We start from the raw sequence: 72,089 nt of genomic DNA on the forward strand, positions 1-72,089 counted from the left end.
AGTATTACTCAATAAATATTTGTTAAATAAATAATGACCCCCATGTGCCTGCACAATTGGATTATTAAATTTTTCAAGGTTGGTGCCTGTTTTCTCCATCTTCTTTACTCTCCCAAAATCTGCTACAGAGCTGAGCATGGAGCATTAGAGCCTAACTCACCTATTGGAACTGAGTCCCAGCTGTCACTTCTTTGGGATCCTGACTTTGCTTATAGAATGGGAGAGTTTTTGATACCCATAGAGATGCATAATGATGCATGTGAAGGCACCACCGTTCATATCTTCTCTGTTTTTGCGGTTGTCATCTGTCAGTGCTCTCCTGGAAATGGATGAGGATAGCACTCGAGACAACATACGTGTGTGTTCTCTTGGAACGAAACTTTTGTGATTCTGGGGAGGGAGGTACCACATGGTCTGAGAGGATCAGAGGCCCAAACCTTCAGATTCCAGAGTGTGGATTTCTCTAGTCCTCTCTCTCAGTGGGTTAGCAGCAGCTGGTCATTGAATTCCAAGGAATCCTGGGAGCGCAAACCAACTTTTCAAATCAGGAAGTAAGTCTGAAGGGAAGAGGAAGGCTAGGGACCACTTCCATCGAGCAAAGTGTATGTTTTGAAGCTTAGCAACCAGATGGGTTTCTTCCCTCTCATCACCATCCCTCACCAGCCTCCCCCCACCCTCCCCCGTCACCTGACCGAAAGACACAGGGCAGCTGCTATGGGACAGCGCAGTGCAGAGGAAAGAAGCCAGAGCCTGTCCGGACACTTGAGTCTGAGTTTTACGGGTTTGAGTTTGACTGTTACTGGTTTATTAAATGAGCTGGACCTGGTGGGGTGCCAGGAGGAAGATGCTTTATTCCAAGCAGCTTGGAATTCCATGTAGCTTTTTCCGTCTACTTTTGAGAGCTTCTGTCTTTTGAGAGCTTCTCCAGGCACTGCATAGAGACCCAGTCAATGTAATATCAAAACCCTAAACTCTGATCTGAGAGTTGAGGATGAGATGGTCGGATGGCATGACCAACTTGATGGACATGAGTTTGAACAAACTCCAGAAGATGGTGAAGGGCAGGGAAGCCTGGAGCGCTGCAGGGCATGAGGTCACAAAGAGTCTGACATGACTGAACGACTGAACAACAACAAACTCTCGTCCAGTTTAAGCATTTTTCTCCCTCAGCCAGGGCCTCTCTCACCTTCCGAAACCTGAAGTGTGGAAGCAGGAGGTGGTCAGCTTCTTCTTTCTCTGCCCTCTTGCTCCCTCGCTTGTTTGCCATCCTGGCCCCTCCGGGGTGGCAAAGAGGAGAGGTTGTATGGTGGCTGTTAGATGCTGGTGTCCTCTGATCCTGTCAGGCTCCCAATGCAGGTTTTTTTGCCCTATCATAAGGTGTGGGTAGCCAGCCTCCGAGATGGCATTCAGTGACCCCTGCGTCCTCACAGGACACTCCTGTGTAGCACCTCCTCCTGCCCGCCCTTGTACCCTGGTTGGTTTCTGGGACTGACAGAATATGGCATCAGTGATGGTGTTCTGAGGTTAGGTTATAAAAAACATCGTGGCTTCTGTTTTGCTATTTCATTAGCTCTGAGAGAAGTGAGCGGTCATGTTGGGAAGCCACCTGTGCGAACGTCTGTTTACTGAGGAACTTGGGCTTTCAGTCATCAGCCAGTGAGGAGCCGAGGCCTCTTCCCAACAGCCTCCTGAGTGAATTAGAAGTGGGCGATCCTGCCTCGTCAAGCACCAGATGAGACAGCAGCCCAGCCGACGTCAGAACCCCGACCTCGTGAGAGACTCTGAGCCAGAGCCATCCAGTTAAGCTTCTCCCAGTGTCCTGACCCTCAGGAGCAGCGTCAGGCAACACAGCTTGTTGTCTGAAGCCACTACATTTCTGTTGTTCTTTGAGTCCTTTCTCCCTCAGGCACCAGCCCCGTGGGTTCTGGTGAGGAGGTGCTCTGTTGGGGCCCTTCTGCAGCTCCACAGAGGAACCTCTTTCCTGAGGACCTGGTCTGACGTTTCTCTTCAGGAGCATGAGGGCACGCGTGCCTCCCTGCCCCGCCAAACCCTGGAACAGCAGGTTGTCTTCAGCGGGTCCTGTTTGCACCATCTCCACCACCTCAGGCTTCCCTGGTAGCTCAGATGGTAAAGCGTCTGCTTACAACGCGGGAGGCCCAGGTTCAATCCCTGGGCCGAGGAGATCCCTTGGAGAAGGAAATTGCAACCCACTTGCCATTCTTGCCTGGAAAATTCCATGGACGGAGGAGCCTGGTAGGCTACAGTCCATGGGGTCGCAAAGATTCGGACACAACTGAGCGACTTCACTTTCTTTCAATGGTAGAGTGCTTGCTTAGCATGTGAGAGGTAGTGGGATCGATGCCCACATCCTCCAGTTTTGGAGAAGGAAATGGCAACCCACTCCAGAATTCTTGCCTGGAAAATTCCATGGATGGAGGAGCCCAGTCGGTTACAATCCATGGGGTTGCAAAGAGTCGGACACGACTGAGTAACTTCACCGCCACCTCACTCCTTCAGACGTTATAGGATTCCAATTATATTTCAGTCCTTATGTCTCCCAAGCCACAGGAAACACATCTCAAGTTCTTGGGTTATTTTTTAAAGGTTCTGCCTTTCTTAGATGGAAAGCTCCGTGCCTTTACCCTAAGTGTGTGTGCATGAACTGTGTGATCCACGTACATCACTTTCTATACTCGCTATGTGAGGAAGTCACATGTCCAGTGCATTCTTCAGTGCTGGGTTGTAGTAGAACTTGTTTTTGTTCAGTCTCTCTGTATGTCCTGCCTGGATGGTCTAACACCTTGTTCTGGAATATAGAAGCACATGGCCCAAATTAAAATTCCCGTTTGTTTCAATCAGGAAATGTCTGGGTTTCAGGTCTGGCACTATCTAGCTGTGTGATATTAGGAAAGTCATTTAACGTCTCTGAGCCACAGTTGAGGGTGTGTGTACACGTACATGTGGAATCTCTTATAGCTAGAAAATTCTTTTCTGTTATCCTTTCCCTGAGTCTTTACTCTGCTTACAAAGGGGAACTTATATCTCCTGAGTTATAGCATTTCACTTTGGGACCTCGTGCAGGCTAAATAATGGCCCCCCAAAGATGTCTGTATTCTAGTCCTCAGTTCAGTCGCTCAGTCGTGTCCAACTCTTTGCGACCCCATGAACTGCAGCACGCCAGGCCTCCCTGTCCATCACCAACTCCTGAAGTTCACCCAAACTCATGTCCATTGAGTCGGTGATGCCATCCAGCCATCTCATCCTCTGTCATCCCCTTCTCCTCCTGCCCCCAATCCCTCCCAGCATCAGGGTCTTTTCAAATGAGTCAGCTCTTCGTATCAGGTGGCCAAAGTATTGGAGTTTCAGCTTGAACACCAGTCCTTCCAGTGAACACCCAGGACTGATTTCTTTAGGGATGGACTGGTTGGATCTCCTTGCAGTCCAGGCGACTCTCAAGAGTCTTCTGCAACACCATTTTCCAGTGTCTAGAGGCCTCCCACATTTCTTTGTTCATGGCCTGCTCCTCACATCACTCTGACCCCTACTTCCCTCATCACATCAACTCAATATCTGCTTCTCAGCTTCCAGCCTCCCTCTTGGAAGGACCTTGACAATGACATTGGGCTCACCTGGAGAATCCAAGTGGTGCTCCCCATCTCACAATCACTAAATCAATCACATCTGTAAAGCTTTTTTATGCCAAATTAACATATTCATGAGGCCTAGGACTAGAACTATAGATACTAGGACTATAAAGAAAGCTGAGTGCCAAAGAATTCATGCTCCTCCGCCCATGGGATTTTCCAGGCAAGAGTACTGGAGTGGGTTGCCATTGCCTTCTCCAGGGGATCTTCCCAACCCAGGGATGGAGGAGCCTGGTGGGCTGCAGTCCATGGGGTCGTGAAGAATTGGACACGACTGAGCGACTCACTTTCACTTTTCACTTTCCTGCATTGGAGAAGGAAATGGCAACCCACTCCAGTGTTCTTGCCTGGAGAATCCCAGGGATGGGGGAGCCTGGTGGGCTGCCATCTATGGGGTTGCACAGAGTCAGACACGACTGAAGTGACTTAGCAGCAGCAAGCCTCTAAGTGAAAGTGAAAGTGAGTTTGTAGTAATTTGTTACTGGTGAAAGTGAAAGTCACTCAGTTGTGTCTTGTCTGGCTCTTAGATTCAGTTGGAAGGACTGATGCTGAAGCTGAAGCTCTAGTACTTCAGCCACCTGATGCGAAGAGCTGATTCATTGGAAAAGACCCTGATGCTGGGAAAAGTTGAAGGCAAAAGGAGAAGAGAGTGGCAGAGGATGAGATGGTTAGATATCGTCACTGACTCAATGGACATGAATTTGAGCAAACTCTGGGAGATAGTGAAGGACAGAGGAGCCTGACATGCTGCAGTCTGTGGGGTCAAAAGAGTCGAACATGACTTAGCAATTGAACAACAGCAACAGAGCTTAAGCATTGTTTCAAAATTCTGTTTACCACTTACATTTTTTCTTTTAATGAACTCCTTCTCATGGCCTTTGTTCATTTTTAATACGTTGCTTAACCTTTTGTTACTGATTTGAATGATATTTGTATATTAAATTACCCTTTGTTCATCAGATGTTGCAAATATTTTTCCAGTTTTTTATTTGTCCTCTAACTTTGCTTAATAGCTTTTTGTTTTGCCACAGTGATTAAAAAAGAAAAAAAAATCTGGTCAAGTTTATTGTTCTTTTATGGTCTCTGAGCTCATGATTTTTAAAATGTAAATGGGGCTTCTATATCAGTAGGTTAGGGAAATTCCACAAAACCCCTCTAATAAGGACTGCACCCATGTTTTATGAAATTTGCCATGATATCCTTATGGACAAAGTGGAGAAATGAGAGTTGGGTGATGTATACATCAAAATGCCTTTATAGTTTACTGAATGAATATACATGACGCATGATGACTAATAGACCCATGTCAGCCTGGATTCCCTTGGCCTTGATGAAGACATAATTCTCATATTTCAGACAGAAGAAAGGTCAAGATGGGATATTTAATTTCCTGGATAACAAAAATAAAGATCCAAGAAGATCTTGACAGGCAAGAACAATGAGTTTAAAACCAACACAACAAATGTAAAAGAGATAAATCAAAGACTAGTATTTTTCTAAAAGTTCAAGTCTACAGGGACAGGTGGGAAAGGCCGAGATCCTAGATACTCGTGTAAATAACATCACAACAGTGACACAGCTTAGTGTGAGTTGATGGTGTACCAGGAATACCAAGTGAGGGTGGTCTGAGAGTCTCTCTGGACCGTGCTTTGTATTTCACCAGTTTCTATATTCACTCATTTGGATGTGTGTGTGGTTCCATGAAATTTTATCACAGGTATAGATGCACGTATTCGGGACAGTTTTTAATTAGTACGTGGAGTAAGACTAGATTTATCTCTAGAAAAAGTTTGTTCCTCTGTTTCAGACAAATCAAGCTCAGGATTTTAAAAGAGTGGCATACCCTGGATAAAAGCATGCATGGGGTGAACTTGCATGAAGTACTCTAACTGTACCTTAATCATGCTATATTTGCATTCCTAAGGCTATATTCAAGCTGTATGTTGACACATTATAGAACTGAAGGGAAATGAGACATTTGCTTATTCGGTCACTCAGTTGTGTTTGACTCTTTGTAACCCCACAGACTGCAGCACACCAGGTTTCCCTGCCCTTCATCACCTCCTGGAGCTTGTTCAAACACATTTCTATTGAGTCGTGATGCCATCCAACCATCTCCTCCTCTGTCATCCCCTTCTCCTCCTGCCTTCAACCTTTCCCAGCATCAGAGTCTTTTCCAATGAGTCAGCTCATCGTATTAGGGGGCCAAAGTACTGGAGGTTTAGCTTCAGCTTCAGCATCAGTCCTTCTAGTGAATGAATATTGAGGGTTGATTTCCTTTAGAATGGACTGGTTTGATCTCCTTGCGGTCCAAGGGACTCTCAAGAGTCTTCTCCAACACCACAGTTCGAAAGCATCAATTTTTCGTCACTCACCCTTCTTTATGGTCCTACTCTCACATGCATACACGACTACTGGAAAAACCATAGCTTTGGCTATACAGACCTTTGTCAGCAAAGGTCCATATAAATGAGATGTTAAGCAATGATTTTCAAAGGCCCCTTGAAAACCTGCATACAGTAAAGAGGTTAGGCTTATTCCATGCCAGTACAGAGGCTGTTAAGAGAGATTGGAGACAGATACAAGAAACTGCCTCCTTGAGACTTTGACTCAAGAAAATTTTTTCTAGCAAGGAGAGTTGGAAAACAATGGACTTTGGTTGCTATGAGAGCAGTAGCAGTTATTCAAACAGGCAGAGTGACCACATTTCAAGAGGGGGGATTCTTAAAGTTTGGATTAAAAGACCACTAAAGTTCTTCACACTTTGGCGACCTGATGCTAAGAACTGACTCATTGGAGAAGACCCTGATGCTGGGAAAGGTTGAAGGCAGGAGGAAAAGGAGACGACAGAGGATGAGATGGTTGGATGGCATCACCGACTCGATAGACATGAGTTTGAGCAAACTCTGGGAGTTGGTGAAGGACAGGGAAGCCTGGTGTATTGCAGTCCACGGGGTCACAAAGAGTTGGACACAACTGAGTGACTGAACTGAACTGAAAGTTCTTCTCAACTCAGGCTCTGAGATTCTATATTATTTACTAGATTATATTATATTCTGGAATATTCTAGGATTCTAGACCATATTCTATATACTCTTTTAGGATGAGGAAAAGGAGAAAGGAGAGGTGTAAGGAAGGGCTGGTGATCCTAGGCTGCTCATGTAATACAGAAATAACCAAAAGCACTATGAAGGCATATCAACTCTGTAAAGAGCATGATTGTATTCAGCGATGGTGCCTATTAATTATGAAGACATAGAGGTCTGATATTTTTGTTACTCTTTTGGAGAAGGAAATGACAACCCACTCCAGTATTCTTGCCTGGAGAATCCCATGGATGGAGGAGCCTGGAGGGCTACAGTCCATGGGATCGTAAAGAGTCGGACATGACTGAACGATTAACACTGTTACTCTTTATCCTTCTCTCCTTTGCCTTTCTCTTTCCTTTCTAAATTGATATGTTTTACTTTAAATAATGCTGTATCTAGTAGGTTCCAAACTATTTTGACTGTTTTATTTCTAATCTAACTTGAATAGACCTAGGTTATTGGCTGGTGAGTTTATATTTTTTAAGACACATGTTTATAGATGGTAAGGATCCAAGGGGCCTGGGAGGTACCAAGAAGTGGCTGCTGTCATATTCTGAGGGCTGGTATAATTAGGATCCCCTGTCAGAGTGAAAGACTGTTCCATGGGGCTATAAAGGAGAACGTCTCCTTTAAAACCATCTTCAGAGAGAGAAATGTTATCAAGCATATCTATACCTGTTTGGGTTCCACCCAATTTAATAAGATGTGACACTCAAACACAGGGACTTAAACGAGTTGATTTATTTTTCACATAAGGAGTTGAGAGGTAGTGATTGCCAGCTTTAGTTCTGTGGATCTATCATGTTAGGGCTACATGTCTCCAATTTTCCTACCTTTTCCCTCGTGGTCACAAGAGGGCTGCTGCAGCTCCATTCATCATATCTGCATTTAAGGAAGGAAGAAGGGAGAAGAGGCAAGGGGGATGGAAGAAAGGGAAACTGAAAGGGTTGACACAAATTTTTCAGGAAATTCAAATGTCTTCCCAGGTCTTATAGGCCAGAATTTTCTCTCTTACCCACACTTTGGGATCACACAGTTTGACTGAGCCAATTGTATAATTCTTTAATAATAACATGAGAGGAGCCAAGAAAGGGGGAATAGAGGTTCTTCTACAATGTACAGATGGTTCAAGGATATTAATCTGTGAAATGGACTATGAATGTCAGAGATTTCATTCCACAATTATTCGCAGAGTCCTCCTTATATACTCATTTATGCCTGAGATTAAGAGAAAGAAGGTGCCGCATGAGAATTCTGGTAACTCTCCACTGAACTGAAATCATCCACAGTATAGTGTAGGAAATTGGTCATAAAAACTCTTCTTGCAAGTTTGCTACAGCCATTCCCTGGAAAATGACCAATTTAGAGCAATTTCTTCATAGTCCCTCTGCTTTTTATTGTAAACATGGTGAGATGATGTTCTGGGTTGCTGCACTGGAACCCAAGTATGTTTCAGGAGATTGTCCTTCTCCATTTGAGAGTCATATTTCAGTAATCGAGACCAGAGCTTGACTCTTTGGGTCCACAATGTAACTAAATTAAATTAGGGATTTCATAGAAAGAACAATAAAAGCCCAAATTCTGTTACTATGCTATTTTCTTAATATGTCTGAGCATGCAGATCTTTTAAGTGGTAATATAAAACAGGCACTGCATTCTTGGACTCTAAGTGCTGGTTTTAAAATGTGTTTGGCAACATAACTCTGATTGTTTAAGAGGACTTTGAGCATCTGATGAGCAAGGTTTGAATTAGCCCCTTTTTACAAATGAGGCAAACTAAAGGTCAGGAGAGTTGAGGTACTTGCCTGAAGTTTCTTGAATAGAAATGAGATTCAAAGTGTGTCTTGTCTGACCCATGGACCTTCCTCTTCATTAGGAGGATGCCTGATGCTACTGCTAAACTCCACAAAGTGAGGAACTAGGGTGTGTGTAGGTAAAGAAATGAGGTCCCGACTGAAAGATTGTTCTGGAGGCCTGAGGTCACCATGGTTTGATGCTGGTGCTCTGCCCTTGTGACTTAGAATATGTGTGTGACCTAGTGATTTAGGCAAGAGTCTGTGAGGCCAGTCTTCCTGTGGGTGTGGGCGCTGCCTGTCTGACTGCGTTCCGACACCAAGGGCACACCTGCTTCACATGTCTGTCCTTGTTCATTTTTCCAGTGGTCACGTGTGGATGTGAGAGTTGGACTATGAGGAAAGCTGAGCGCTGAAGAATTGATGCTTTTGAACTGTGATGTTGGAGAAGACTCTTGAGAATCCCTTGGACTGCAAGGAGATCCAACCAGTCCATCCTAAAGGAGATCAGTCCTGGGTGTTCATTGGAAGGACTGATGCTAAAGCTGAAAGTTCAATACTTTGGCCACCTCATGCGAAGAGTTGACTCATTGGAAAAGACCCTGATGCTGGGAGGGATTGGGGGCAGGAGGAGAAGGGGATGACAGAGGATGAGATGGCTGGATGGCATTACTGATGCGATGGACATGAGTTTGGGTAAACTCCAGGAGTTGGTGATGGACAGGGAGGCCTAGCGTGCTGCAGTCCATGGGGTCGAAAAGAGTCGGACACCGCTGAGCGACTGAACTGAACTGAACTGATGTCCACCTTGACAAGCCCTTGTTCTGTGGTCGCCATTACACACCCGGCCACTAGGGGCACCCCAACCTGGCTGACCTGGCCTCCCAAAGCAGGGGGGACAGATCCTTGCTCCCCGTTAGCTCCTCAGCCCCAAGAGGAGACTGAACATTTCTAAGCAATCTTGCATAAATGTAGAAGAGGGATGGAAAAAATGGACAAGCATAGAAGGAGAGATGCCTCCAGCAGGAGGAGTACTTCTGCCCGCAGATGGGCATGGCTGGCATAGGCTCGTTTTCCTTGATTTCCGTTCTGCCTAAGCGACCCTGTCCAGGGCCCCTACTCCAAAGCTTATCCTTGGAAGTTTCTCCTTGCCCACCTCCCTTGTGGGTGCCTGTTCCTTCCACTGTGGAGGTTCTGTAGATGGGGTGCAGGAATGTGGACCAGGGCAAGTGTGCATGTATTTAGGTCGCAATCAAAGGCTTTTCCTCATGGACAGCAAAAGCTGGTTTTCCCATATTTTTAAAATGCCATGACTTTGGGCGGATAATACTAATTTTGTTAAAATAAGAATAAAATGCACAGAAAGGATTTTATTTACATTCTTGTTTTGAGGAAATGGCAACCCACTCCAGTATTCTTGCCTGGAGAATCCCATGGATGGAGGAGCTTGGTGGGCTACAGTCCACAGGTCACAAAGAGTCGGACACGACTGAGCGACTTCACTTCACTTTCATCTACAACTCCCTAGTGTCACATTTGACACTGCTCAAAGCATGCTATTATATGTTCTGTATATATATATATACACACACATATCTATATAACACATCAACAACCTAACACGTAAGTTGTTGTTTAGCCACTAAGTTGTGTTCGACCCTTTTGCAACCCAATGGACTGTAGCCCATCCCTTCATGGGATTTCCCAGGCAAGAATACGGGAGTAGGTTGCCATTTCTTTCTCCAAGGGATCTTCCCAACCCAGGGATAGAACCTCTGTCTCCTGCATTGGCAGGCAAATCTTTACCACTGAACCATCAGGGAAGCCAACATATGCTTGCATATATGTCCACGTACATGTGGACATGTATTTTATGCATATACATGTGTCTCTGTGTTTGAGAGGTAGTTGTTTAGAATACCAGAGTAATGGACTGAGCATACCTTCATCCATTCGCTTTCAATTTAAGCAATTTAGCTTATACTTTGGCCACCTCATGCGAAGAGTTGACTCATTGGAAAAGACTCTGATGCTGGGAGGGATTGGGGGCAGGAGGAGAAGGGGACGACAGAGGATGAGATGGCTGGATGGCATCACTGACTCGATGGACGTGAGTCTCAGTGAACTCCAGGAGTTGGTGATGGACAGGGAGGCCTGGCGTGCTGCGATTCATGGGGTCGCAAAGAGTCGGACACGACTGAGCAACTGAACTGAACTGAATAGGTATTACCATGAATCATAAAAACAGACAAATTTTTGGCCACAGTAATTCCTCCTTGGGAAATGATACCAAGGAATTCGTTTCAAAGAAAAAGAAAGTTAAAATATATATTGCTGTGCTTTTGTAACATATGGGTTACCCCTCCACCTGCTAACAGTATATAAGTCTTTTTCACATCTGTTATCTTGTTTCATCTTTGCAACAACCCTCCAGGACAGGTGGCTTTATTTTTCCTCTCTATTTTAGAAATGAGGGAACAAACTTAGGGAGATGGTGTGGTTTCTTTAAGGTTGTACAGCGAGAATGAGAGGTAGAGCTGGGGAAGTTTTTGCTTAGGGTGGAAAGTAGGAAAGCTAACCCAGAAAGACAGTACGCTAGTCCAAAAGAGCCACAGTAAAGTGTGTGGATGCGTGTGTGCTTTGGAAGAGCAAATGGGAAATCCAGGTCTTTAGCTCCAAGTTCAGTGTGTCCTTTACCACACCATCACCATTCCCCAGCGGAGGGACTTTTTATTAAGCTGTGGCTTGCCGATTTGATGCCATCATGGAGGCTTTATTCACTATAAGTACAGAGACTATGAAACAGGGTAGAAAGTGTTCATGGCATAATTTGTTACAAAAGGGAAAGCTATATCCATAGTATAATTATAGATGTGTAATACATATTGGGGGCTTCCCTGGTGGCTCAGATGGTGAAGAATCCATCCTGCAACCCAGGAAACCTGAGTTGGATCCCTGGGTTGGGAAGATCCCCTGCAGAAGGGGATACCTACTCTGATATTCTTGCCTGGAGGATGGAGGAGCCTAGCTGACTACAGTCCATGAGGTGGCAAAGAGTAGGACAAAGAGTAATACATTTACATACATACATTACACATCTATACAAGGATTTTAAAAAATGGGGAAGGGAATATGGAAAAACAAGAACATGCCATTAAGGAGATTATAATTAAATCTTCATACTATTTTGTCCTTAGTATAGCTAGAATTGCATTCTAATGTTTAAAAATCCAATTACTAATAAAAACAAACATTTATCGAGTGCAAGGACTGTACAAGTCTCCTTTCCATACCTAATTCCAGGCAATCACAACTCTATGGGGTAAATATTATTAGAATTTCCACTTTGTAGATGAGAACCTTATGTTTCAGGATGATTGAGTAATTGTTCCAGGGTTACAAAGCAAAAAGTCACGATGGGAGCACTTGGGTTTATGCTCTGTGTCCTCCAGCCCCAAATACCAACAGTGCTTTGGTGTCTGTCCTGTAAAGGGTACAGTTAGTCATTAAACTGGCCAATTCATCTTACTGTTGCTGTGTCTACACAGACTCTTTTTTTTTGTCTCAATGTGGAAGAACTTTAGTTGTCTGACAGGCGCTAGCCATTCACAGAGTGTCTAATTAGAACTCTCTGTGGGCCATGTCTAATGAAGGCTATGGTTTTTGCAGTAGTCATGTATGGATGTTAGAGTTGGACCATAAACAAAGCTGAGCGCCAAAGAATTGATGCTTTTGAACTGTGGTGTTGGAGAAGACTCTTGAGAGTCCCTTGGACTGCAAGGAGATCCAACCAGTCCATCTTAAAGGGAATCACAGATGACACCACCCTTATGGCAGAAAGTGAAGAGGAACTCAAAAGCCTCTTGATGAAAGTGAAAGAAGAGAGTGAAAAAGTTGGCTTAAACCTCAACATTCAGAAAACTAAGATCATGGCATCTGGTCCCATCACTTCATGGGAAATAGATGGGGAAATAGTGGAAACAGTGTCAGACTTTATTTTTCTGGGCTCCAAAATCACTGCAGATGGTGATTGCAGCCATAAAATTAAAAGACACTTACTCCTTGGAAGGAAAGTTATGACCAACCTAGACAGCATATTCAAAAGCAGACACATTATTTTGCCAACAAAGGTCCATCTAGTCAAGGCTATGGTTTTTCCTGTGGTCATGTATGGATGTGAGAGTTGGACTGTGAAGAAAGCTGATCGCCAAAGAATTGATGCTTTTGAACCATGGTGTTGGAGAAGACTCTTGAGAGTCCCTTGGACTGCAAGGATATCCAACCAGTCCATTCTAAAGGAGATCTGTTCTGGGTGTTCTTTGGAAGGAATGATGCTAAAGCTGAAACTCCAGGACTTTGGCCACCTCATGCGAAGAGTTGACTCACTGGAAAAGACTCTGATGCTGGGAGGGATTTGGGGCAGGAGGAGAAGGGGACGACAGATGATGAGATGGCTGGGTGGCATCACCGACTTGATGGATGTGAGTTTGAGTGAACTCCGGGGAGTTGGTGATAGACAGGGAGGCCTGGCGTGCTGCAATTCACGGGGTCACAAAGAGTTGAACATGACTGAGCAACTGAACTGAACTGAACTGAAAGGAAATCAGTCCTGAATATTCATTGGAAGGACCAATGCTGAAGCTGAAACTCTAATACTTTGGGCACATGATGCGAAGAGCTGATTCATTTGAAAAGACCCTGATGCTGGGAAAGATTGAAGGCAGGAGGAGAAGGGGATGACAGAGGATGAGATGGTTGGTTGGCATCACCAACTCAATGGACATGAGTTTGAGTAAACTCTGGGAGTTGGTGATGGACAGAGAGGCCTGGCGTGCTGCAGTCCAGGGGGTTGCAAAGAGTCAGACACAACTGAGCGACTGAACTGTATCTGTCACTGTGGGCCATGCACACATACTGGATGAAATGCATTGAGGAATATAGATTTACATCCTCCTTTGCAAAACAAGGGTCCAGAAGAGCAGAGGCTGCTGTGAGGGGCAATTCTGAGTATCTGAGTGCACTGCCAACAGAAGCTCCTCCATAGACATATTGGTAGCCCTGACCAGAATGTTAGCTTATGTGGTAAGCATGTTTGATAATCCATGGGATGCAGAAAGGGTGGGGAGGGAAGCTATATCTCCCATCCCAAGAAACAGTGCTAGCCCCAGACTTTTTCCTAAACCTCCAGGAAGAAAGCCAATATCTTACTACCTTTGGTCTGAATTAGTAGGATAAATACCTCAGTTCTCAATTGTAGTTTGTCCAAGCATTAACTCTTTGCTATGCAGAAAAGTCATTTTCCCCTGAATTTCTTGGCTCTAATCAGGCCAGGATTTTCTTTCCAAGATGTGAGAAATGAGCCCATGGTAGAAACACCCTTTCTTATTGCAGATTGCTCTTTGAAAGATTCTCTGAAGTCTTTGGAGAATAGAACACAGAGCTGCTCTTCCCGCAGTCCCCATCAAAGAGCTGGTCTCCCCATGTCTCTCCCTTTCATAGCATGGAGGTCTCAATCTGTAGGCTTCAGACACCTAACTCCTTACCTTTCCCATTTCTTTTTTCAAAGCCCATGCACTTTCAGTTCAGTTCAGTCAGTTGCTCAGTAGTGTCCGACTCTGCAACCCCATGAACCGCAGCACGCCAGGCCACCCTGTCCATCACCAACTCCTGGAGTCCACCCAAACCCATGTCCATTAAGTCAGTGATGCCATCCAACCATCTCACCCTCTGTTTTCCCCATCTCCTCCTGCCCTCAATCTTTCCCAGCATCAGGGTCTTTTCAAATGAGTCAGCTCTTCGCATGAGATGGCCAAAATATTGGAGTTTCAACTTCAACATCGGTCTTTCCAATGAACACCCAGGACTGATCTCTTTTAGGATGGACTGGTTGGATCTCCTTGCAGTCCAAGGGACTCTCAAGAGTCTTCTCCAACACCACAGTTCAAAAGCATCAATTCTTCAGTGCTCAGCTTTCTTTATAGTCCAACTCTCACATCCATAATGACTACTGGAAAAACCATAGCCTTGACTAGATGGACCTTTGTTGGCAAAGTAATGTCTCTGATCTTTAATATACTGTCTATGTTGGTCATAACTTTCCTTCCAAGGATTAGCGTCTTTTAATTTCATGGTTGCAGTCACCATCTGCAGTATCAAGTGCTTTGTTTTAGGTCTTTTAGATGGGTGTTCTATCTTTCTTGGCTGAGTTTCCCTGTTTTCCAAAACAAGCAAAATGAAATCACCCATCTCTGTTGCCGTCCCCCTTTGTTTACCTCTCTGTTATTTTAAATCTTTTAGTAAGTTCTTATTCTGGGACTCTGATCCTTTGATGTGAAGTTGGTCCAGTGTTAATCTTCTTTAACACTACATGGGCTTTCCAGGTGGCGCAGTGATAAAGAGGAGTTGTGGGTTTGATCCCTGGGCTGGGAAGATCCCCTGGAGTAGGAAACGGCAAACTGATCCAGTATTCTTGCCTGGAAGATTCCATGAATGGAGAAGCCTGGTAGGCTACAAGCCCGAGGGGTTGCGAAGAGATGGACATGATGAGTGACTGAGAGCATGCATGCGCGTGCGCAGACACACACACACACACACACACACACACACACACACACTATACATCATATCAGATCAGTCGCTCAGTCATGTCCGACTCTTTGCGACCCCATGAATCGCAGCACGCCAGGCCTCCCTGTCCATCACCAACTCCCAGAGTTCACTCAGACTCACGTCCATCGAGTCAGTGATGCCATCCAGCCATCTCATCCTCTGTTGTCCCCTTCTCCTCCTGCCCCCAATCCCTCCCAGCATCAGAGTCTTTTCCAATGAGTCAACTCTTTGCATGAGGTGGCCAAAGTACTGGAGTTTCAGCTTTAGCATCATTCCTTCCAAAGAAATGCCAGGGCTGATCTCCTTCAGAATGGACTGGTTGGATCTCCTTGCAGTCCAAGGGACTCTCAAGAGTCTTCTCCAACACCACAGTTCAAAAGCATCAATTCTTGGGCACTCAGCCTTCTTCACAGTCCAACTCTCACATCCATACATGACCACAGGAAAAACCATAGCCTTGACTAGACGGACCTTTGTGGGCAAAGTAATGTCTCTGCTTTTGAATATGCTATCTAGGTTGGTCATAACTTTCCTTCCAAGGAGTAAGCGTCTTTTAATTTCATGGCTGCAGTCACCATCTGCAGTGATTTTGGAGCCCAGAAAAATAAAGTCTGACACTGTTTCCACTGTTTCCCCATCTATTTCCCATGAAGTGGTGGGACCCGATGCCATGATCTTTGTTTTCTGAATGTTGAGGTTTAAACCAACTTTTTCACTCTCCTCTTTCACTTTCATCAAGAGGCTTTTGAGTTCCTCTTCACTTTCTGCCATAAGAGTGGTGTCATCTGCATATCTGAGGTTATTGATATTTCTCCCGGCAATCTTGATTCCAGCTTGTGTTTCTTCCAGTCCAGCGTTTCTCATGATGTACTCTGCATAGAAGTTAAATAAACAGGATGACAATATACAGCCTTGACGGACTCCTTTTCCTATTTGGAACCAGTCTGTTGTTCCATGTCCAGTTCTAACTGTTGCTTCCTGACCTGCATACAAATTTCTCAAGAGGCAGATCAGGTGGCCTGGTATTCCCATCTCTTGAAGAATTTTCCAGAGTTTATTGTGATCCACATAGGCAAAGGCTTTGGCATAGTCAATAAAGCAGAAATATATATTTTTCTGGAACTCTCTTGCTTTTTCCATGATCCAGCGGATGTTGGCAATTTGATCTCTGGTTCCTCTGCCTTTTCTAAAACCAGCTTGAACGTCAGAAAGTTCACGGTTCACATATTGCTGAAGCCTGGCTTGGAGAATTTTGAGCATTACTTTACTAGCGTGTGAGATGAGTGCAATTGTGCAGTAGTTTGAGCATTCTTTGGCATTGCCTTTCTTTGGGATTGGAATGAAAACTGACCTTTTCCAGTCCTGTGGCCACTGCTGAGTTTTCCAAATTTGCTGGCATATTGAGTGCAGCACTTTCACAGCATCATCTTTCAGGATTTGGAATAGCTCAACTGGAATTCCATCACCTCCACTAGCTTTGTTCCTAGTGATGCTTTCTAAGGCCCACTTGACTTCATATTCCAGGATGTCTGGCTCTAGGTCAGTGATCACACCATCGTGATTATCTGGGTCGTGAAGATCTTTTTTGTACAGTTCTTCTGTGTATTCTTGCCATCTCTTCTTAATATCTTCTGCTTCTGTTAGGTCCATACCATTTCTGTCCTTTATCGAGCTCATCTTTGCATGAAATGTCCCTTTGGTATCTCTGATTTTCTTGAAGAGATCCCTAGTCTTTCCCATTCTGTTGTTTTCCTCTATTTCTTTGCATTGATCTCTGAAGAAGGCTTTCTTATCTCTTCTTGCTATTCTTTGGAACTCTGCATTCAGATGTTTATATCTTTCCTTTTCTCCTTTGCTTTTCACTTCTCTTCTTTTCACAGCTATTTGTACGCCCTCCCCAGACAGCCATTTTGCTTTTTTGTATTTCTTTTCTATGGGATTGGTCTTGATCCCTGTCTCCTGTACAATGTCACGAACCTCATTCCATAGATCATAAAGCACTCTATCTATCAGATCTAGGCCCTTAAATCTATTTCTCACTTCCACTGTATAATCATAAGGGATTTGATTTAGGTCATACCTGAATGGTCTAGTGGTTTTCCCTACTTTCTTCCATTTAAGTCTGAATTTGGCAATAAGGAGTTCATGGTCTGAGCCACAGTCAGCTCCTGGTTTTGTTTTTGCTGACTGTATAGAGCTTCTCCATCTTTGACTGCAAGAATATAATCAATCTGATTTCGGTGTTGACCATCTGGTGATGTCCATGTGTAGAGTTTTCTCTTGTGTTGTTGGAAGAGGGTGTTTGTTATGACCAGTGCATTTTCTTGGCAAAACTCTATTAGTCTTTGCCCTGTTTCATTCCGTATTCCAAGGCCAAATTTGCCTGTTACTCCAGGTGTTTCTTGACTTCCTACTTTTGCATTCCAGTCCCCTATAATGAAAAGGACATCTTTTTTGGATGTTAGTTCTAAAAGGTCTTGTAGGTCCTCATAGAATCATTCAACTTCAGCTTCTTCAGCGTTACTGGTTGGGGCATAGACTTGGATTACTGTGATATTGAATGGTTTGCCTTGGAAACGAGCAGAGATCATTCTGTCATTTTTGAGATTGCATCTAAGTACTGCATTTCGGACTCTTTTGTTGACCACAATGGCCACTCCATTTCTTCTGAGGGATTCCTGCCCGCAGTAGTAGATATAATGGTCATCTGAGTTAAATTCACCCATTCCAGTCCATTTCAGTTCGCTGATTCCTAGAATGTCGACATTCACTCTTGCCATCTCTTGTTTGACTACTTCCAATTTGCCTTGATTCATGGACCTGACATTCCAGGTTCCTATGCAATATTGCTCTTTATAGTATCGGGCCTTGCTTCTATCACCAGTCACATCCACAGCTGGGTATTGTTTTTGCTTTGGCTCCATCCCTTCATTCTTTCTGGAGTTATTTCTCCACTGATCTCCAGTAGCATATTGGGCACTTACTGACCTGGGGAGTTCCTCTTTCAGTATCCTATCATTTTGCCTTTTCATACTGTTCATGGGGTTCTCAGGGCAAGAATACTGAAATGGTTTGCCATTCCCTTCTCCAGTGGACCACATTCTGTCAAATCTCTCCACCATGACCTGCCTGTCTTGGGTTGCCCCATGGGCATGGCTTAGTTTCATTGAGTTAGATGAGGCTGTGGTCCTAGTGTGATTAGATTGACTAGTTTTCTGTGAGTATGGTTTCAGTGTGTTTGCCCTAGTAGCCCTCATATGCAAAACATGTCACAAAGATGGATCATCTCAACATCCATTAACCTGTGGGGACAATGAATAGTTGGCTAATGACAGGAAGGAGAAGGAAAATGATTCTTCTCTTTTAATAAATGTCATCAAGTTTCAAAGGATATTTCCTACCATGAGGTAGAATACAGGATAAGGGAGAGAGAAGAGAGATTTTGAGTGGAAATTCCTTTGTCACCGTCGTGAAATTCTTCATCAAGGATGTTGGTGCAAGTTCTTTACAATAAACTTTGTGGAGCCAGCTTTGTTTCAGGACTTGAGTACGAACTTAATTCTAGTCCTAGTTTTCCTTCTGATGTAGAATTATAGAATGTTAGGGGATCCAGACCTTGGAGATACAGTCATTCAACAAATTGACTGGACAGATGCAGAAATTAAGGCAGAGAAAGGTCAGATCATTTTAAGGTCACGTGAGGCAAGACTGGTTTTTTGCTTGGCCTGCCCTTGGCATCTCTGTTAGATAAGATGCCCAGTCACCTTGAAGGCCTTATGAGAGTGTATCAACTGATTATGTAACTGGCTAGTGCTGGGCTTAGATTTGGGGCTGTGCTCAAGCGTCTGCCTGTGGTTCCTAAGTGAGGTGGAGTTTCCTTGCTACAGCCAGCACAGCTGGTGTGTGGAAGAAAGATGGAACCACCCTTGTGCAGAAAGTTTCTCTTAGTACATTTGGAGAAAATGGGATATAGAATACATCATTTATCTTCAAAGAAAGCCAACGAATATTTGATTTAAATAAACACTCTATTACAGTGCTCACTGTAGCAAATTCTGTAATTATAAGTTTTATGGCAACTCCCATTACAAAATCATTTCATCCTTCTCCTAGCTGTCTAAAAAAACCATAAACTGGGTGGAAATTTTCATGGTTGGACCCTGCCTGGTAGAGAACGGATGGCTTCTGGGAGCAGAGGGAAGGAAAGAAAATCTCATTAGCTGCCTATAAGTTATTGTGGAATGGGAAAAAATGTGAGCATACTCCTTTTCCAGTTTGCAAAAGAGTTGAATGTTTCTCTTCTCTATGTGGTGAAAAATGAAGTGGCAAGACTTTATTTTCAAAGCTGTATAGAGTCACTAAGAAATGGGGGAAAAAAGCTTTCCTGAGTCACTTCTAAGTATGCGTGGATGGAGCTGCTCTGGATTTCAGCATCCATCTGTCTCACTAATGCTTACGTTTTAACATTTTCCTTTGCTCTGTTTTGGTCATTGTGTCCTTGAATTCCTAGGTTCCCAGAGTTAGATAAAGGATTTGAAACCCTCTCTTGGAGGAGAGAGTGTCGGCATGCATCCTAGTTTACGAACCGAGTCTCAAGGGTTAAATGGATCAAACTGGTTTTGTACAAGGTTGATACACTACCATATCCCAACAGGTGACAGACACATTTTGAGGACGCATAGGTTCAGAACAGGATTCTAAACACTTAACACATTATTGACCAGGGGATTTTTGCAGAAACTAATGTCTGTGGCATTAATACTTCTCTGGTCAATAATGTGTTAAAAATCTTACTTCATCCTGTCTATCAGTGTAAATTTTATTAATCAGGAACAGACATCTTACTCTCAAATCAGTCACATGAATGTCTTCTTTATATGTTGTAGTTTTGACTCTGAATCCCCTAACCCCACCCTCCCATGGATCTTCATTCTAAGTCATCTTTCAAGGCTTATCTCAGTTTCTTGGTTTCTTCTATTTCCTGAAGCCTCCCTAATTATCTTAGGCAATAAGCAGAAGTCTCCATTCTCAAAATTATTTGCAATAGTGCCAGATTAAAACACTTATTTATAAATGTTTTATATGGTTCACAAATAGTTTCATATGCACTGCCTGTCTCCTACCTAGATTATAAGTGCTTTGGGGACAGTGACCATTTTCTTTATGTATCCAACCTTAATATTTAGGAGAATTTCAGACATGTGCTGTGTGTTGTGCTTAGTCACTCAGTTGTGTCTGACTCTTTGTGACCCTATGGACTGTATAGCCCACTAGGCTCCTCTGTCCATGGGGATTCTCGAAGCAAGGATACTGGAATGGGTTGCCCTGCCCTCCTCCAGGGGATCTTCCTGACCCAGGGATCAAACCCAGGTCTCTAGAATTGCAGATTGATTCTTCACTGTCTGAACCACCAGGGAAGCCCATTTTCAGTTCAGTTCAGCTCAGTTGCTCAATTGTGTCTGACTCTTTGCGACTCCATGAATTGCAGCATGCCAGGCCTCCCTGTCCATCACCAACTCCCAGAGTCTACAAAACCTCATGTCCATTGAGTCCGTGATGCCATCCAGCCATCTCATCCTCTGTCATCCCCTTCTCCTGCCATCAATCTTTCCCAGCATCAGAGTCTTTTCCAATGAGTCAACTCTTCGCATCAGGTGGCCAAAGTATTGGAGTTTCAGCTTCAGCATCAGTTCTTCCAATGAACACCCAGGACTGATCTCCTTTGGGATGGACTGGTTGGATCTCCTTGAAGTCCAAGGGACTCTCAAGAGTCTTCTCCAATACCACAGTTCAAAAGCATCAATTCTTGGGCTCTCAGCTTTCTTTATAGTACAACTCTCATATCCATACATGACCCCTGGAAAAACCATAGCCTTGACTACAGGGACCTTTGTTGGCAAAGTAATGTCTCTGCTTTTGAATATGCTGTCTAGGTTGGTCATAACTTTCCTTCCAAGGAGTAAGCGTCTTTTAATTTCATGGCTGCAATCACCATCTGCAGTGATTTTGGAGCCCAGAAAAATAAAGTCTGACACTGTTTCCACTGTTTCCCCATCTATTTCCCATGAAGTGATGGGACCAGATGCCATGATCTTAGTTTTCTGAATGTTGAGGTTTAAGCCAACTTTTTCACTCTCCTCTTTTACTTTCATCAAGAGGCTCTTTAGTTCTTCTTCACTTTCTGCCATAAAGATGGTGTCATCTGCATATCTGAGGCTATTGATATTTCTCCTGGCAATCTTGATTCCAGCCTGCTTCTGTTAGGTCCATACCATTTCTGTCCTTTATCGAGCTCATCTTTGCATGAAATGTCCCTTTGGTATCTCTGATTTTCTTGAAGAGATCCCTAGTCATTCCCATTCTGTTGTTTTCCTCTATTTCTTTGCACTGGTCACTAAGGAAGGCTTTCTTATCGCTCCTTGTTGCTTAATCAGCAGTTATTGAGTTGTAATACAGTATGTGTGGGAATAAAGAAATAATACAGAAATGGTATGGACCTAACAGAGGCAGAAGATATTAAGAAGAGGTGGCAAGAATACACAGAAGAACTGTACAAAAAAGATCTTCACGACCCAAATAATCATGATGGTGTGATCACTGACCTAGAGCCAGACATCCTGGAATATGAAGTCAAGTGGGCCTTAGAAAGCATCACTAGGAACAAAGCTAGTGGAGGTGATGGAATTCCAGTTGAGCTATTCCAAATCCTGAAAGATGATGCTGTGAAAGTGCTGCACTCAATATGCCAGCAAATCTGGAAAACTCAGCAGTGGCCACAGGACTGGAAAAGGGCAGTTTTCATTCCAATCCCAAAGAAAGGCAATGCCAAAGAATGCTCAAACTACTGCACAATTGCACTCATCTCACACGCTAGTAAAGTAATGCTCAAAATTCTCCAAGCCAGGCTTCAGCAATATGTGAACCGTGAACTTTCTGACGTTCAAGCTGGTTTTAGAAAAGGCAGAGGAACCAGAGATCAAATTGCCAACATCCGCTGGATCATGGAAAAAGCAAGAGAGTTCCAGAAAAACATCTATTTCTGCTTTATTGACTAGGCCAAAGCCTTTGACTGTGTGGATCACAGTAAATGGTGGAAAATTCTTCAAGAGATGGGAATACCAGGCCACCTGATCTGCCTCTTGAGAAATTTGTATGCAGGTCAGGAAGCAACAGTTAGAACTGGACATGGAACAACAGACTGGTTCCAAATAGGAAAAAGAGTTCGTCAAGGCTGTATATTGTCATCCTGTTTATTTAACTTCTATGCAGAGTACATCATGAGAAACGCTGGACTGGAAGAAACACAAGCTGGAATCAAGATTGCCGGGGGAAATATCAATAACCTCAGATATGCAGCTGACACCACCCTTGTGGCAATGTGAAGAGGAACTCAAAAGCCTCTTGATGAAAGTGAAAGAGGAGAGTGAAAAAGTTGGTTTAAACCTCAACATTCAGAAAATGAAGATCATGGCATCGGGTCCCACCACTTCATGGGAAATAGATGGGGAAACAGTGGAAACAGTGTCAGACTTTATTTTTCTGGGCTCCAAAATCACTACAGATGGTGATTGCAGCCATGAAATTAAAAGACGCTTACTCCTTGGAAGGAAAGTTATGACCAACCTAGATAGCATATTCAAAAGCAGAGACATTACTTTGCCCACAAAGGTCCGTCTAGTCAAGGCTATGGTTTTTCCTGTGGTCATGTATGGATGTGAGAGTTGGACTGTGAAGAAGGCTGAGTGCCCAAGAATTGATGCTTTTGAACTGTGGTGTTGGAGAAGACTCTTGAGAGTCCCTTGGACTGCAAGGAGATCCAACCAGTCCATTCTGAAGGAGATCAGCCCTGGCATTTCTTTGGAAGGAATGATGCTAAAGCTGAAAGTCCAGTACTTTGGCCACCTAATGTGAAGAGTTGACTCACTGGAAAAGACTCTGATGCTGGGAGGGATTGGGGGCAGGAGGAGAAGGGGACAACAGAGGATGAGATGGCTGGATGGCATCCCTGACTCGATGGACGTGAGTCTGAGTGAACTCTGGGAGTTGGTGATGGACAGGGAGGCCTGGCGTGCTGCGATTCATGGGGTCGCAAAGAGTTGGACACGACTGAGCGACTGATCTGATGTGTGGGAATGTTGTCTATCCTTACAGGTGGTGAGGTCTTCAAGGATAAATCTTTTAGTAATTCATCTTTTTGTGCTTTACATTCATTTGATGTTTAATAAATATTTGTTAAATTAATTGTTTGTCATCACTTGAACTTTTCAGAGAGGCCATTTGTCTCTAGTTTCCCGCCAAATCTCCAGGTGCTCAAGACCCTTAGAGACATTGATGACTTCACTTCTGATGGAACATTTTCATCATTATTGCTAATTATTTGTTGTGATCATAGGTGTTTGGGAGTCTCTTTGGAAACTGTTGCATTTCCTCTCATACCCTCGTCTTGGCAAAGACTTTCTGTGGAAGGTACCCATTGTGCTATTTTCCTTCATCCTTATACACAAAGGCATGGATTTGATACTGCTGCCCTACTGTGCACCCTGCTTCCCTGTGATGTCTCTTTCAGTGTCCTTATTCTTTATTTGGAAGGAAGTGGGGATAAAAATCATTGAAGAAAAGTATTCTCAAAACTGTATGCTAAGTCACTTCAGTCGTGTCCAACTCTGTGCAACCCCATAGACGGCAGCCCACCAGGCTCCCCCGTCCCTGGGATTCTCCAGGCAAGAACACTGGAGTGGGTTGCCATTTCCTTCTCCAATGCAGGAAAGTGAAAAGTGAAAGTGAAGTCACTCAGTGGTGTCCGACTCTTAGCGACCCCATGGACTGCAGCCTACCAGGCTCCTCCATCCATTGGATTTTCCAGGCATGAGTACTGGAGTGGGGTGCCATTGCCTTCTCCCAAAACTGTATAACCTGAAGCAAAAATTCCCACCATCAGCCCCCTGCCTCTATTCCTTCTCCAATGCTGTGGATCCCTGACTGTACAGTTGGATGGTGCCTTCAGGGTGGCCTTCCTGCATTATTTTTCTTTATCACTAAGGTTCATAAATCACTTTGCCAGGGAACCTCAAGTCCAAGTTGCTCTGATGGCCTAGTTAACCTTTCTTGAAAAATTTTATTTCCTTACTTGAACTCATCAGTATTATTTTGTAAAGAAATAATAAGTTTACTTTTGAGTTGGATTCTATTATAACTCCTATAACTATTCCTTCACTAATGAAACTATTAAAATGTGATAGTGTACATAGTTCCTCAGACTTGCTAAATATTCTGAAATATCCAAATAAGAAGAGATACTTCATTTAGTTCTTCACTGAACAGAAGTACTCAGCGTCTCCTCTCTGATATTTTGTGAAACAGTGCAAAAAAGATACATCTTTTCTCCATTTTCTAAGATTTGAAATCATTTATTTGTCTCATTGAAATCTAGAGGGTGATCAGAATGACATCAATTTGAGGATCTGAGACCTGAAGTAGAGGCAGAGGCTATGCTTCTGGGGTCTGGGGTCTCAGAGACAAGAACCATTTGTGATGGGTTTGGGTAATCTGAAAAGCCTTTCCTAAGAGGAAGCTTTGAAATGAAGTCTTGATGGTGGAGTAGACAAAGAAAGGGATGGAGTGGAGGTTGGGGAAGACTACTGTAGACAAGGAAAGAGTCAGAAAAATCAATGGACAAAGTGCATAAATAGTCGAGGGAGATGAAGGCAGTAGGCTGGGGAGGGAGTCAGGGGCTGCCCTTTGTCAGGGTATATGACAGATAACAAAACAAAACAAAAGATTAAGACACTCTTTTCCAAAGTAAAAAGTGATACTCCTTCCTCTATTTTATTTCTTGCTGCTGAAATGATTAATGTGGCAATGTAATTAACATTGTTCCTGTAGATGGACCGAAAGTGCTGATGCGAGTGCTAAGAGAAAGAAGGTGTTTGGAAAGATGGCAATGAATCACTGGTGGTGATACCTTGATGGACTGGAGGAGCCTGGGTTGAAGATACTCAGTTAATCACTGGAGTCTTTCTCAACAGAAAAGTCTCCATGCAAGAGCAAATATTGCAAAAACTTAAAGTCTGGGGTCCTGAGCTCTGAACTTAACTCTGTGATTTTGGGGAAATCATTCATCTTTCTAGGTCTTACCATCTTCATCTGCAAAATGACAGAGTTGCACAAGAAAGCCTTTGAACTTTTCTTGGCTCATCCTATGATGCTTGCGGCCAGTGTCTTTCAAGCTTCCTCTTATGTTTGCTTCATTTGGGGATCTTACTCCTGAGAGTCAGTATTAGGAGGTAATTGTACTTTCTACTAAGACTCTGATGCTGCCCATTTCCTCCGAGGATTCTTCGGCAGGTAATCCCTGCTGAGGAAATTTGCAAAGTCTTTCCAGGCTGATCCAGCCTTCCCTGACTTTGCCCTTTCCAGCTCTAAAGTATCGATTCCTGGAGGACAAAGACCTATTTTTTCAGCATTTCTTACTTCTCAGTACTGAATCCCATGGAATGTTGGACTTACTTATTTCAAAAACTCTTAAGTTGAGACTTCCTGGGTGCGATGTACTGGAGACAAAGAGATAAAATTTTCCCTTATGGAACACTGTCCATTTGGTAAGACATCCATGCAAATGAAGCAGATACCTGGCAATATGTCAATTGATGGAATGGACATTTCATAGTTTCTCACATTTGATGCCCTAAATATTTACCAATTTTATCTAGTATTGCGGGGAGCGAGCTCTGCCTCTGGCAAAGGTCATGAGGAAGGAGGCTTGGCATACGCAAAGGCGGGATCAAGCCTCAGGACTCTCCCTGGAAATTCTCGAGCAATCTACCCCCAAAACCAGAGTCTGCCTACTTTCTGCTTTGTGCTTTCACCTACACCTCTGACTTTACGGGGGGCTGTCCCCCACGACCTCTCTGGAAAAAAAAAAAAAAAAGCTAGCTTACAGCTCCAGTTAATAATTCCTGGGTGTTACAGTGTTTAACCTACAAACTCCTTTGGAAATCCTCTAGCCTGCCTGAATAGGTTTTTCCGGCCACATGTGATTGTTCAGAGCCTCCCAACTGTGAGAGGCAGGAGATGTTCTAAACTGTCTAAACACAGATTCTTTTGAGTAGTTAAAAGATTGATTAGAAATTGTATTGGTGAAGGGATTTTCACTTGTTGGGCCAATGTTTGCTGCTAAGTTTCCATATCCCTTACCTGCTGTGTCCCTGGCAGTGTATTGATTAATATAGTTGGTGTAAGTAGTAGCTTTAATGTTTGTAACCTGGGACCCTTGAGTTAATTCTTTTTCTTGTTATAGCCCACCACACCTTTGCTCTGTAGGAATGCAACTTTATCTAATGCTTTTTGGAGGCTGGCGCCTGACTTGAGAATAATCACCTTTAGAGAAAAAGGCTTCCGGGCCAGAAGATGATGCAAATCACCTAAACTTTTGCATATGATATGTTTGCAGGAAGAAAGCCTGGCTTGCTGCCTGACTCTACCCCTTCCCCCATTATCCTCTATGCATAACTTAAGGTATAAAAACTACTTTGGAAAATAAAGTGCGGGCCTTGTTCACCGAAACTTGGTCTCACCATGTCGTTCTTTCTCTTACCTTCTGGCTGAATTATTCAGCCTCTTTTCTACACTGAATTTCCTCACTGAGCTATCCTTATCTCAGCCTCTTTTCTCCACTGAATTTTCCTACTGAGCTATCCTCATTCTATTACTCTTTATATCCTTAATTAACGTTTAATTAAGCAATTGTTTCCTGATCTTCGCCTACGCCGTCCCCGCTTCGAATTCCCTGGATCAGCCGGGGCTGGTCCCCGGAATAGTATCCCATTAAATAACAGTTCTTCAATATCTTTGAAGGAATGTAAGATGAGAGATGGGTAAAGATCAAATATATACGCTAAGTCACTTCAGTCATGTCTTTGCATCCCTATGAAGTGTAGTCCGCCAAGCTCCTCTGTCCATGGGATTCTCCAGGCAAAGATACTGGAGTGGGTTTCCGTTTCCTTCTCCAGGGGATCTTCCTGACCCAGGGATCGAATCTGGGTCTCCTGCCTTGCAGGCAGATTCCTTACCATCTGAGTTACCAGGGAAGCCCCAAGATCATATGTCATTGTCAATTTATCGAGTACCTGCAAAGGAAGGGGTGATTTGTGAACTCCTGCTACTAGTGCCTTCTTGACGAACTGGCCAGAGATTAGATGCATTAGGTGATTTCTACAATTTCAGGCTGGAGTGCGTTGTTTCACCTTTTCCCTCTCCTCTCTAATTTTTGTCTGTTTTATCTCCCTCTCTGCCTTTCTCTCCATTTCTCTACTCTTTGATCAGTTTACTTCCCTCATCCTTAAAGGTACCTTTATTGAGGGTCAACTATGTGCCAGGCACAGATCATTATTTTGCTTTGATCATTATTTAATCCCCCAAATAATATTTTTTTTTTTTTAAAGAAAAGCCTTCTTGTTTTGTGTCTGTGTCTGTGTTTTAATATGATTTTACTTGCTTTTGGCTGTGCTGGGTCTCTGTTGCTCTGCGCGGGCTTTCTCTGGTCGTGGCCAGCGGGGGCCACTCCCTGGCTGTGGGCTTCTCATTGTGGTGGCTTCTCTTTTGCGGAAATTGCGCTCCAGGGTGTGGGCTTCAGTAGCTGTGTGCATGCATTTAGTTGTCCCTCAGCATGTGGAATCCTCCAGGGATTGAACCCATGTCCCCTGAATTGTAGGTGAATTCTTAAACTATTGGGCAACCAAGAAGTCCCCCCAAGTAATATATGGAGAAGAAAACTGAGACTCAGTGATACTGGGTCATTAGGCCAAGGTCACATAATGAACAGAGCGCCAAAAGAAACCTAGGCCAGTCTGGTATTTCAAAATTCAACCTACACAACTTCCTCGCAAAGCAGCTTTCTTTTGTCAATTAAGTGTGCCTGAAACTTTTCAGGCAACCTCTGGCAAGTTAAAATGACTGCGCCTTTTATAACAGATACAGTTATTTGAGAAACCAGGGGCTAAAACTTGCAAAGTCTGCAAGAAAGAACTTCTGGGCTCTTTGGAGAATTTTCCCCAAACACTAACATCTCCTCAAAGGCAAGAAACAGCGATTATGATAAAAGAGACTAGAAAATAAGAGGAATAAACAACGTCATGATTGTACTGGAAAAACCGTGACCTATCTTATATTTCCATTTTATAATGATCACTAATCTTTCTAGGGTTTTTGGAGCATGTGTGTCATCTTAAAACACTTTTTGAACTCTGGCATTTTCATTGCCTTTACAAGGACAGCCGTAATGAAGGGAAGACTCTCAGTTGCCATGAGTGCAACAGTTAATTGTGTTTACCTGCTGATCTTCCAAACCCCTTCTTGATTGGAAACAAAGGGGCGAACCAACTCCGTTGTAAGGATTTTTTAAAAAACTATTGTTTTCCCATACTACTTAGAATGTTCTGCTTTTGATTCTTTTCAGTAGAGCTGAGGCAGAAAATAATAATACTAATTCAGAGTGAAATAGAATTTTATTGCCATTTTAGTTTTTTATTGTCTCCTTACCCAATCGTGGTTTGGAATTAACCTTGGAATCATACCCAAGTTAAACTAGTTACTGAATCCCACTGAGTTTGACATTAATGATATGATTAGGAGACCAAGAGACCTAATTCATTGTCTTTTCCCTTATTTCACGAGGCTCTTACATTTGGCAGTAAAATTTCCCTTTAATCAGAGGAAAGAATAACCTGTCAGTTTCCTTTGAGACTTAATCAAGAACCCCTCTGATTTTAGAATTAGAGTGCTTAAAGACCTAAAATTGTGCTAAGTTATATCATGACCAACAGCATTTGTTCAGCATTTACCATGTACCAGGCATAAATTAGGTACTAAGGATACAAAACTTAATGCACAGTCCCTGTTTTCAGAGTTTCCTTATCTAACCCAAAGCTGGGGAGAACATAAGTTTTCTAATAACTTAGAATTGTAAGGGAAAATGTTAATTGCATTTCTTTGTTAGTAAAATAATAAGTTCAGAATTGAAACAGTCAACTGTCCATCATTGGTAATTTTTTGGCTATTATGTAATATTTTGCAGTGGAATTGTATGATCACATGCTATGCATATTTTAAATTTATAAGAAACTGCCAAGCTTTTCCAAAGTGATTGTCTCATTTAACACCTCCACCTGCATTAAGTGGGAATTCTAGTTGCTCCAAATTGTTGCCAACAATTAGTATTATTAATATTTTTAATTTTAGCTATTCCAGTGCCAGTAGGTGTGCAGAATTATTTCATTGGGGTCTTATTTTACATTTCCATGTGACTGTTGATATTAAGCACCTTCTCATGTGGTCATTGGCTATTTAACTTGTTTGTAAAGTGTCATTGGGCAATTCTAAGTTCTATTGTTTGTCTTATTACTATCAAATTGCAAGTTCTGAAATATATTCTGGATACACGTCCTTTGGCATATATATGAATATTTTCTCCCAGTCTGTGGCTTACTTTTTCATTTTATCAGTGGTGTCTTTCATCAAATAAAAGTGTTTAGTTTTGATAAAGTTCATTTCATCAATGTTTTCCTTTTAAGATTTATGCTTTTTATATCCTATCTGAGCTGTCTTGGTTTCCTTCAAGGTCACAAACGTTCCTACTATGTTTTCTTCTAGAGGCTTCCATTTTATGGTTAGGTGTATGGTACATTTTGAATTAACTTTTGTGTATGGTGTGAGATAAGGATTAAGGTTAATTTTCACCCCTGTAAATACCCAGTTGTTTTAGCACCAGTTGTTGAAAAGACTGTCTTTTTTTATCGAATTTCTTTGGTGTCTTTGTGAAGATCAAGTGACTGTATATGTGTGTGTCTATTTTTGGATTCTTTATTCTAGCCTATTGATTTATATCTCTGATTTTATGATAGTATCATTCTATCTTGAGTACTATAGATTTATAGTAAGTCTTGGTATCACATAATACAAGTCCTCTAATCTTTAAAAAACTATTCTTTAGAAAGATTGCCTTGATAGTTATGGTTCTTTGCATTTTAAAATCAACTTGGTCAATTTCTACAGAACTTCTGCCAGCATTTTTGTTGGGATAACATTAAATCTGTATATTAATTTGTGGAGAGTTGGCATCTTAAAATATTGTATCTTCTATCCCTAAATGTGGCATCTCTCTCCACTTATTTGAATTTTTGGTTTGTTTCAACAATACTTTATCAGTTTTATACACAGATCTTATACATATTTGTTAAATTTATTCATAAATTTTTGTGTTTGTGGATGATATTGTATATTATTTTTAAATTTCAATTTCAATTACTCATTGCTAGTACATAAAATATGTTGAATTTTGTATATTGACCATACTTTGCTGCTGCTAAGTTGCTTCAGTCGTGTCCAACTCTGTGCGACCCCATAGACGGCAGCCCACCAGGCTCCCCCGTCCCTGGGATTCTCCAGGCAAGAACACTGGAGTGGGTTGCCATTTCCTTCTCCAATGCATGAAAGTGAAAAGTGAAAGTGAAGTCACTCAGTCGTGTCCAACTCTTAGCGACCCCATGGACTGCAGCCTACCAGGCTCCACCATCCATGGGATTTTCCAGGCAAGAATACTGGAGTGGGGTGCCATTGCCTTCTCCAACCATATTTTAGCACTTATTATAGCTCTTTTTTTTAAGGTTCTCTAAGAATGCTCAAAGTACCGCACAATTGCTCTCATCTCACACGCTAGTAAAGTAATGCTCAAAATTCTCCAAGCCAGGCTTCAGCAATATGTGAACCGTGAACTTCCAGATGTTCAAGCTGGTTTTAGAAAAGGCAGAGGAACCAGAGATCAAATTGCCAACATCCTCTGGATCATGGAAAAAGCAAGAGAGTTCCAGAAAAACATTTATTTCTGTTTTATTGACTATGCCAAAGCTTTGACTGTGTGGATCACAATAAACTGTGGAAAATTCTGAAAGAGATGGGAATACCAGACTACCTGACCTGCCTCTTGAGAAACCTATATGCAGGTCAGGAAGCAACAGTTAGAACTGGACATGGAACAACAGACTGGTTCCAAATGGGAAAAGGAGTACATCAAGGCTGTATACTGTCACCCTGCTTATTTAACTTATATGCAGAGTACATCATGAGACATGCTGGGCTGGAAGAAGCACAAGCTGCAATCAAGATTGTCCAGAGAAATATCAATACCTCAGATATGCAGATTATATTCAATACAATGTTGGATAGAAGTGGTGAGAGTGGACATTCTTGCCTTTTTTGCTGTTTGGGGGAAAGCTGTGGGTGAAAGTGAAAGAAGGGAGTGAAAACCTGGCTTAAAACTCAACATTAAAAAAACTAAGATCATGGCATCCAGTTCCATCACTTCATGGCAAATTGATGGGGAAACAATGGAACCAGTGAGAGACTTTATTTTCTTAGGCTCCAAAATCACTGCATATGGTGACTGCAGCCATGAAATTAAAAGATGCCTGCTCCTTGGAAGAAAAGCTATGACCAACCTAGACACCATATTAAAAAGCAGAGACATTACTTTACCAACAAAGTTCCGTCTAGTCAAAGCTATGGTTTTTCCCGTAGTCATGTACGGATGTGAACCATAAAGAAACCTGAGTGCCAAAGAATTGATTCTTTTGAACTGTGGTGTTGGAGAAGACTTATGAGAGTTCTTTGGACTACGAGGAGGTCAAACCAGTCAATCTTAAAGAAAATGAATCCTGAATATTCTTTGGAATGGCTGATGCTGAAGCTCCAATACTCTGGCCACCTGATGCTAAGAACTGACTCACTGGAAAAGACCCTGATGCTGGGAAAGATTGAAGGCAGGGGAAGAAGGGGAAGACAAAGCATGAGATGGTTGGATGGCATCACTGACTCGATGGACATGACTTTGAGTAAGCTCCGGGAGTTGGTGACGGACAGGGAAGCCTGGCATGCTGCAGTCCATGGGTTGCAAAGAGCTGGACACGACTGAGCGACTGAATTGAACTGATTTTAGATGTCATTTGTCAGATTGCTAATTTGCTGAGACAGATCTTTCTTTCTTTCTTTTATCATGAACGAGCGTTGAATTTTGCCAAATGCTTTAGTTTCTCAATATGGCAAATTTCCTTGATTTTTGAATGTCATATCACCATTTGTGACATTATATACATAACTATATACATACATATATATGTATATATAATATAACATATATATTTATTTATTATGCCTCTGCCCTCAGTTCATGACACAGAACTCCTAAAGCCCCTGTAATTTCCTGAGTGAGAGGCGCATCCTTGGTTCCTACAAGGTAACTCTTGGTAGGTTCTGGATAGCTTCTGGATGGGAGCATATCACAAAAAAAGACCAAGCTACGATTAGAAGCTTGGAACTTTCAGCGCCAAGCCCCATCCTCTAGGGAGGGGAGAAAAGAGATTGGAGATTGAATTGATAATTGATCATGCCTACATGTTGAAGTCTCCATAAAAATAAAACTCTTAACTACAGGATGTGGAGAGCTTCTGGGATGGTGAACACATCCTCATAACAGGAGGTGGCATGTGCCAACTGCACAGGGCCGAAGCTCCTCTGCTCAAGGCTTTTCTGAACGTCACCCTGTGTACCTCTTCATCTGGCTCCTCATTTATGTTCTTTATATTAAACACCGGTAAACATATGTTAAGTGTTCTTTTGAGTTCTGTGAGCTGTTATAACGAGAGATCAAACCTGTGGAAGGGATCATGGGAATCTCCAATTTGTAGCTGAGTTGAACAGAAGTGTGTGTAATCTTGCAATCCATTGCTTACAATGGGCATCTGAAGTGGGGGCAGTCTTGTGGGACTGAGCCCTAAACCTGTGGGCACTGTACTAACTCTGAGTAAGTACAGTAAGTATTATTGTCAGAATTGAATGAAATTGTAGGACACCAAGTTGATGTCTGCAGAAAACTGGAGAAGATCTTGCTGTGAAAAATCCATGCACTTGGTGTCAGTACTGTTATGAGTAGAGAGAACATTTTTCCTTTACTATTGTTTCCTTTGAAAATCCTTTTTGGTCACGGTATATTATCCTTTAAGAATCATATATATTGTTTCCGATTGCTTAGTTTTGTTAAAGATTTTTATTCCCAAATTTACGAGTGATATTGTCTATAGTTTCATTTTCCTTGTAATGTCTTTCATTGGTTTTAGTATCAAGTCAATACTGGTTTAGCCCCTGTTTTTGTTAACCTTCTCATCCCAGTCTATCTGCTGGGATACCTGCTCTAAGTTTCTTTTCTTGATCTTTTGCTTGTCTTACCCTGAATCCTACCTTCCCATGAGGTCTTATACCTGGTATTTTGTGCTACCAGTGAACTTCTGGTTGAAGGTTTCAATATCTTTGGAACTGTTGCATCTTTATGAAGAGAGTCCAGGTCCTGGTTTATCCCCTTTTTCTCCTTCCTAGACACTGATCAATCATGGCTTCCCAAGACCTAAAGAAGCAAATGTGTTGGCAGGTATTCTGATCAAACCAAACTAAACAAACAAACAAAAACCCATATGCAAACTAATGTTTTTAGTAAGACAGTTCAATTAGTACATTGAAAAGTTTCTCTGTAAACTCTAAGAATTTTGAGCCAAAGTCTTTCTCTAATTTGCTCTCAAATTGTGATATTCCATAGGGTCTTTTTCTTCTCATTTAATGTGCTTCTTTTTCTTAATCAAAGTACAGTTGATTTACAATGTTGTGCCTATCTACTCCGTATAACAAAGTGACTCAGATATACACAAACATTCTTTTTTCACGTTCTTTTCCTATAAGGCTTATTATAGGATGCCATCCATTAGCACCTTGCTGTTTATCCATTCTAAATATAACAGTTTGCATTTACCAACCCCAAACTCCCAGTCCATACCCCCACCCCCTTCCCCATGGCAGCTACAAGTCTGTTCTCCATGTCTATGAGTCTGTTTCTCTTTTGTAGATAGGCTTGTTTGTGCCATATTTTAGGTCCCACGGGTAAGTGATATTACGTGGTATTTGTCTTTCTCTTTCTGACTTTCGTCACTTAGTATGATAATCTCTAGTTGCCTGTTGGGTGTGCTTCCTCAATCTATCTCACCTAGAGTCACAGCTTTGACTACCCACTGTATCCTCAAACTGCCAGATCTACCCCAGCACAGGCCCCTCTCTGGAGTTCCAAGCCCGTATATTTCTCCTGCCTATCCGATATCACCTCTTTCAGGCTCTATAAAGCTTCCCACCCTGGTGTGTGTAATTTTCTTCTTTGCAGATCTATCTTGGTTGTATCCCACTTCAGTGAGTGGTACCACTAGTTAATGCCTTGTCCAAGCCAGAGAACCTGGCTGCATCTTTGAATCTACACTTGCCTTCATCTGCTGCCACTTACTGATTTTTTTTTTTTTTTCTGTTGGCCGTACCATGCAGTTTGCGGGATCCTAGTACCCTGAACAGGGATTGAACCCATGCCCCCAAGCAATGAAAGCACAGAATCCCAACCACTGGACTGCCAGGGAATTCCCATCTATTTATTGATTTTATCTATTTAAAGTTTCTCAACTTCACTTAAAAAAAATTTTTTTTTTTGCTTTATGATGTAGCAGTCTATACATTAAGAATATACTGTAAAAAGTATAATGTATAGTTTAAGGAATAGCCCAACACTCAGGTTGAGAAGTGCAGCATCATCACTATCTTAGAAACTCCCCTCTGTTATTGCTTTCCCCTTCCTTTTCCCCGTTAGAGATTACCATGCCTTGAATTCTGTGTTAACCATTCCCTTGCTTTTCTTTCTAACTGTTAAGTATTACTAAACGACACATCATTTAAGTTTTGAAACACTGATCCCCTGGAGAAGGGCATGGCAACCCACTCCAGTGTTCTTGCCTGGAGACTCCCATGTACCGAGGAGCCTGGCAGGCCTGCAGTCCATGGGGCCGCAGAGACTCAGACACGACAGAAACGACTTAGCAGCAGCATGTTTAGAAGATAAATTTTTTGTCTACCTTCTTGCTGATTTTTCTTGGGAGCAGTTCCTTAATAAGTCCTCATCTCAAGGTCCGCTGCCAGTCCTGAACCTAGGACGGATGTCAGCACCCCCTCTTTCTTATCACCCAAATAGTAATTGCTTAAAGTAACTGCAGGAATTCACCTGTGTTCCCTCTTACATCATAAACAACCCCAACTCCCAATTTCTTCCAATAAGCTTGTGATGAATTCATATCGTTACTGAATTACATTCACCCTTTAATGTTTAGTGACCTATAAACGGATTTAGTAATGATGAAATGTCTGTTGTTTCTTCCTTCTCCCTCACACCACCTGCAGCATAAATTTATTTTAATCATTTTAAGAACTTGTTAGTTTTATAGTTATTGTCTGTTCAGATACTAAACCTTTTTTGGTCAGGATTTTGACTCTGGTTCTTAAGTCTAGGTGGCCACCATGAAAGATCAGTCTGATAGTGACCAAGCTCTTAGGGAGGGAAACAATGGTTATTGCTCTTAGAGGTGGACAGGTTTCCACTAGAGTCAGTATTAGTGATGGGCATCTGGCCTTGAGAAAAGCCCTGACTCTTCCCAAGCACCTTGGAGGAAGAGGATGCAAAGCTAGTGAGTTCAACCCTTACTGAGATTGCTTTCTCTCCTTGGGATGATAAATGGTTAAATGAGACACTCCAGCTCAAAACTGGGAAAAGCTACCAGTGAATTTATCTCCAGAAAAATTGTTTGCTCTGATTTCTAGTCCTTGAAGAACACTACCCAGTCTAGGGTCAACTAAGAGTTAGATGATTAAGGGTATTATTTTCCAAAATTGATTTTAATCCACTCTGTAGCAGAAAAACCTATTTACTTAGATGACTTTTGATTTGGAGGACACAGCTACTTGGCTGCAGTCCTAGGAGTGAGAGGTGAGTGAGAAGCGATGTGCAATCATTTTCAACAAGGCCAATGTCAACATGATAGGGTATCTCAACTGCTCCAGGTATACGTGGGGTGCAGGGCTAGGAGACACTTCCTGGTTACAAGTATCTGTTTCCAGATAAATAATGACAACAGAAACTCTGTCCACAATTTGGGCTGCAGATACATACAGACACTTCAGTAGGATGTGGGAGAGGAATGCGGATATGGGAGCGTGGAGGGGGTGGGGCACTGGGCAAACAAGATCAGAGAGGAAGTGCTGTTGGCTTTGGTGAGCAGTTATTCACCTGCTATGTATCTGCTATCCCTATGCAGTTACCCTCATGGTACCTGTGGGATCAGGGACCCTCACTGTGTACAAACTGAATGGAGGAAGTTAACAGCATTGTGGGGTTCCAGAAAGACAGGCTGTGCCTGTACCCCCACCTTCCACTTTATGTACACATAAGTCAGAGGAAAGAGCAGTGCCCTTACAGATGTTCAAGAGCATCACGGGCTACATCTGGGTTTGAGGAGACCTGTGGGAGCATCATGGCTCCATTGCAGAGATGTCTCTGAAGGCCAGGAGAAGCTTTGGCCTGCAGATCCCTGGCCTGGCTTATTCACACCGGTGGAGGGGGCAGAGTACCGGGAGGAAGAGCGATCTGTGCATGTGGTCCAGAGGAGGCTTCTGGTTCTGGATGAGGGAAGGCTGAGGAGTAGGGAAGCCTGGGGGTGGGACGCCTAGACAGTGACTCTGGAAATTTCACTGTGAAGGGACTTGGACCTTCCAAGAATGTGTGGACTGAGGAGAGGGCAGGAGAGAAAAGGAGAGACCGGGGACTTGAGGAATTGCTGGGGAGACTGTCTGCTCAGGGGAGTGGGGAGGAGGCCACTGTGAGCCCTAAATAGGAGGAAGCAAAGGCAGGACCTTTCTTTGATCAGAGTTTGAGTGCTTTTTGAAATGGAAGATGGAAGTGGGGTGACCCAGAAGAAGAAAATCAATTCAAAGGCATGGGCTGGAAAAAAATCCAAAGGGACAACTGAAGGGAGCATGAGAACAGAATAAACTTTGGCAAACGGGCTATGCTTTAAACTCACGCCAAACTGGCTTCATTAACATGAGCATGTGTTAGTTGCTCCGTTGTGTCTGACGCTTTGTGCCCCCATGAACTGTAGCTTGACAATCTCTTCTGTCCATGGGTTTTCCCAGGCAAGAATACTGGAGTGGATCTCCAGTATTCTCCAGGGGATCTTCCTGACCCAGTGATTGAGCCCAGGTCTCCAGCATTGCAGACAGATTCTTCACCATCTGAGCCACATTTTAAAAATAAATCACATGCAATATGAGCATGTATGCATGTGATTTATAAAAATTCATGTTGCACAACTCAAGATTCTGTCACTCTGTCATTAAATATATGTGCACTGGAATGGCCTCAGCTATCATGCAGGGGATCTGTTTAGGTAGAAGAGAGAGGGGAAAAGCTGTGGTTCTAAGAGGTTCCAGAGGCCTCAACTTAATGAGCAAAAAATTCAGTAAGTAGTACTGACCAGGGGGCTTCCCTGGTGGCTCAGATCATAGAATCTACCTGCAATGTGAGAGACCCAGGTTCGACCCCTGGGTCAGGAAGATCTTCTGAAAAAGGGAATGGCTACCCACTCTAGTTTTCTTGCCTGGGAAATCCCATGGACAGAGAAGCCTGGCGGGCTACAGTCCATGGGGCTGCAAAGAGTCGAACACGACTGAGCAACTAACATTTTCACTTTCCACTTTCAGTACTTACCGGATGTCCATCCCTGTGCAATGTGGTGGAAACTTAAAGGCCTATGCTCCCAAAAGATGTCTGGTGGTGATTCATAGCTACTGTGTACTAGGATGATCAAAAGAGGGGGAGCAGGAAGCCATGTCACAGCCTGGTGATACTTGGATTGATTAGGGACAATGACCAGACATTTTCCTGGACATGTTCATTGCATATCTGGAAGTGTTATTTTTAATGAAATATAAAGATGTTATGTTCAGTAACATCATACAGGAAACTGGAATGAACTTTTTGGACAACTCAGTATTTCAGACATATAGGATAAAATAATGGATATCCATGTGCCCATCACCCAAATTAAGAAACAAACAAACAAAAAAACCCATAGATGAAACCCCTTATGTTTAAAATTCCTGAGATAGTTTAGTAAGTTGTTAAAATCCTAGCTAGGCCAATTCTTAAAGGACCTGTCTTGGTTTGGGCTGCTATCCCACAATACCATAGATTGGGTGGCTTCTAAACAACAGAAATGTATTTCTCATAGTGCTGGAGGGGGAGGAGTCTGAGATCAAGATGCCCATAGATTCGGCATCTACCAAGGGCCTTCTTCCAGGTTCTTAGGTGCCTGTCCCCTCTTCATGCTGTGTTCTCACAGGGTGGAGGGAGTGAGGGAGCCCTTTGGGGTTTCTTTTAGAAGGCACTAACCCCACTCTTCTTAAAAAGTTATTTATTTCTGTATTTGATTGCCAGGTTTTAGTTGCAGCATGCAGGATCTTCTATCTCTGTTGTGGAGTGTGGAATCTTTTCAGTTGCAGCATGGGAGATGTAGTTCCCTAACCAGACTGAGCCCGGTCACCCTGCATTGGGAGCACGGGAGTCTTAGCCATTCTTGAGGGCTCCACCTTCATGACCTAATCACCTCTAAAGGTCCTGCCTTCCAACGCCATCTTATTTGAGACTGTTTTCGCTTATGAGTTTTGCGGGGGCACAGACATTCAGTCTGTATCAGGACCTTCACACTCACCAGCCCTTGGGATCAATTAGGACAATGATGCTTGAGGCTATGAAATAAGGATTAGTCCCAAGAATAGCTTCCTGGAGAAACCTCCCTTCTAAACTGAGGTTTTATTCTTTCAGTTCAGAACTTGGTGATCAGGAGACCTTCTGTGAAATGCCCAGACTTGGGACTTGATTTCTCTCTGAATCTGAGGGCTTGGAGTAATCCAGGGCAGAAATAAGAGCATAAAGAAGCCCTTCAAACCCCATAGGCAGGTTTAAGTGGCTCATCTATGTTAGAACACAGGAGATTCTGAAAATAACAATTGTCTCTCTTTGAAGAAACTGTCAGTGGAAAAGCTTTTAAAAATAATTTCTTTGCAAAATGCATAATGCTCCTGTGCAGAACTCTCTGACACTGCAGTTTAGCAGCCTCTTCCTTTTGTATGAGCTCTGGAATATTAAACATTCCTGTGCAGACTCAGAAAATAGCTTGCTTATCACACCGTGCCTGTCAGTTGCATTGTAACATACGTGCCTTGGCACAGTGGAGCTGCAGGCAAGGCCAGCTCAATGTGATGTGTGTGTTGCTGAGATCAGGGTCTTTACAAGTCCCGGGGCTTGAGAGTTTGTAAAGGAGGAGATGAATTACCAGGATCTTTTCCCCCAGCAATCTGTCTGCCTTCCCTTCTGGAAATTCTGAAGGCTTAAACACTCTGTAAGGTCCTCAGGGCCTCAGAGATTGCAGTGGAGGGGAATCCAGTGATCCTGGCTAACATGGTCCCAGTTCTGGCTGTTGTAATCACAACAGGAACATAGCTAGAAGGTTCCAGAAAGATTCAGCTACTCCGAGGCCCAGTAGTTGGTGTGATTGTTTGTCTAAATTCCATAAAGCTATGGTGACAATAACAGCAATGCACCGTTTCTGAGCTCATGCAGGGGACTAAACCTTTTATATACATTACTGTATTGATTCTTATACCAAATCCCATCAGGTAGGCTTTATTGTCACCATTTTAGAAACAAAGATCAAGCTAAATAACTTGCTTAAGTTCACACAGTCCAGAAGTAACAGTGCCAGGTTTGAACCTAGGTCAATCAGCCCTCAGTCGGTCCTCCGGGTCTAGGACCTTTTCACCTTCCAATGATTCCCAAATCAATATTGGTTAGAATCACCTACAGTGTGATTGAAATAATCAGATACTTGGTCCTTACCACCTTGGGATGGATTTATTCAGGCCAGCGTGGGGCTGCTTTTCTAACACACATTTTGAACACACTCCACGAGCAACTTTGAGGCAGGTGGTTAGGGTGCCACATTGAAAAATGCTGGAAGGTAGCCCTCCCAGTGGCCAAGCCGCTTTCTGGATATCTGCGGCCATGCCAGAAGTGGAATGTTAATTGCAATATGTTAGTTTCCTTGTCGTGGAGACCCATGAGGATGGACTTCAGCTTGCTCAGTGGTTTGGATCTCAGTGTGAGAGCCACACAATTGCATGTAATCAGCAGGGGCCTCGGGGTCTGCTGGAGAAAAGCTTGAAGGACCAAACATTTCCAGAACTCTTCCATTTTCCACTTAGCGACAGAAATTCTTGGCGGCAGCCCGTGCGGGCAGGGTCTCTTTGACCTTCCCATCTGTTCTTCATTGCTTGGGACTGAACTGACTTGAGGCAGGACGCCTGACCCCATTTCTTGGCCACACACTCCCAACGGCACACCCTCCAGTCTTTACTGGGGAGCCACTGAGTCCAATTCTGCTTTAGAACGAGCCTGGACAGGAAGACAGTTCCAGCCAGTCCTACTGGGTCGGGCACAAAGGTAACCCGTCAATCGATACTTACTGAATGGTCGCTCCCCCAGAAACCACCGTCCCCACCAGCCTTCAACAAAGGCAGGCAGGAAGCCAAGCTAGAGGTCGTTTTCCTCTTTCCTTCCCCTGTCCTCCTCTGCTTCGCTGCCCTGGGTTTGCTTCCTCAGCACTGGGGTCCTCAGGCTCACAGAGGACCCTCCTGTGGGGAGGCTTCCCGACCCACTCATTAAGATGTTCTGGGGTTCACTGAGTTAGTTAAAAAAAAAAAACAAAAAACAAAAAAACAAAACTCTCTTCAAATTGCCACACTTAAATCCAGCTAATTTCATCCTGGCACGTAGAGAACATAGCTGCCAAGCCATTTATTGAGATGATCCCAGAGACACAGAAAACTTCCCATCAAAGCCGGATGACGTGTCTAATTACCACAGGGCCTGAGGTCAAAGAATTTCTTAGTTAATTCGAGATTAAAGGTCAGTGATTTATGGTGCCCGCGAAGTTGCTTCAGTCGAGTCCGACTCTTTGTGACCCTCTGGACTGTAGCCCACCAGGCTCCTCCAACCGTGAGGTTTCTGAGTCAAGAATATGGGAGTGGGGTGCCATGCCCTCCTCCAGGGGATCTTCCTGATCTAGGGATCGAACCCACGTCTCCTGCGTCTCCTGCATTGGCGGGTTCTTTACTGCTAGCGCCACTCGGAAAGCCCCCTTGGTGTGAGAAAAAGAGACCACACTCTAACAAAAGCATTTTAGGAGGTGACGGTGACCAGCTTGCTGGCAGAAAATGATGAGAGGAAAAGCCCACAATTGAACATCCAGATCTGAGACCTCGGGGAGGATTAGCTTGTAATTTATCCTGTCGTGGTCCTTGCTACACACGTCCTGCGACTCTGGCCACACTTGGATGGCTCAGCATTTCCAGATGAACTGAGTGTATGGATGCTGGCTGTTCCGTCTGCAGTCATCTTCTGAGGGAGATTCCTGGCTGTGATTTTCCTCCTCAGAATGGCTTCTCTGGGGCACTCAGGTCATGGGGCTTCCCACTTGGCTCTTTGGAGGTCATCCAAGCAATTTATTTTTATTTGGAAGTTGTATGACTGTTTAGGACCACAGAAAGGACAATTTTAATAATATGTGACAATACCAACCAAAAAATAGACACCGATCCTCAGCATATTTTTTAATCTTTTTTTCTTCTTCTTCTTTCTTACTTTATTTTTTAATTTGAAGTATAGGTGATTTACAATACTGTGTTAATTACTGCTGATTCAGTTATACATATATATATATATATTTATGTTTATATATACTTGTTCTTTAACATTCTTTTCCATTAAGATTTAGCATGCTGCTGCTGCTGCTGCTAAGTCGCTTCAGTCGTGTCCGACTCTGTGCAACCCCATAGACGGCAGCCCACCAGGCTCCCCCATCCCTGGGATTCTCCAGGCAAGAACACTGGAGTGGGTTGCCATTTCCTTCTCCAATGCATGAAAGTGAAAAGTGAAAGTGAAGTCACTCAGTCGTGTCCGACTCTTAGCGACCCCATGGACTGCAGCCTACCAGGCTCCTCCGCCCATGGGATTTTCCAGGCAAGAGTACTGGAGTGGGGTGCCATTGCCTTCTCTGAAGATTAGCATAGGCTATTGACTAAAACAGTTCTCTGTACTATGCAGAGAACCTTGTTTACCCGTTCTACATGTGAGAGCTTGCATCTGCTAACCCCAACCTCTCCATGCCATCACGGCCCTAAATACTCCCTCCCCAGGCAACCACCAGTCTGCTCTCTATGTCCAAGAGTCTGTTTCTGTTTGGTATATAGGTTCATCTACGTCATATTTTAGTCCCCACATGTAAGTGCTATCATAAGGTGTTTATCTTTGTCTTTGTGACTTACTTTACTTAGTACGATAATCTCAAGCTGCTGCAAATGGCATTCTTTTGTTCCTTTTTTATTAATGTGATGGAGCAGTATTCCGTTGCGCACATGTACCACATCTATTTTATCCACTCCTCTTGCCTCCATATCTTGGTAAATAGTACTGCTAGGAGCATAATGGTGTCTGTATCATTTTGAATTAGTTTTGCCCATCTGAGCAATTTTTAATTCGCTTGAACTGGGGCTGATTTTTGCCCCCGCCCCCCCCCCCCCCAGGTTACATTTAGTGATGTCTGAGCGGCATTTTTGGTTGTTGTACGTGGGGTGGCAGTGGTGTTGCTACTGGGAGACTGTGGGTTGAGACCATGGATATTGCTAAATATACAACATGAACTGGACACCCCGTACAGCAAGAAACTATCCAATCCAAACCCCAATAGTTAAAGTCAAGAAACCTGGGGCCAGCAGAAGCCTGTCAGGAGATAGGCACGCACTTCACGTGGCAGTGGGGACAGGTTACGGCTGCAGTGGGAGCGGGTGTGGGGCTCTGCATGTGAGTTACGGGCTTCAGGAGTGGTTCTGAACCCCAGCTTCGACCCATAAATTCAGTGATGCGAGGTGGCATGGCCCAAGGAGAGGAAGCTAGAGTCTAACCCACCCTTTTCTCATGCTCCCCAGGCTCCCCTCCTCCCCGCTCCTCCCCACCAAGTGTGCCTGCCATGGGGCCCCATGTCCTGATCTACATGGAAGGGCTGTGGACAGGTGGGGCATGGGGCTGGGGACGGCCCCCTTGTGGTCGTCGAGCCTTTCTTGGAGAGGGTCCTTAGCCCGAGGGGGTCAGGGCGCAGCTCTGCCTTGCATCCCCAGCTGCTAGCCCAAATGGACACACGTGGGGCACTATTACATATCTGCTGGGCGTATGAATGAAAGCATGTCCTACTGAGGTGGAGTAATTCTTACATGTTTCTTACCCCAGACTCTGGGGGTGGCTCTCGGTTGAAGAGGAGGGAAGCCGCTGATGGAGTCGACAGGAGCTGGCTCTCATTTCCTCTCCCGTCCGGGGCTGTGAGCCCTCTCCTTGTTCAGGGTGATGTGGTGGGGAGCGGACGGGCTTTGCAGCTGGGTGGACTCATGCCTGCATCCCGGCTCAGCTGTTTCCAAGTGGTACTTGGCCAAGTGACTTAACCTTGATGAGTGTCAGGGAAATTAAACAAATAGTCTGGCTTAGGCTTCAGAGACAAAGCAGAGCGGGTCCTCTGACCTTGCTTCAAACCTGCCTGGACACTGCTCTGGCTGGGAGTGACTGGGAGTGACTGCCTGCTGTGAGTGCAAGACTTGCAGGGCCACAGATAAGATGCAGGTGGAATCTTGAGAGTGTTAAGCCCCTGGAGGGGGCCTGGCCAACCAAGCCCGAAGCATTCCAAGTTTTACACAATAAAGCAGACAGCATTAACATGAAATCAGAGCTGCAATTTGTTCAAGGATTGATGATGATAACAGCTTGCCACCTTTCTGGGATCATAAATGGAACCCCCAAACTGCAATCTTTGAAGTCTCACCTATGGAGCAGACACGCTGCCTGGGACCCTTTCCTGGTTGGGACTCCAGCTGTTTAAGTCTGGATGTTGGTCAAAACCCAATTAGGTGATGTATTCTCTACTCTATTTCTCTTTTCTTTTAATGTTAGTATGTTGAAAGTAAGCTAGATAATTCTCTAATAAATATCTGTATTATTTATTTGTACATAACGAGCAGCTTATTTTGTTAACAAATCCTTTGAACCTGAGACGAAAGTGAAAACTTCTGTCAAAACAGTGAGCTTATGATATTGTAATCAGCCTCCAATTAAAAAACAAACAAACAAACAAAACCAGTGAGCTTGTTTCCTCATCTTAGCTTAGAGATAATAGCAGTTCTCTCCTTAGTGCATAAAGTTTTAGAGGATTACATGAAATGATGCATGAAAATTAGAGATGGCCAAGAGATTTTCCCAAGAAGCCTGTAGTTAGGAGGTCAGATAGAAGGGTAAACCGGCAGAGTAGAACAGTGCAAGTGGCATAGGGGGAATATACATGAGTTAACAGAGGAAAGCACCCACATAATGCCTGCGTTGGGCTGCACCCCACACGCCTGCAAGGTCTGTACTTGCTCCGCTGCAAGACAAAAGAAAGAGCTCAGCATCGCAACAAAGGCATCAATGGATGGGGGAGCTCACACGTCTGAAATAAAGTCCTGGAGTGGCAGTGTGCAGTGAACAGCTGGCAGGACCTGATGGCAGTCTTCACTTTGTAGGGGAGAAGGGGACATACCAGTTATAGGGGAACTGACATCAGGTTGGCTCATCGGTTACAAGGGAAAAGAGTAGCAAAAGAGTACGCTCCTCATGGCTCCTTTGATAAGGACAATCACTGGCTAGGGCGGAGGTGTGCATGTCGGAAGGTCAGTCATGTGAGTAGGGTGTAGGTGAGGCAGGCACTGGTCAAGCAGGGGATGTACAGAGAACAAGGGAACAGTCATCGTGAGTGGCCTGACCACACGGCCTGGCACTTGGGAGGGATTCAGGAACCCGAATTCCATTCTCCATATGAAAAATGTCGTGGGACTTCAGAAGAGAGACCACACGAGAGTAAAGTGGGGTGTGCACTCCGAGTTCTAGAAGGAGGAGGTTATTAAATAAGTTTATATTTGATGGCCTCTCTTTAGTCCACATAATAAAGAAATGCCCTTTCCAGAGGGAGGAGAGGAAACGGGGACGTGGGAAGCTGATGTGGGAAACAGGAAAAGGTATCTAGCAGGAAGAGAAGGCACAAGCTAAGACCCAGCTGAGACTTAAATTACCTACTGAAAGTGAATAGGCAAAGCTGTCTTTGTATTTTCTGGTTTTCTCCGACATTGTGGCCCCGTGGTTGGAAGATGCAGCTTTCATGCAAGTTTGGGCCCAGAGGCTGCTAGGAGAGCAAGGATGCTGATGAGAGCATGGGGGCATCAGTGGGGGCCCGAGGCGGTGAAAAGGGCTGGGAATCAGGAGCAGGGAGCAGACTAGAAAGAGGAACCGAGGGCCTTGGGTTCTGAGGAAGCAGGGAGAGGCAAAGCACAGCAGAAGGGCAGGAAATGACTCAGTCAAGAGCATGAGAGTTTGCTTTTTGCAGGAGCAGGAGTTCTGGGTGATGAGAAACTTCACAGAGAGGCTGTGTAAAGGGGTTCCTAGGAGAGGTGGAGGTTCTTAGAGAAGAAAAGACTGAGTTCTGTGCACATTGATGTTGGCCAGTGGTGGGAAGTGAGGTGGACTGGAAATGGAGTCATGTAGAAAACTCTTGGTATCTGTTACAGTTCAGATCGTTTTCCCTTTGAAAGCTGGGTTTCCCAGCTGGTGCAGTGGTGAAGAATCCGCCTGCCAATGCAGGAAAAGCAAGAGACATGGGTTCCATCCCTGGATCAGGAAGATCCCCTAGAGAAAGAAATGGCAATCCACTCCAGTGTTCTTGCCTGGAAAATCCCATGGACAAAGGAGCCTGGCAGACTACATCCACGGGGTTGTAAAGAGGTTGGACATGACTGAGCACACGTAGCATCCCTTGAAAGATATGTTGAAGTCTTAACCCCCAGGGCCTCAGAATGTGATCCTATTTGGAAACAGGGTTATTGCAGGTCTTAAGGTGAGATCACACTGGAGGAGGGTGGGCCCTTCATCCTTCTGACTCACGTCCTCATAAGAGAGGAAGACCTCATGTGAAAACAGAGACACACAGGGAGAAAGAAGATGGTGTCGCATGATGACAGAGGTGGAGACTGCAGTGATGCATTTACAAGCCAGGGAACGCCAGGATTGCTGGCTACCACCAGGCAAGGAAGGAGTCTCCTCTACAGCTTTCAGGGGGAGCATGGCCCTGCTGATGGATTTCATATGTTGGCCTCCAGCACTGTGGGAGAGTAAACTTCTGTTTTTTTAAGCTGCCTCGTTGTGGTGCTTTGTACAACAGTCCTAGGACTCTAATATACACTCCTCTCCCCGGTCCAACATCACTCTTAAAGCCACATTCAACTTCCAGTGCCTCAAATAAACCTTTCCACTCTTCTGGTCATGCCGACCTCCCCTGCCTCCCTTCTCTGCTCTCCAGCTACACTGGAAGTCTGGCGCAGTTATGCATGAAATCAGCATGTAATTCCACTAAGTTTTATGATTGCCCTCAAATTGTTTCAAGATTTGTCTTCACTAAGGTGCAAGCCTCTTGTGTGTGTTAGTTGCTCAGTCATGCCCAACTCTTGGCGACCCCATGGACTGTAGCCTGCCAGGCTCCCTCTGTCCATGGGGATTCTCCGGGCCAGAATGCTGGAGTGGGTTGCCATTCCCTTTTCTAGGGGATCTTCCCAACCCAGGGATCAAACTCAGGTCTCCCACACTGCAGGCAGATTCTTTATCATCTGAGCCACCAGGGAAGCACCTTAGGTAAGCATCTTACCTTTCGGAATTTCCAACACTGCCTCAGGCAGCACTGGGCTTCTGACGGGTGCTCATCCATTACTTGTAAATCTCTTGCTGGCAGTTTCAGAGTGTTGCCTAAACTTGATCCTTATTTAGGTCACTTGCTGTGTGTTTTTCTGGGGCACCACTATCCTGCTGGCATTTGAATACTGATGCTCTCTCTTGGATCATTATGGAAAAGTATGAAACTGCATATCATCCAAAAAGTCATAATGTATTTTTTTTTTTTATCATGAGAACAATTCAAACACAGTAATGCTCAACTGAAGAAAACCTCCACGCACAACTGATTAAATGATTGAGAAGGGGAGAGATAATTTTTTATTGACACAAAGTTTTTTTTTTTTAGTTTTAAATCACCTAATAGGTCTTCCTTGGTGGCTCAGGGGTAAAGAATCTGCCCACAATGCAGGAGATGCGGGTTTGATCCCTGGGTTGGGAAGATCCCCTGGAGAAGGAAATGGCAATCCACTTCAGTAATTCTGGCCTGGGAAATCCCATGGACAGGGAAGCCTGGCAGGCTACAGTCCGTAGGGTGGCAAAGAGTCAGACACGACTTGGCGACTAACCACCACCACCACCACCAACAACAAAATCACCCAATAAGGCTTAGAACATTTTTTCTTTTTATATGACTTATAAAACTTTTTTTGCTATCTACATCCATCACAGTAAAATGATATTTATGCAACTTTCTGAGGACACGGGGACTGTTTAAACTAGTTACACCGAGGCCGAACAAAACTTAGAAAAAAAAGCAGCACATTTCTCTGAATATGTTAAGTGCAGGTCTTTGCAGAAAACACCTTTCGAAGTTGATTTAAGAAGATGGTAATAGTGACTGTCTCTGGGGAGGAGAACTCCAGAAATAGTAGGCAGGAAGAGGGAAGAAAGGAAGACTTTCCACGTGATTCCATTTAATGGTTCAGAATAGGGGACAATTAGAAAGCAAAGACAGGGTCCTTGAAAGGATAACCTGTGCATGGATGTGGTAGTAGCCTGCACTCAGAGGAAGTCATGGAGAAGCGTGCACGCATACACACACACACACACACACACACACACACACACGCTTTTAATGATCAATTCTGCTGTCTTCAGAAGCATATTCTCATTAAGCTTTTCCGGGGCGAGAAGATGATGTCATTCTTAATGTCAATCCAACCCAGGTGGGGTCTCTCTGCCTGCTTAATTACTCCTGTCTGCATCTAATCTGCTCCCTGGGGAACCTCACTTACCTTGGTCCCTTTGAATACCACAGACCTCCCTTTAGCCCTTGGCATAGGAGAGTCATTTCCTCTGTCATTTCCCCTGCTTGGTGATTTCAAACTGCCCTTCTCTCTTTCCGTAATGATTTGATGCAGCGGATGATGGCAACATTGGAAAAAATGGGCTCCAGTCTGCCCAGGTCACAGAGCAGCACAGAGCTGTACCCAGGTCACAGAAGTGACATTGCTGTTAGACTGCAGAGCTCCTAACCTCTAACCTCTAACCTCCGAACCTCTAAGCAGTGCCCTTCTGCAATCCCACAGCCTGACACTCAGATCAAACACCTCTCATTACATGAGAGTGATGGGCAGAACAGGGAACCCTGGAGGAAATGCTGTGGAGAGAGGGTTTGCGATTCAGACATCACAACTGAGTTATTGGCAAGACTCCTTTGAGAGATTGCTAGCTTGAATGCATTGGCTAGCTCTGCTAAAGGAACAGCTTCTGGATGACTCACTCATCAGCGGTTTGGTCCTTAACACTCTGTGGACTGTGTCTGATTCATCCCAATGCTTGACACATGGTAGGCTGATCACAAATTTGTGTTGAGTGAAGGAACTGACTTATGGTTTATATAGAAGGGAGACAGCTAAGTCCTTCATTCTAGCTCTACAACTAAACTGAATCCATTTGGAAGAAGAATCCAGATAAAAAGGGATGTGTCGAGGGAAGAGGGAAGGCTGAAACAGGCTGTGCAAGCCCACCTCCGGGTGTGTGTGCGTGTGTGTGTGTGTCTGTGGGCGTGTGTGCGCAATGAAAAGAATAGGAAGGGAACCAGGCGTGGCTGCTTGCCTTGGCCCTCAGGGACAGTGGGCTCACAGTTCCCTGGGCTGGTGGCACGGTGCTGCTGGGGAAGAATGCGGCTTTGGCCGAGAGGGGTGGACAGACAGCTGTGTGTTCTGAGGCAGCTTGCGGGGGAAAAGACCACCACCTGGGACGCGAAACAGTCCAGGAGCTGAGGAACTGGTGCTGGAAGGCACGGGGACGGGCAAGCAGGGAATGGGCACGAGCTGCAGACGCACAGGCCACAGAGGTGCCAAGCTGCACGTGGGGTGTGTGGGGTTGGCTACCTCCCTCCCTCCTGACTGCTGCCCACCACATACACCTCAGAGCAGCTGAAGCAGAGATCTCCTTCTACTGAGAGTCTGCAGAGTCTGTTACAAAGAGAATCTCTGGACCAAACGGGTAGCAAGAATTCCTAGGCCATCAGGACTCTTAGGTACATCGTCATTTTCTTGACTCAGTGAGAATTTAAGAGAGAACCGTTGTTCCCTCCCCCAGAGAAATATAAATGAAGGCCACCCAGACTCTGGGTGGGAGGAGTTTCATGTCCTCTCCAGGGACCCTCGAAAGAGCCTGAAGAAAGCTTTGAGTTCACCAGATCTAACCTTCATTTTTACAAAGGCTTTGAGATGCAAAGGAAGGACCTTGACTTACTCAGGATCACAGAATCAACAAGAACGCAGTGGTCAAAAGCAGGTCTTCCTTTTTGAAATTCCATTCCAGCAGTGGCTTCTTCTCTACGGCTTCTGCAGGGCCTCTTGGGGTTCATGTGAATGCAAAATGTGTCCACCTGGCTAGACTTCCCTCTATGAAGTGTTCAGATGCCCAAACATCATTTCTTCCTCTGCAACTTGGATCTTGGGTTAGAACTTTTTTTCTCCCTAGCTGAGCTGATCTGAGCTCTGTGGTTGGGTGGGTCCTGTGACTGGAGGAATCCACTGGGTGGCATGGGTGATATGTGCTTAACTCTATCAGAGTCAAGCCTATTAACCCAGCCGACCCACTCACGGCTGCACGGTCTGCTTGGCTGATGTCACCTTTCTAAGCAGCCCGCTCTATGTCAGAATAGCCAAGCAGAAGACAGCAATTTGGTAAAAGTGATCAACTCAGCAAAAGTGATCAACTCCTGGGGTGGCTGATGTTGACACAGGAGTAGAGGGGCAAGCAATATGAGACTCCTTTAAGCCCTGCTGAGCCTCTAGTGTTTCTTGGGTATGACCACCTGCTTCATATTTACGCACAACTGCTTCACTGAGCGGTGCAGTGAGTGCTAGATATGCTGAACTGAACTGTCTTATTCAGTTCTCGCCTGGGGTATGGGCATTATCCCCCATCTTGCAGATGAAGACAGAGGCTTAGAAGAAGAATCAAAACGCTGTTAGTAAGAGAAGCCAGGATTGATTGATTGATTGAAGTATACTTGATTTACAATGTTGTGTTAATTTCTGCCCTAAGGAAAAGTGATTCAGTTATATATATACATATATTCCTTTCTATTCTTTTCTATTACAGTTTATCACAGAATACTGAATATAGCTCCCCGTGCTATTCAATAGGACCTTGGTTATCCATTCTTTACATACTACTTTGCATCTGTGAATTCTAGGCTCCCAATCCATCCCCCTCCCACCACAAAACACTTCGCAGCCACAAATCTGTTTACTGTGTCTGTGAGTCTGTCTCATAGATAAGCTGCTCATTTGTGTCATATTTTAGATTAATGATATTATATGGCACTTGTCTTTCTCTTTCAGAGTTACTTCACTTAGTATAATAATTTCTAGGTCTAGCCCAGTTGCTGCAAATATCATTTCATTCTTTTTTTATGGCCGAGTAGTATTCCGTTGTATGTAGGTACCACATCTTCTTTACTCATTCCTCTGTCGATGGACATCCAGGTTGCTTCCATATCTTGGCTATTGTAAATAATGCCGAGGAGCTGGGATTTTAACTGATAGACATCTCTCTGCTTTGCATTTCCTGCTTCCTAAGGCTCTGCACAGGTGCTTTTTTGCCCCTGGCCCTTCCTGGATTTCCATAAGACATTCTACTTTTCAAAATCACTAGCTGTGTGACTTTGGCTTTCTGGGGATGAAATAGCATAAGCTTTTTTATTCTAATAAAAGCTTGAGTGAGGGAGAGGCCATCTGATTTTGGAGTGTGGGCAGCGCTGACGCTTAGTCCTAAGTTCCTCATCTTCTCTCCTGTCCTCCCTGCAGAGTTGGAGGGGGAATTTGTGGGTTCACTAGGAAAATTGTTCCATGAATGCTCGGCATTGTTCTCATCTGTGGTGGAGAGAATGGCCAAGGGGAAAACCTACCCAGTTGGCCCGGAAAGGCAAGTGGCTGGGTCATCCTGACATGGATGGCTGGGCCAATAGAGGTCAACCTTGCTCCCTGTGGACGAGGCCCTGGGATGTGCTCAGAAGCTCAACAGGAGAAACCCCTGTGGAGCTTGTGGTGCCCTGTGAAGAATGCAGACCGAGTCCAGAGACCCGGATTCCTCCACACCATTGGAAATATTCCCTCCTGGACCCCGGTTAGACCGTGTAGTCTGTCCATCTCTCACATGTCCTGGGAGAGATGATTTCTGTCAGCAAGATAGCTCTGGTCTATCTGTCTTATCTGTGATACCATGGACAGAGGATCTTGGCAGACTACAGTCTGTGGGGTCGCAAGAATCAGACATGACTTAGCAACTAAACCACCACCATCTTTATCTGTGATATCACAGAAAAGATATTACAGGTAAGAAAAATTTGATTCCACGTGCAGGACCGATGATCTTTCTTATTGCAGATTCAGAAAAATATGGGATTAGCATCTGCTTCCCCCAGTAGTGTTCTCCTCAATAGGTTAAACATTCTCACATGTTATTCTTTCTAGACCCAGACCCTCTGCTCTCAAATACAGAATTGATCAAACCCTTTTGATAGGGTTTGGCTTAGTGGAGAGAGTAGAGAGGGACTTGCTTTGACTGGGGTGCTATTCTTCACTCACACCATCTTCTCTAAAAATGTTCCCCAGGTCCCTTGTTCTCCCTGCGACCTGATGAATCATAGTCAAATTATTCTACTTACACCAGTTATAACAAGATGATCAGTGGTGCAGAGCACATAGTTATCATGTTGTTTATTAAAAGGCTGGCTAACTTGGGAATGACTATAGTTCTGCTGTAACTGTTGGTGAATTTGACAAAACCTCTACTTTTTTCAAAGGCTTTAAAAAACAAATCCTTTCTTTCAAGGACTGATGAGGAGCTAATAGTCCCCATTTTGGCTTTGGGAGAGATGGAAAGAAAGCCCAAGAAACTGGGAAAGGAAGCAGTAGAAAGTGAAGCCATGTTTGGACAATCCGACCCCATGAAAACCCAAGGAATATTTATTAGGCTCCACCTGGTAAGTCATGCTATTACAGTCTGCCTGACATCAGTCCTAGCTCTACTATTTGATAGATACCAGAGGCCCCTGCACAGATAAAGGTAAACCTATTTTTCAAGAGGGCAGAGCTCTTCATTGAAGGGTTAGTGCCCTGAATACTCAGGAGCTGCCCTGGTCAACCAGACCACAGCTCCAGGGTGAAAAGCCATCAGCCTGGGAAAATGTCTGTCATGACATAACTACACTCAGAACTTCCATGTAATAGTCTAGCTTTTATTTCCGAGTGGTGGGGGGAGCAGATGTTTCTCGGTCATTTCAGCCCTTGGTCTTGAGCCCTATGTTTCTACCTTCTACTCTGGTTTCTCTCAATTGTGCCGTTCTCATCCCTCTGCTTATGGACTATCTTTGCAGACCCGAGCCCTGCAAAGCCAGACTCCCTCATCACTCTCTGCTTAGTTCAGCACAGGGGGAAATGAGTGAGAAGGACCTACCTGCCCACCCAAAGGGAAGGTTCACTCTGCCTGGTCTTCATGCATAGCTCTGGAGACTCATGGCAGGAGCTGAAGGGACAGCTCTTCACGTGGGTCTCTCTCTGAATCTCCCCTGGACACAACCATGGAGTCAGGAGAGCCAGACCCTGGCCATCTGTCTCTGTATTCTTCAGAGCCCTCACCCTGCTTGCGAACTAGACATTCCTGAACCTGTTACCTCCTTCCATGACAGTAAACAAAATGAATGCATGCTCAGGTGTGTTAAGGTTCTCGGGGATACTTACATTTTAGCATTCTTTAGTATAGGGTTCGGAGAAGGCAATGGCACCCCACTCCAGTACTCTTGCCTGGAAAATCCCATGGATGGAGGAGCTTGGTAGGCTCCAGTCCATGGGGTTGCTAAGAATCGGACACAACTGAGCAACTTCACTTTCACTTTTCACTTTCATGTATTGGAGAAGGAAATGGCAACCCACTCCAATATTCTCCAGTAACCCATTCCAGGATTCTCCAGCCTGGAGAATCCCAGGGACAGAGGAGCTATCCCTGTTGGGCTGCTGTCTATGGGGTCGCACAGAGTCGGACATGACTGATGCGACTTAGCAGCAGCAGCAGCAGTGTAGGGTTGGGCTTCCCTGGTGGCTCAGCAGTAATAATCTGCCTACAAGGCAGGAGATGTGGGTTCAGTCCCTGTGTCAAGAAGATCCCCTGAAGAAGGAAATGGCAACCCACTCCAGTATTCTTGCCTGGAAAATCTCATGGACAGAGGAGACTGGCAGGGTATAGTCCGTGGGATTGCGAGAGTCAGACATGACTTAGAGACTAAACAACAGCAACAAGTGTATGGTTGTCAGACTTTTTCCTTGAAGGGCCAGATAACAAATACTTTAGGTTTTGCAAGCTGTATTGTCCCACAAAGGCAGCCATAGGAAAAATATATATGAATGAGAGTGGATGTATTCTCATAAAACTTTACTTATGGGGATGGAAATGTGAATTTCATGTCATTTTCATGTGTTATAAAATATTCATCATTTGCTTTAAACTATTTAAAAATGTAAAACCATACTTAGCTCTTAGGACGTAGATAGTGGGCTGGATTTGGCCTATAGTTTGCCAATCCCTGATTTAACTAAAAGCAATGGACACCTGGCTGAAATCTCCAAGAACCGCCATGCTCTGTTAGGTCCTGCCTTTCTGGAACTTCAGTCCTTCTGGAGCCAATTTAGATCAGGTCTGGGAGAAGGCAATGGCAACCCACTCCAGTACTTTTGCCTGGAAAATCCCATGGATGGAGGAGCCTGGTGGGCTGCAGTCCATGGGGTCACTGAGGGTTGGACACGACTGAGCAACTTGACTTTCACTTTTCACTTTCATGCATTGGAGAAGGAAATGGCAACCCACTCCAGTATTCTTGCCTGGAGAATCCCAGGGATGAGGGAGCCTGGTGGGTTGCCGTCTATGGGGTCGCACAGAGTCGGACACGACTGAAGCAACTTAGCAGCAGCAGCAGCAGCAGCAGGGAGGCCCCACCACTGATGGGAGCTAGAGTTACCATTGTGGCTAAAGGTTTAGTTGCCCCTTAAGTTCTCCCGATTCCTCAGAGAATTTGTAGACTTGGTGGAATTGCCTTTTTTTCTCTCCAGAGCTGGCTGGGTGCACGCATAGACGTTTCCTATTGTTCCCATAATGAGTGACGACAGATTCAGCAGCTTAAAGGAATATAAATTTATTATCTCATAATTTTGAGCATCAGAAGTCCAGATTTAGGCCATGTTGAGAGGGGTTTCTACCACTTGCAACATATAACATAACTGCCCTGTGTTCTTTTCGTTAGACCTTTACCACTAGGCTGTAAGTTCTACAGGAACTTAAGGGAATTGGTCCCTTACATTTATCTTCTGCAGTAACGGGCACTTAATAAGTGTCTGAATTAGGAGGCATTGACAGCCTGTTGCAGGGGAGAAAGAGAGACCATTTGAGCACAAGAAGGAGATGAGAAAGCTACATGGGTATGAAAGAGCCAGCACATGAACACGTGTGCTCACACATGAAGCTGGAGCAGCAGAAAACCCAGGAGAAAGAGGAAACAAATGTGGCTCTTACTCCACCGTCTCTTCCATTCCCACCCACGTGTGTCTGTCTGTCCAACTGTCTCATTAATGGTAGTGGACACTTGGCTGTAATTTTTAGGCACCCTCAGATTTTTTAGCTCTTACGTTTCTGCTTTAAATTGGCTCAGGAAATAGAGAAGATCCAGAAAAGAGCTAAGAATCTAAGGATGCCTCGAAATTATAGCCAAGTGTCCACTACTGTTGATGAGACTGTCAAACAGACAGATGTGGGGGCCCCACAAGTGATGGGAACTGCTGTTAATGTGCTCTCTCTCTCTCCCTCCCTCTGTTTAGCTGTCTGTCTCTTCTATATCTCATATGCAGGAAGTCCCTGGCTTTCTAAGAATCATCCTCACCTAGATCAGCACTTATTCCTCACCTTCCCCACTCCACCGCCACGCCCCCAGCAGGGGGACAGAAAGGTTTATGAAATTGTTTCTGCGGCTGAGGCTGAAGTGGTGAGTGGGGAGGTAGGCAAGGAAACATTTTTTTTGGTTTGACACTATTGAGCAGATAAAGCTTCTCCACTCACGTTTTAACATTGGCTCTGGGCTCCAGGGTCAAGTCTTAACTCTGCCCTTAACCTCTGGGAGAGCTTGGCCTCAACATTATTTGCAGAATTGAGTAAAATAATATTACTGATATCATGTGGTTGCTTATGTATGCGTGTGTGCTAAGTCACTTCAGTCGTGGTTGATTATGAGGATTATGCCATATAAAACATCGTTAAGTAATATAAAACCTTATGAAACAATATAAAGCATGTAAAGTTCTTAGATGTGGGATCCAATGAGCACTCAGTAAGTAAAACTCATTCTTACTTTTTACTACTTTATTTTTTTTGTTATTCTTTTCCAAAATCAATGAAATTGTCCAGTGGACCCACCTCCCAAAACGTTTTGCTGTGGATCACTCTAAGGATGGATTTGCTAACAGTGAAGAATAAATCTACGGCGTCTGTTAACTGTAACAGACAGTTCTGATCTATGGAGGCAACTTTTGTACAGAGGCTGTGACTGTAAAGGGACAAGGTTCTCGTATGGATGTAGGTAGCTACCTCCATAGGTTGGGCTCATACAGAAAACTCTGACAAGGCACAGTGGATTCTGAAAGATGGAATTCAAACTTCCAAAAGAAGAATAATTAATACATGGATTTTGTGGGAAATTATCACTCTCTTAGTTTCCAGGTGCCAAGAAAGAAGATAAAAAAATAATTTTCAATGTGAATAGGAATTTTTGTAGTTCACTTCAAGAAAAGACTTGATCTTCCCTTGAATATAGTAGTCATTTTAAGATGAATTGTTAGCCTTTACATCTCAATCTGATGTCACATATTCCAAATTTATTGCTTTGATTTAATATTCTATCTTAAGCATGGTTCCAATGAGAAACCACAGAAGAATTATGGCTGGGGAGGAGATTTTAAGATTTCCAAAGGGCGAACATGAGGAGTTACATATAAAAAATGGGTTTCTGAGTTTTTTTTTTGAAGAGTTGTAGAATTTTTAGTTTTACTCTTTTTTTCTAGAGCAGGATAGATGCAGTTTTGGAAAGCTAGATCACTGGACACAGCTCTTTGATCACTTAGTTGAAAGTGATCCCCACATCCTTGAATTCCTTCAAATACTATGCCAGTCTGATACATCCTGTGACTTTCCCCTATATGTTATTTATATCTGTGTTTTATTTTTCTTTTTTGATACTTAAACTACTTAAGAGGAGGAAACATACAAATATGTATACATATATGTGCATGCATGTGTGCTAAGTTGCTTTGCTGCTACTGTTGCTAAGTCGCTTCAGTCGTGTCCGACTCTGTGCGACCCCATAGACGGCAGCCCACCAGGCTCCCCTGTCCCTGGGATTCTCCAGGCAAGAACACTGGAGTGGGTTGCCATTTCCTTCTCCAATGCATGAAAGTGAAAAGTGAAAGTGAAATCGCTCAGTTGTGTCCGACTCTTAGCGACCCCATGGACTGCAGCCTACCAGGCTCCTCCGTCCATGGGATTTTCCTGGCAAGAGTACTGGAGTGGGTTGCCATTGCCTTCTCCTAAGTTGCTTTAGTCATATCCAACTATTTGTGACCCTATGGACCATAGTCCGCCAGGCTCCACTGGTCATGGGATTCTCCAGGCAAGAATATTGGAGTGGGTAGCCATTCTCTTCTCCAGGGGATCTTCCCAACCCTGGGACAAAGCCCAGGTCTTCTGCAATGCAGGAGATGCAGGAAATGCAAGTTCTATCCCCGAGTCAGGAAGATCTCCTGGAGAAGGGAATGGCCACCCACTCCAGTATTCTTGCTTGGGAAATCCCATGGACAGAGGAGCCTGGCAGGCGAGTTGCAAAGAATTGGGCATGACTGCTTGACTGAGCACACGCACACACACACACACACACACACTTGCACACACACATACATGCACACATATATACACACACATGCACACACACACACACATAAGTATCCATCTTTCCCAATAGCAATCCCAAGGTTTTGTATGCAACTATAGCACTTGATAAATGGGTGGTTTGTGGAAGTGAAGCATAGTGGAGAGTGATTCCAGAACTCTATACAAGATCATGGTCATCATCCATAACATGATCTAGATCTCATGTTATCTACTTCCTTGGTGAATGGCCTTGAGTCTCAGCTTTCTGATCATCCTGAAACTGGGTGATGTCACTGGCTTTGTAGGAAAACTTAAAATTCCATACATGATAGAGCCTGGTATCTGACATGAAATAAGCCCCAAGTTACACGAGAATTTAAAATAATGGCCATTTACAGTAATATGGATTTTTAAATACTATTTTCATTTTCTCCCCATTACCCACCAAGTGGAAAAATCATCTTTAATTTTTTTTGAGAGTTTAAAGTTTCAATGTATCCTATGTTCAAAGAAGAATTTATGTATTCTTTGCAATGGAGTGTTAGACTTGGAGAGGCTCTTCAAGTTTGCCTTAAGCCCTGCTCCTGATGCAGAAACTGAATGTGATTTCACGGAGGTGGGCGTGGGACCTTACAGAGAGAGTGGAATTAGCTAAAGGAAGAACTAGGAAATGGAGATGGTGTTGATTCTAGCAGGAGCATGGAGGTGATGGTTGGGGAGGGGGGCAGAGGGGTGAGTTAAAGGGAAGAAGGAAATTACTAGGTGGATTTTAGAAATGATGAGAAGACAAGGCAGACTTGTGAGTAAGGGGACCTGCATTTCATAAGCCAGGCACGATGCCAGGTGGTTTACTGAATGTTCACAATAACTCCATTATGTCCCTGGTGCTCTTCATCCATTTTACAGATAAGGAGGCTGTTCATGAAAGTTAACTTGTCATTGCTATGTGGCCATGTGTTTCCCCATTTATTATTCTGTGAAGGTTCACAAAGGGGGAACAAGTGAGTGACTTTCTAGACAGGAAGGGAGGTTGGGGCTATTTTATAAAGGCTTTGATGTCAGGCAAAGGAGGAGAGGCTCATCTTAGAGACAATAGAGACACATTCAAGGTTTCCGGTTTGGGACTTGGGGAAATGAGGTTTATGATTCAATAAAAGAGGCGAGTTAGGAAGCTTTAACCCATCGGTTGTAAATCCCTCACCTCATCTTTTAAATGTGAGCTTTTCACTTTAGTTCCTGTCAATCCTAATTTGTGTATTAGTTTGTACCCTTTCTCCAAGGGGAATGGGGAAAGGCAGAGTATCTAAGACTCCGTGGATCCACCCTGGCACTCATTAAAGATGTTGTTACAAAGTACAGGAAGTTTCCCCAACTTGCTGCTGGCAGAATCCTGAGCAGCGGAGGGCAGGCGAATGCTTTCTTAGCAACGTGGAACAACTGTGCTCACGACAGCATTCAGAAGCGCTCACTCTGAATTTTTCATATCTTCCCCATTCCAGTTTTATCCCCTCAAGTGAAACTCTAGGGTTGGAAAGTTTTTAGCTCACCACCAATTTCCTTGCTGTTGAGGAATAGAGGTGTCATTGACATTATTACATTATTGCCCATAATAAGTTTAATATGAAATGGAATTATGTGACAGGACTCGACGTCTATTGCCTTGAAAATTAACACCTCACCTTCACCCTGGTGTTTTTCCTTCATAAGTGCTTTATCTCATCATTTATCTTTCAGCAGCACTGTTGTCCATCCCCCCATACAATTAGAGCAGCTGACTGCCTCATTAGCCACGAATCCACCTTGGCATGCTCTCCCTTCCCCTTTTATACTGTGGGTCCATCGAGTTCCAGATCCCCTGGTATTACCCCCCGAACAGCCAGGGTGACCCTCGGTCAAAGTCATTGGCAGTGGGCTTCTCTTTCTAATTCTACCATGCTGACCCTGGGCTGCCCAGAAATGCCCCAACACAAAGCCCCCAGAAGCATGGGTACTGACAAATTGTTGGGACTTTCTTGGCTGCTTTCTGCTCTATTAAAACCTATGCCTCCTTTCCTTTGCCGCAGAATGTTATTCTCAGCTGGGTGATCAGAAGAGGCAAGAAACAACTCTGAAAATTTTTAATCTCCGCTCATGAGTAGGTGAGCTAATGTATTAAACTTTCAAGTAACACAACGCAGACCCCTTCTTGTCATCTCTTCTTCCCATAGAGAATTTAGGGCCATGAGGAACGTCACAGACTATTGTGGTCCAAGCATCAGCAGTCCTGATTCAGTAAATCATGAGTGGGGGTAAGTACAGGTATCATGAAAAAGCTTCAGTTGGTTATCGAGGGTCACAAACACTACTCTGGTGAGAGAATGATGGAGAGGTCCTAAAACTGCACTGCTGCACACGGTAGCCGCTTGTCACATGGGGCAATTTAAATGGAAATGAATTAGAATGGAATGAAATTGAAAACACAGTTCCTCAGTCCTACTACACGTGTTTCAAGTGCTCATAGCCACACTACTGTGGTTCGTGGCTACCGTATTCAACGGAGTAGACAGAGAAAGTTTCCATCGTCATGGGAAGTTCTATAAACAGTATTGCTTTACAGCACGAATTCAGTATTGTTTGCTGTTTATTCTAAGTGGAAAACCAGTGCCTTGGGAAGCAGGGGAGTGGGGATGAAAAGTCAGAAGGCAGTCTTAGAACCTACCATCTCTGATGGGCAAAGCCCCAGTCAGTAGGGATTTCCCTGGTGCCCAGAGTATCAGTGCACTCTGGTTAGAGTGTAACTTCCCACCTGGCTGTGTTTTCATCAGGCTTTTAACAATCTGAATCAATGTCATCTTACAGTGATGTACTATTTCTAATAGAACTTATATTCTACTATTCAGCTTTCTCATTTACAAAGGAGCTTCATGTCCATTCACGTAAATGATGCTCAGGATAATTGTAAGAAAAATGATGCCAGTCCCCTTTAAGAGTGTGAGAAAATGAATACTCACTAAGGGCAGAATAGTCCCATAAATAAGCAATCAACCATAAGAAGAATGTATCAGTGCTATGCCTGTTGATTTGGAGGGATTTCCCTGAGATTACTTTGGTTGAGAGAAGCAGGAATGGGAAGGGGTGCATAGCGTTATCCTGGCTACCTGGAGGCTTGCTGCCTGAGCCCTGCTTCACGCTTACCTTGCTCTCTTCTGCACTACCAAGTGACAGAGACTCGAAGATGGTGGTTTCCAGGCTCCTGGCCGTTAGCTTCCAGTTGAGTTTAGCCAGGGGGAGTCATGGTGGAGGTTCGTGGGGTGTAGACAAGGGCAGAGCCTGGGCAGCTACCGTGGGCAGCATCTTGGGGGTATCAGTGTCTCCCCTCATGATTCCAGCCTCACTGGACAGCTTCACTCTGGTGTCAGCTTCCCATAGCTGTTGGAACTGATGACGCTGCCTCTCTCCTTTGCACCTACAGCCCAGGGCTGGTAGCGATTCCCTGCTCTTGCCAACCTGCGGGCTGCCTCACCATTCTGTGCCTGGCTTCTTAGCTCTCCCATCACAGTGTGACCAGTATCCTGCATTCAAATCTCTCTCTCTCTCTGAACTATATTAGAGCAGTTTCTGTTTTCTTCATTGAGTCCTGACTGAGACGATCTGGTAAACAATGATAATCCATACAAAATGAATGTGTGTGTGGTATGCGTGCGTGTGCCTGATTGTGCGAGTGTGCAGAATACTGTGAAAGTACTAGGTGGTTAATGTGTGCTACGGAGATGAGGGCGCGTGCCTGTGAGGGTGGAGGGGATGGAGGAGGGGAAGGATAAAACTAAGCTAAAAAGGAGGGAAAAAGACTGCAGTAAGAATGCATGATCTAGTAACATGTGTGCATTCACAAAAAGTGTGCACGTTTGAATAAGCGAGATGATAAAACTGGTAGGAGTGATTTACTGACCTGTCCGTAGGCCAGTGAGTGGTAGAGCTGGAACCCCAACCCAGGTCTTCTCACTCAAAATCTGGGTTCAGCATAGTGGTTGAGAAACCACTGTGGAACCAGACAGTCAGTGTCCTTGATTGTGGCTCCATCACTTATCACCTGTGCATCCTTAGCATGGAGTCCTCATTGGCAAAACAGGGATCATGACAGTGACCACTTCTTAGAGTTTTTGAAATAATTACATGAGTTAATATTTCCAAAGCAGTTAGTTCTGTGCTTGGCACATAGCAGGTGCAACATCAGTGTCAAAAGGGGGTTTTTCCTCTATGTCCCTTAGTTGTATTAAATGTATCAAGAGAGTGAGAGTATTGCTTCCATTGCTTTGAGTTTTGCCTTTGCATTTTGAGAAGCAAGCAGTTGTAAAATCTAATCAAAGGACTCAACCCAACATAACAAAGTGATGTATCTTTTCCAGGGGACTTAAAAAAACAAAACAAAACAGAAAGACATTAGAATAGAAATTTCACTTTGGGGAATCTGTCTCAGTGAAATAAAGCTAAGTCTGGAAACGGCTTTATGTACAAATGTGTTTATGGCTGTATTTTCATAATAACAAAAGACTTGGAGCCACTGAAGTGTCTTATCATGAGGGATTAGTTAAGATAACTGTTACGTATCTATTCGATGGAATGCCATAAACTTATATAATTGCTTAAGAAAGTAGGTAATAATAAGTTAAGTACTTTATACAATAATGTTATAAGTGCTAAATTACAAACATTGATTCAGTTCAGTTCAGTTCAGTCGCTCAGTCATGTCCGACTCTTCATGACCCCGTGAACTGCAGCACACCAGGCCTCCCTGTCCATCACCAACTCCTGGAGTCCACCCAAACCCATGTCCATTGAGTTGGTGATGCCATCCAACCATCTCATCCTCTCTCGTCCCCTTCTCCTCCTGCCCTCAATCTTTCCCAGCATCAGGGTCTTTTCCAATGAGTCAGCTCTTCGCATCAGGTGGCCAAAGTATTGGAGTTTCAGCTTCAACTTCAGTCCTTCCAATGAACACCCAGGACTGACCTCCTTTAGGATGAACTTGCTGGATCTCCTTGCAGTCCAAGGGACTCTCAAGAGTCTTCTCCAACACCACAGTTCAAAAGCGTCAATTCTTCAGCACTCAGCTTTCTTTATAGTCCAACTCTCACATCCATACATGACCACCGGAAAAACCATAGCCTTGACTAGATGGTATATTAAAATAAATGTTTGCATGGAAAAGGCTAGAATGACATATGCTTTGGGAATGAAGGGAAAAGACCATATACAATTTTCCGACAAGCCATCGAGACTGATTTGAGGTACAGTCTTTTCGTTTGCTGGCTGTTTGATACCCTTCTCCAGGCTTCTCCTGATGTATATAGAAGTCTTCCCTTTGGGGTAAAAACAGGGGTTGGAGGCAGCGTGCAGGGCTGTGTGTCTCTGTCCTGAGCTGGTGCTTCACTGGGCTGTGCGTATGCAGGGGGACATCTATCTGTCTGAGTGTAGTTTCTGGATTTGCGGGGTGACCAGGGGATGATTAGAGGAAGTGAGAAGACTCTTCCCTGACTTGCATCTATTTTTCCTTCTCCCCACAATGAAGGCTTGTCTCTGAGTCAAACTTAGAGGCCCGGTCAAATCAAGTCAGAAATCGCTACTGGCCTCAGCAATCCAGATAACTCTGATTCAGCCTTGGGTCAGAGCAGCCTGCGGAGGTTTGGCGGTGTCCTCTCTGCAAACACACTTAGCATAGTTTGCTTTGTGCTTATGTAATACCTTTACTGCAGTTTTTGAGGACAACACAGAGGCAGTGTATTCTTTTTATATTTTCAAAAATTTCTGTATTTTTGATTGGAGGATAATTGCTTTACAATATTGTGTTGGTTTCTCCTGTACATCCACATGAATCAACCATAGGTATACATACGTCCCCTTCTTTTTATTTTTTAAGAAACTTTTTTGAGATACAATTCACACTTGTTTAACACGGACATCTCACTGGTATTTATTATATTATAGAGTTGCACAACCATCACCACTAGTTAATTTCAGAACACTTCTATTACCCCAAAGAAAGCGTATTAGCAGTCATTCCCCATTACCGCTTTCTCCAGCCCCTGACAACCACTCATCTGCTTTCTGTCACTAGGGACTTTCCTATTCTGAAATTTCAAACAAGTGAAAACAATTTGTGGGTTTTTGTATGCTGTCGCATTCATTCCTGTTCTCACGAAGCTTAAGGTTGTTCAACAGGTATTCACACAAATAAATAAATAGCGGTAAACTATGAAACTTACATGACGGAAAAATTGAGATCAAATCTAACTTGTGGAAAGGAGGGAAGTCTCTTTCTGGTGAGAATACATTAACGCTGGTCCTGAATGATGCATAGAGGCAGGATATGGGAAGGATAGAAGGATATAGGATTGTCATGTTAAGACATACGGGCTTCCCAGATGGTGCTAGTGGTAAAGAACCTACCTGCCAATGCAAGAGACATAAGAGACGCAGGTTCGATCCCTGGGTTGGGAAGATCCCCTAGAGGAGGGGATGACAACCCATCTCCAGTATTCCAGCCTGGAGAATCCCACAGACCGAGGAGCCTGGATGGCTACAGTCCATGGGGTTGCAAAGAGTGACTTAGCGTGCATGCATGTTAAGACGTGCCAGTGGCAGGAATGGACATGTTCATGGTAATTTTCAGGAAAGGGAAAAAGGCCGCCGTGGCTGGGGCGTCGTGAACAGAGGTGTGGATGACATGTGTTTTGGCTAGTGAGTGAGGCAGGGGCCAGGTCATGTAACATCTCATGGGGCTTGTTAAGCGTTTTAAAATTTTATCTCAAGAGCAATAGAAAGTGATTAGATTGTTTTAAGCAGGGGCGGCAGGCGGTCATAGGGGAATGGGAGAATGTTCAGCTGCAATTTGTTAGTAAAAGAACCCTTCTGGAGCCTGCGGAGAAGGAAGACCAGATAGAGTTTCCAGGGATCCAGGCCTACAGGAGAGCGGATGGCCTCATGCAGGCCTAGTGCAGCAGCGGGGCAGGCGGGCGGGCGGGAGGTCTGTACTGGGAGCAGAGGCCGCAGGATTGAGTCACTGGTTGGATTTAAACACGGAGGGAAAGAAAAGGGCCAAGATGACACCCACGTTTCTGGCAGGAGCCAGTGCCTGGATGAAAGGGCCATTCACTGAAATGGAAAAAGCTGGAGGAGGAACTGATTGAAGGGTCAGGGCTGGGAGGATCAAGACTTTAGCTTTGGATGTAATAATGTTTGAGATGCTCGGGAGACAGAGCAGTTGATAGCAGATAGCAGGTAGGCAGCGGATGGTCCCGTCTGAAGCTCAGCAGAGAGGCTTTGGCTGGAGATGCGTCTTTGAGAGTCTCTGGCACAAAAAGGGCAGTGGGATGTTTGAGATCGCCAAGGGAGAAAATGATGAGTGAGGAGGGCCCAGGTCCCAGCCCTGATCAATTGCACTCGTGTTCAGATGGAAGACAGGAGCCAGCAACGCAGATCCAGGAAGGCAGAAGAAAAGCAGGGAAAGTGCGGTGTGAAGTCACAGAAGCCACAGAAGACAGTTTCTCCAAAAGCAGGACGTGGCTGCTGAGAGAGCTAGTAAGATTGTACTTGTAATGTGAACTTCAGTGAACCCAACAGTAGCGGGAATCAGAGCGCGCAGGAGGCCGCTGCCGGGTTGGAGTAAATTGCAGAATAAAGGCAATGTGAGGACTGGAGACAGGACATGCAGACAGTGCTTTGGAGTGCCTGGGCTGTCAGGGAAAGGACAGAAGTACGGGCACCTCTGGCTCAAGGGAAGCTTTCTGGTTTTAATGTCAGTTCTTTCTTTATAAGATTGGAGAGAACAGAGCCTTTTGGGAGGCTCGTGGAAAGCAGGTTGAGAGCAGGTTGAGGATACTTGCAGGAGTGAGAGGCAGTTCTGATGTGGTCAGGGGCCAGCAAGGTGAGGAGAGGGATCTAGAATTCATGGTGCTGAGCCAGGCTTTTCCAGGCTGGAGCGATTGTAATAGGACACAGCTGGGAGACCATGGGTGGAGATGCAGACAGGTGAGAGGGCTTAGTGGGGAGCGGGGGGCAGGCATTGCCTCCTGATGGGCTTCTGGTGGGTTTCCTTAGGAAGGGAGAGGTGAGAGTCTTTGGAAGTGAAGAGCTGGGTGAATCTGTCAGGATGACAAAAGATGTGAAGAAGGGATAAAATAATTATTGCAGGGGATGGGAGAGCAAACTCACTGTAGAGACAAAGCAAAAAAAAAAAAAAAAAACCACACCAAAACCAAACAAATAACAAAACTCAAGTCCTTTGCTTGTCAGTCACTCATGCAAAGCCTTTGTTTTAGATGCCGAGATGAATAGGACATGAGTCCTATCTGCAAGTTGCTCACTGGGGACACAAACACCAATACTGCACATAATTTAAATGTGATTAATGCCCAAACAGAAGAATGCAGAGCGGACTGTGGGAGAAGACAGAGGCATGTATAAGAAAACAGGAAGGCCAGGTACAGGGAGGCATTAGTGATGGTTACAGGAGGTTTCCTGGAGAAGCGGCTGAGTGAGCTGAGAACAGAACAGAAGGAGTTGGTCACACAAAAGCCTGGGAAGGGTAGTGACCGGGACAGCCTGAGAAACCCAAGAGGGCTCAGCAAGGGTGGGGCCTAATGTGCAGCGGGGCTGGGCAGTGGTGGGCGTGGGGGCTGGGGCTTGGACAGAGAGCCGGTCGTGGAGCACAGCGCGTGTTAGGAGCCTGGCTGCATGCCGTGCGTGCAGGTGAGCCTCCCAGGCTCTGTGCAGGGTGCCAGCTGGGTTTGCCTTCTCCGTGGATCACACTGGCTATAGTGACAAGAGATCTGAGGATGGAGGGAGTGAGAGCAGAAGGGGAGACCAGCTGGCAAGACGTGACCACAGTCCCCTAAGAGGAGACCTCTACCCCCCTCCACCGTTCCATTTCTCCCTTGAGATTAAATGAATCAGGCGGGAACTTCCTGTTGGTCAGACCTGACTCATTTCCTAGTGCCGGGGTTAGGGAGAAGGCATGCCTGCCCTTCTGAGCTTCCCAGGCTTATCCGCCTGCAATGCAGGAGACGCAGTTTCGATTCCTGGGTCGGGAAGATCCTCTGGAGAAGGAAATGGCAACCCATGCCAGTATTCTGGCCTGGAGAATCCCATGGACAGAGAAGCCTGGCGGGCTACCATCCATGGGGTCGCAAGAGCTGGACAGAACTTAGCGACTTTACCACCACCAGCCCCTGAGCTTTCCAGTGGAAGATAGAGCCTTACTCCCCAATTATCCCTCTAATGTAGAGAAGTCCAACCAAATAGGAAATTTTTATTGCTATTGCTGAGCAGACAGAATAATGGCTGATGACCCTCCACTATTCATTCTAGAACTTTCCTTCCTTACACCCAAATGCTTTGGAGATTTCTTGATATTAGTAGGTATAGATTTACCTACTTGTTTTTTTTTTTAAGCTGCTGCCTGATTAAATTCTTAATCATTGTATCTCAAAATATGATTTGTCTGGATCTTCTGGACCTACCCAGGCACGCCTAACTGTAACTTTGACTCATTTATTTCTTAGATTTAGGCCAAGGCCAGGCAAATTTTAGTCTAAAAAGTCTAGCTACATAGTGAACTGTTCATCAGGCTACATTTTTCTGAGTTTGTCTTCCAGATGTACATAGAAAAATTTGAGCCTGCGTAGTTCCAATCCTGGGGTGTCACAGGATCAGATCATAAGTGAATTTCATTTTAGACAATATAATTATTTTCATATTCTAAACAATTTTTTAAAATGTTAAACACCAACAGATAAGGGGGAAAGGAACCACCATCTCTTTTGTGCTTGTTACATGCCAGCAGCTGCTTAAGGAGTGTTCCCATTTGTTATCGGGCTTCATTGAGAGGATCTGTTTTCAGAGTAGGAGAGTCTTCTCTGGCTTGACCCCTGTGGCCTCACTGGGTGGGCGGCATTGGTTACAACGAATGTGTAACTTTGGTCTCCTTCCTGCAGGCTTTAGGAGTAATGATGAATTGTATAATCAGGCATGTGTGTCTGGGAGGACCAGGTAATAGTTTGGAGATGTTCAGTCACCACAGGTAAAGAATAGGAGTTGGGAATCCAGGTGCTTAAGGTAAAATACGCTGAGCATTACATAGTTACCAGAAGCGACAGGAAGCTAGGAGTACAGACGGGAAATGCAGGTGATAGTTCAGACCAATGAGCCGGGCCCAGGGCACACACGGCTTGCAGGGGGGCTAAATCAGCTAGGGCCCCATCTTCAGAGAAGGAAGAGCCCTGAGCCGGTGCCTGGCTTGAAGTTACCAACACAGCAAGGTTCAGACACGTTGGAGCAAGTTTCCATGTGAATCACTTTCTTTCCACCCATGGGCTAAGCAAGGGCAGGCTTGTCATTTCTGTCTGATTTGTGGTTTTCTGGGGTTTCTGGCATAATTGGGTTGCTTAGTCCTCTGGTCTCCCTTTCTTTAGCATGTCCACCTCAAATACTCCTTAGCTGACTTGTCAGAGCCACACCTTCCACACCTGCCAAAGCTTCCCCAGCTCCGGTTCACCATGTGGTTCCCTTACAGTAGTTACCAAGGGGGAGTGCAAGGAGTTGATACCAGCTTCCTGGGAGAAACTCACCTGCTTTCCTGGGAGCTGCGCTTTTAATTCAGCCTTGTCTTCAAAACCGAGGCTGACTCCGGCAAAATTCTGACAGATGCATTCTCCAGTGGGTCCCCCACATTCTTCAAGCAACCCTATTACCTCAAATCCATCCTGGTCCTCACCTGCAACCCTCAAAGGCAGAAAACAGCAGCTGAACAAATTTCTCTGAAGCACTGATTGCCTGTCTATGGGAAACATGTTTGCTTGCTTGTTTGTTTTCCCAGAGAGCTCTTGAGTCAGAAATAGCACATCTTATTTCTTAAGACCTGGGGTTCTTGGAGTAAGACACATTTGCATTGAATTTGATTGATCTTAGACAAGTTCTTTAAGCATAAATTTGCACATCTGTGTAGTGAGAAAGGCACTGCACAGGAAAAGCTCATGTTTAATGCCCGCCCTTTATTCCAGGACTAGCTTCTACTTTGAATCTTTACTCTCTTATCCACTCTGTTGAGCCATGTTGCAAACCTTAGAAGGATTCTGACTTTTCATCTTTCCTCCTAAGCTCTAGAGTACCCTGCTGTCTTAAGCAGGAATGGATTTGTTGGCTTTCCTCTGGTCCCTACTTTGACTTTTCAAAGCTAAAGTTACCCACTGCCCCCCCGCCGCCCCCGCAAAGTAAGCAGCTAAAACCCAAATAAGAGAGAAAGGAAAAATTTCCTAGACCTTGGAAGACTGCCAGCTGACAATGCAGTGGAACCATTTGCTATGTCTCAGGGTGGCAACACTTTTCCCACGAGGGCTATTACTACTAGATAGCAATACTGTCTAGCATAGATCAGAGTATAGGCAAATACAGAGACAGGCCACTCCTAAGTTCACTTTTTGATTCTACACCTAGGTCTGCCTAAGTCTAGAGAGAAGTGAGAGAAAAAGCACCATTTACAGATTGCTGGAGAAGGCAATGGCACCCCACTCCAGTATTCTTGCCTGGAAAATCCCATGGATGGAGGAGCCTGGTAGGCTGCAATCCATGGGGTCGCTAAGAGTCGGACATGACTGAGAAACTTCACTTTCACTTTTCACTTTCATGCATTGGAGAAGGAAATGGCAACCCGCTCCAGTGTTCTTGCCTGGAGAATCCCAGGGACGGGGGAGCCTGGTGGGCTGCCGTCTACCGGGTCGCACAGAGTTGGACACGACTGAAGCGACTTAGCAGCAGCAGTAGCAGCTGAAGAATATCTCACCTGCTTTAGGACAGTACCTCATTCTTGCAAGAATTGTTTCCAAGATGCTGTTCTAACTGTGTCCTCAATGGGCTCATCCACAATGCTGTAACATTGGTTGCTTCTGGGGGTGAGATATAGGATAAGACCAGTAAATCCTTACATCTACTATAAATTAGTTCCTTGGTCAGAAACAGTGTTGTATATAAGATATGCTGATGGTGAATAGACATTCAGTAAGTTCAAGGATGATGATGTTGGCAGAAGGACGGTGAACAGCTAAGCATGTATTAGTCCAGAGTAAGTGTCTATTCTGGTGGCAATTTCCCTTCTTGATGGTGGAGGCTCAATGTGCTAAACTGCCACTAGGTGGCAGTCTTGATTACTGGGGACCTGGTCCCATGTTGGGGTCCCAGGGTTGGGTGCTGCAGCTGGCAAACTGGGCCCTGAGGATTTGAACCCCTACAGATAATTTATACTTGTGTTCCTCTAACTGCTAGAAAAAAGCCCTTTTGGTGAATATAAAAATCTCATTATCACCACATACTGACTTTTTGATATATTCACCCTAGTACGGCATACTTTCAGTTAAGAATAATTACATTTTTTTATTATTCTCTATCTTCACTAGCCAGAATATGTTTGTGACACCTGGAGTTTCCAAAAAAAGTTCACTTTTAAATAGAAAATAGTGTATTAGTTAAAATATTTATTTATTTATCAGTGGAAGCCTTTCCCCAATTCTGTCTTTTCCTTCCCCTGCCAAATGCCCCCTTCTGATTTTTTAATGCCAAGAAAGGAGAACATCTGTCCTACAGAATTTAGTTTTGTTGGTTTCAGCTACTGTTCAAGATCTTATCTATGTTTTTTTTTTTTTTTTTCAAACTGGTGACCGTGTGTCTTTGGTGTCCAAAAGATTTTCAATCCTTTGGGTTGTAATTGGTAATCTAGGAGCTTTGTAAAGATTTTTCAATGATCTGTAGGCACAATGCAACATACTTCCTGATAAATCCAGTATCTATAATCGCCATGAGTATGATCTTAATTGTGTGACTTTAGATAAGTCATTTTTAGTCTGTGGGCCTCTGTTGTCTTAACTGTGGTTTATGGACGTGGGTCTATGCCAGTGGTTTCCAATTCTGATAGATGGAATAACTCCTTTGAAGTGTTGTTAGTATTTTGAAATTCTCCTTGATACGGCTGAGCTTCAGTGTTATCTTTGTTGTCCCGAAATAAAATTGATATGTAAAATAAGCCACCAATGCAAATAATCTTGAAACATTTATATAATATCCTAACTGTGATAAAGATAACTAAAAAGAAGTGGTTAACCACAGATAATGATGTATTTTTAATATGAAAATAACTGATCATTGGCTATAATAAAAGAAAAGTAGAGAAATCAGATGTTTGCATCTATTTGGAGGATTACTGTGAATATAATAGTACAAATGCAGATGGATTAGGTATGTAGAAATGTGACTCAAACGTTGTGAAAAGTGTTGCTATTGATAATGTTATTTTGCAAAATGTTGAACATCCATGATAAAGTTCTGAACTAGTTTTCCAAGTATACAATCTTCCTTTTATGTCCATGGTCTTTGCATTCCTGACAATCAGGCAAAAGTACTTTGTTTTTGTGTATATTAAAGTCTGTGTGTGTGTTAGTTGCTCAGTCGTGTCTGACTCTTTGTGATCCCATAGCCCGTAGCCAGCCAGGTTTCTCTGGCCATGGAATTCTCCAGGCAAGGATACTAGAGTGGGTTGTCATTCCCTTTTCCAGGGGATTTTCTTGACCCAGGGATTGAACCTGGGTCTCCCGCATTGCAAGCAGATTCTTTACTGTCAGAGCCACCAGGGAAGCCCATATTAGAGTCTGGCTTTAGATTAAAAAATTTCTTGAGAAATTTGTATGCAGGTCAGGAAGCAACAGTTAGAACTGGACATGGAACAAAAGACTGGTTCCAAATAGGAAAAGGAGTTCGTCAAGGCTGTATATTGTCACCCTGCTTATTTAACTTATATGCAGAGTACATCACGAGAAACGCTGGACTGGAAGAAACACAAGCTGGAATCAAGATTGCCGGGAGAAATATCAATAACCTCAGATATGCAGATGACACCACCCTTATGGCAGAAAGTGAAGAGGAACTAAAGAGCCTCTTGATGAAAGTGAAAGAGGAAAGTGAAAAAGTTGGCTTAAAGCTCAACATTCAGAAAACGAAGATCATGGCATCCGGTCCCACCACTTCATGGGAAATAGATGGGGAAACAGTGGAAACAGTGTCAGATTTTATTTTTCTGAGCTCCAAAATCACTACAGATGGTGACTGCAGCCATGACATTAAAAGACACTTACTCCTTGGAAGGAAAGTTATGACCAACCTAGATAGCATATTCAAAAGCAGAGACATTACTTTGCCAACAAAGGTCCATCTAGTCAAGGCTATGGTTTTTCCTGTGGACATGTATGGATGTGAGAGTTGGACTGTGAAGAAGGCTGAGCACCGAAGCATTGATGCTTTTGAACTGTGGTGTTGGAGAAGACTGTTGAGAGTCCCTTGACTGCAAGGAGATCCAACCAGTCCATTCTGAAGGAGATCAGCCCTGGGATTTCTTTGGAAGGAATGATGCTAAAGTTGAAACTCCAGTACTTTGGCCACCTCATGTAAAGAGTTGACTCATTGGAAAAGACTCTGATGATGGGAGGGATTGGGAGCAAGAGGAGAAGGGGACGACAGAGGATGAGATGGCTGGATGGCATCACTGACTCGATGGACGTGAGTCTGAGTGAACTCTGGGAGTTGGTGATGGACAGGGAGGCCTGGCGTGCTGCGATTCATCGGGTCACAAAGAGTCGGACATGAATGAGCGACTGATCTTAGATAAACAAGCTTTAACCACATGAAATGAGTCTTTATTCTT

The sequence above is a fragment of the Bos grunniens genome, chromosome 24 (genome assembly GCF_055505025.1).
Source record: "Bos grunniens cultivar Pamir isolate PY7600 chromosome 24, Bosgru_T2T1.0, whole genome shotgun sequence".
NCBI classification, from domain to species: domain Eukaryota; kingdom Metazoa; phylum Chordata; class Mammalia; order Artiodactyla; family Bovidae; genus Bos; species Bos grunniens.